The 72,089-nt window shown below is 33.4% G+C and overlaps 1 non-coding gene and 1 pseudogene across 1 annotated transcript, besides 2 other annotated features; one reads left to right on the forward strand and one right to left on the reverse strand.

The window, feature by feature from the left end:
- Positions 35,024–35,525: an enhancer, noted in NCBI's record as "H3K4me1 hESC enhancer chr21:24433689-24434190 (GRCh37/hg19 assembly coordinates)". NCBI's record gives its function as "activates a minimal SCP1, AML or CMV promoter by ChIP-STARR-seq in naive H9 embryonic stem cells {active_cell/tissue: H9 hESC(naive)}" and the evidence as "EXISTENCE:reporter gene assay evidence [ECO:0000049][PMID:30033119]".
- Positions 35,526–36,025: an enhancer, noted in NCBI's record as "H3K4me1 hESC enhancer chr21:24434191-24434690 (GRCh37/hg19 assembly coordinates)". NCBI's record gives its function as "activates a minimal SCP1, AML or CMV promoter by ChIP-STARR-seq in naive H9 embryonic stem cells {active_cell/tissue: H9 hESC(naive)}" and the evidence as "EXISTENCE:reporter gene assay evidence [ECO:0000049][PMID:30033119]".
- MIR6130 (microRNA 6130) lies at positions 52,941–53,049 on the forward strand. The gene has a single exon (NR_106746.1). It is a non-coding gene; the product is annotated as a microRNA 6130 (primary transcript).
- ZNF299P (zinc finger protein 299, pseudogene) lies at positions 64,128–65,401 on the reverse strand (annotated as a pseudogene).

A 72,089-nucleotide genomic window follows, 5' to 3' on the forward strand; every position in this document is an offset into this window, starting at 1 on the left:
GACAGCTTTTAAACTGTTTGGAAACCTACTCCGCATGCCTAGAGATTTAGCAAAAGGAGAAGGATAAGTAAAAAACAGAGCCTTGGTTTTTAGTTTTTATTTTTACTCTATCAACATCAATGATTTTGCATCTAGTTTAGCAAGGAAATGATCGGCTCTGTGTCTCGGTGCTCTGGGAATTTTATCTCATCATTCAAAACTCCTACCTTACTTAACTGTTTGAAAGTAATGTCAATTTCTTCTTATAAGTAAAGGTGTTAGTTTGCCATTGTTACATATGGCATCACATAGTATGTATTAATACATACATAAGTACATTTGATTTAAAGAAAATTTAAAACTTCTTCAAATTAATCATTTCTAAATCACCAGTACAAAATATTGAATGACTGGTGGACAGTAAATATTGTGGAGTCCTGGACAAAGTCTTTTTTATCACACTATGTCAACAACATTAAGTGCAATTTTTGAAACATATTTGGCACTCAGAAGAGTTGTAAATAAGTGAATGAATGAGTAAATGAAAGGCAACTATAATTGGAGTTAGTGGTAGGAAATAAAAGTCAATACATAGAAACAAGATTTTCTCAAACATTGAGGTTGCTTTTCTTTTTTTATCCAGTGATAATTTTGAGCTCCTAAATCATGTTATTCTAGTTCCCCACAATTAAACTGTCAATGTTTTATTCTATAAGTACTATCTTCATGTAAATCAGACAAGCAGATTATAGAGCAGCATACAATACATGTCAGCAGGATAAACGTGCGTCACATCAAATCAAATTGGTTTGAATTGGGTTGAATCTGTATTTATGATAACTATTTGGATGTTTCATGAGTAAGGTAGGAAACTACTTATTGGAAGGTTATATTTGGTTTTTCTTCCTGAGCATTTACAAGTTCTCTTGTATGTGGTTTTATCAACTTTAACCCATTTATGCCTGAGGTTGCAATTTTTTGAATTTTTGCAATCAGACCTTGGCGATGACCTTGAGCAGTAGGGTATAAATAACTTCCACATGCTTAGCAGTCCAATAATGGAACAGTAGGCACAAATTCGTTAAATAGAACCAGAATACTTAATACACTAGACATTTGTTTAAAAAGTCATTTATCTAAAACAGCTTAAGTACTTTGATCAAAAGTGTTTAATAAAGCCAAAAAAAAAGTCACCAAAAAATGTTTGTATTGTTTTTGGTTGGTTTGTCATTATAAGTATCGTAATATGTCAGTCAGTAGGGTATGTTTAAATTTACTGCCAAATTTCCACAGCCTGCTCATTTTGTGGGTAATAAATATTACACTGTCAATAAAATCCTTAAAAATAGGAGAATTTCAGTCAACATTTTTTGATTCCCCAGATTTTTAATTTTGTTATTGAGTCAGAGAAAATAATTATGATATATGGGAACCAAAGTTTCAGCATTCGAGAGATGCCATATCTTATGAAAGAATTAGTATCTTTGTCTATGTAAAAATAAAAATCTACTCATACTCTGAAGTCTTTATTTTGGGAGAATACATAATTTTAGCCAATTCGGATAGCAGGTTTTATGCCATTACTAGATTGCTTGCATGTCTTGCAGTATCTCGACCTAGGCCTCTTTTCTTGCCTATTGGAAGTCATATTCATGTCAGTGTTTGTTTGGACGACATAGTCTACAGCTTTAAGAGCTTGAATCCCCACCTGAGGAATTGATCAAGTCACTTAACCACTCTGTGCTTCTGTACACACACACACACACACACACACACACACACACACACACACACACAAATCAGAATAGTGATACTATCCATTTTACTGCGTTATTATGAGGAATAGATAAAGTGATAGTTGCAAAGCCCTTAGAACAGTGCCTGGAATATACCAAGTAACACACAAGTGTTGCTATTGTTATTATCTTTATAGTCTGTAATTCGATGTTTTCTCAGTCAGGAATTCAACGTGGCTTATTGAAGGTATTGTCATAATTGTCCAGTGAATCTCTATGCTTCTGGAGCTCACAATTTGATATTTTAAAACTTCGAATTCACACAAATGCAAATAAATCTTTTAAAAGTTTAAGATTTATTCACAAGTAATTTTTTTGACAATCTATAACAAAGGCTAAAAATAATTTTTAAAAATAGATAGCTTTGTGTTATGATGCCAATGCATTAATTCCTACTGTTATTATTAAATAATTATGAGACAATGGGCAAATCATTTTTACTTCCTAAAGAAATTTGTATCATCTTTAAGAGGCTAAAAGCTTGCTTTTCAGATTTGTAATTATTAATACAATAATTTTTTATTTTTATTTAATAAAATAAAACAAAGCAAGTTGATTTTTATATATCACTTAAGAATTTCAGTAACTAAATTTTGCAATTGTAATTTTATTGTATCAGGCATTTATCATCAAATAATATAATTTTCTAGGTTTCATTTGTTTGTGAATTTGTATTGGCAAAGGGGCTGTTTTATTATGTTGCACAAAACTAACTTCCCTGTGATATTTCATAAGTAACAGCACATTCATATAACTATTTATATAGCATGTATAGATTTTATATATATATGTATTTTATATACATGCTTCTGAAAAAAAAATTGTACATCAAGTATCATAACTTTAATGTAGCAGAATGAACTAGGAGAGAAAAATTAAAGGTCAGTGATTGAACCTTAAAAATGTTCTATGGAGAATTACTTTTAAGGTACATTCTATTCCAATTGTTTTCAGTTATGCCACTTCATATATTTAGATCGATATACTTTCACTTTGACTCAATCTAAACTTTTAATAATTTTTTATATTTTAAAAATATAAAAACATGACAAGAATAGCATTTATCATAATATATATTATTCAAATATATATTACATATTATATATAATTTATAGTCTATGCATTCTGTATATATACATTATATATGTTATATAGTGCATATGTGTACACAGTACATATGTATACTAAATATACCTATATATACTATATAAATGTACAACAAATTTGTAACATCATTCTAACTACATTAAGGATAAATCCGGCCGGGCGCGGTGGCTCACACCTGTAATCCCAGCAGTTTGGGAGGCCGAGGCGGGTGGATCATGAGGTCAGGAGATCGAGACCATCCTGGCTAACACAGTGAAACTCCGTCTCTACTAAAAATACAAAAAATTAGCCGGGCGTGGTGGCAGGCGCCTGTAGTCCCAGCTACTTGGGAGGCTGAGGCAGGAGAATGGCGTGAACCCAGGAGGCGGAGCTTGCAGTGAGCCAAGATAGCGCCACTGCACTCTGGCCTGGGTGAAAGAGCGAGACTCCGTCTCAAAAAAAAAAAAAAAAAAAAAAGGATAAATCAATTTGCTTTTCATACAAATATGATATATTTTGTATGTATATTGTATATTTATATAGTGTGTGTATAGTACATAGTGTATATATATACTATATATACTACATATGTGCATATATATTATGTGGTGCATGTGTAGTTTTTGTATACAGTATATGTGTATATATAATATACAGTGTACATAATGTATACTACACATGCACTTTATTAGTCCGTTTTCACACTGCTATGAAGAAATGCTGAGACTGGGTAATTTATATAGGAAAGAGGTTTAATTGACTCACAGTTCCGCCGGACTACAGAGGCCTGAGAAAACTTACAATCATGGCGGAAGGCAAAGGAGAGGCAGGCACCTTCTTCACAGGGCGGCAGAACAGAATGAGTGCAAGCAGGGAAAACGCCAGATGCTTAGAAAACCATCAGATCTCTTGAGACTCAGTATCACAGGAACAGTATAGAGGAAACCGCCGCCATGATGGAATTACCTCCACCTGGCCCCGCCCTTGACACTTGGGGATTATGGGAATTATGGTTTGAGGTGAGATTTGGGTGGAGACACAGAGCCAAACCATACCAATAATGTATACATATACCACACATGCACTGTATATTTTATATACACATATGCTACATATACATTGTATGTTATATGTACACATGTATTATATATTATATATACACATATGTTTATATAATATATGTATGCATTTATGTGTATATAATATACATGTATTATGGTCATATGCTTGTTTTATTTTTATTTTTATTTATTTATTTATTTATTTATTTTTGAGACAGAGTCTCACTCTGTCGCCCAGGCTGGAGTGCAGTGGCGCGATCTCGGCTCACTGCAACCTCCGCCTCCCAGTTTCACGCCATTCTGCCTCAGCCGCCGAAGTAGCTGGGACTACAGGTGCCCACCACCACGCCCAGCTAATTTTTTGTATTTTTGTAGAGACAGGGTTTCACCATGTTGGCCAGGATGGTCTGGATCTCCTGACCTCATGATCTGCCAGCCTTGGCCTCCCAAAGTGCTGGGATTATAGGCGTGAGCCACAGCACCTGGCCTATTTTTAAATTTTTTATAAATCTATACACTATTTTTCATAACAGCTGTACCAATCTACATTTTGAACAACTGTGTTTTATAATCATTTCTTATCTTTAGACTTTTTGATGACAGTCATCCAAATGGATGTTAGGTGATATCTCACAGTGGTTTTAATTTGCCTTTCTATGATGATTGATGATGTTAGGCAACTTCTCATATGCCTGTTTGCCATTTTTATGTCTTCTTTGGGTAAATGTCTACTCAGGTCTTTTTCTAGCTTTTACTTTGGTAATTTGTTTTTCTGCTATTGAGTGGTATAAGTACTTTATACATTTTGGATATTAACTTTATCAGATATTTTTATTTTAATTTTTGTGGGTACATAGTAGGTGTGTGTATATATATGGGGCACATGAGATGTTTTGATACAGGCATGCAATGTGTCATAATCACATCATAAAGAATGAGATATCTATCCCCTCAAGCATTTATCCTTTGTGTCACAAACAATCAAATTATACTCTTAGTTATTTTTAAATGTATGATTAAGTTATATAGTCACCTGTTGTGCTACCAAATAGTAGGTCCTTTTGATTCATTCTATTTTTTGTACCTATTAAGCATCTGTACCTCCTCTACACCACCCCCACCCCCCGACTACTCTTCCCATCCTATGGTAACCATCCTTCTACTCTCTATGTCCATTAAGTGTAATTATTATGATCTTTAGATCCACAAATATGTGAGAACATGCAATTCTGTATTTCTGTGCCTGGCTTATTTCACTTAACCTAAAGATCGCTAGTTTCACCCATGTTGTTGCAAATGACAGGTCTCATTCTTTCTTATGATTAATTAGCACTCCATTGTGTATGTGTAGCACGTTTTCTTTATCCATTTATCTGTAGGTGAACACGTAGGTTGCCTCCAAAACCTGACTACGTGAGTAGTGCTGTAATAAATATGAGAATGCAAATATGTCCTCAATATACTGATTTCTTTTGTTTGGGGAATATAGCTAGCAGTAGTATTGCTGGGTCACATTTGTATTCTATTTTTTCATTGTTGAGGAATTTTCATGCTGTTCTCTATAGTGTTTGTGCTAGTTTATATTCACACCAACAGTGTTTAAGGGTTCCCTTTTCTCCATATTCCCACTAGCATTTGTTATTGTCTGTCTTTGTATAAAAGCCATTTTTTACTGGGGTGAGATGATAACTCATAGTAGTTTTGATTTGCATTTCATGCAAATCACATCATGGTCGGTGTTGAGCACCTTTTCATATGACTGTTCGACATTTGTATGTCTTCTTATGTGAAATGTCTATTCAGATCTTTTGCCTATTTTTAAGCAGATTATTAGATTTTCTCCTATGAAGTTCTCATCATTTAGCTGCCACTTAAAAGTGAGAACATGTGGTATTTGGTTTTCTATTTCTGCATTAGTTTGCTAAGGATAAAAGCCACCAGCTCCAACTATGTTCCTGCAAAAGTCATTAATTTTTAAGGCTACATAGTATTCCATGGTGTAATCTCTACCATATTTTCTTTATCCTATCTGTCATGGATGGACATTTAGGTTTATTCTATGTCTTTGCTATTGTGAATAGTGCCTCAATGAATATTTGTGTGCATGTGACTTTATAGTACAATAATTTATATTCCTCTAAATTTATACCCAGTAATGGTATTGTTCTGTTTTTAACTCTTTGAGAAATCACCATACTGCTTTCCATAATGGCTGAACTAATTTACACTCCCATCAACAGTGTATAAGTGTTCCTTTTTCTCTGCAATCTTGTCACCATCTTTTTTTTTTTTACTTTTTAATAATAGCCATTCTGCCTGATGCAATATAGTATCATCGTGGTTTTGATTTGCATTTCTCTAATGATTAGACTTTTTAATATGCTTGTTGGCCACATTTGTTTTTCTGTTTTTTGTTTGTTTGTTTGTTTTTTTTTTTTTTTTGGAAAAGGGTCTGTTCAAGTCATTTGCACACTTTTTAATGGGGTTGTTTCTTTTTCCCCTGTAAATGTGTTTAAGTTTATTATAGATGCTGGATATAGACCTTTATAGATGCATAGTTTGCAAATATTTTCACCCATTCTCTAGGTTATCTGTTTACTCCATTGATGGTGTTTTTTTTTTTTTTTTCCTGTGCAGAAGCTCTTTAATTAGATCCCATTTGTCCATTTTTGCTTTTGCTTGATTGCTTTTGATGTGTTTCTCATGAAGTCTTTGCCCATTCCTGTGTTCAGGGTGTATTGCCTACGTTATCTTCCAGGGTTTTTTAAATAAGATTTTGGTTTTACATTTAAATATTTAATCCATCTTGAGTTGATTTTTGTATATGGTGTAAGGAAAGTGTCCAACTTCAATCTTCTGCACCATTTATTAAAGAGTAAGTATTTTCTCCATTTCTTGTTTTTGTCAGTTTTGTTGAAGGTCAGGTGGTTGTAGGTGTGCGGCCTTATTTCTGGGCTCTCTATTCCATTTTGTTCATCTATGTGCCTGTTTTTGTACCAGTACCATGCTATTTTGGTTACTATAGCCTTGTTTGAAGCCAGGTAAAATGATGCCTCCAGCTTCGGTATTTTTGCTGAGAATTGCCTTGGCTATTTGGGCTGGTTTTGTTTCCATATCAATTTTTAAATAGATTTTTTGGGTTCTGCAAAGAATGTAATTGGTAGTTTGAGAGAAATAGCATTGCATCTGTAAATTGCTTTGGGCAGTATGGTCATTTTAATGACATTGATTCTTCCTCTTCATGAGAATGGGAAGTTATTCCATTTATTTGTGTCTTGTCTGATTTCTTTAAGCAGTGTTTTGTAATTCTCATGGTGGAGATCTTTCACCTCCAGGTTAGCTGGATTCCCAGATATTTTATTCATGTTGTGGTAATTGTGAATGAGATTGCCTTCCTTTTCTGGCTCTCAGCTTGACTGTTTTTGATGTATAACCCATTATTTTTAGCTGATAATAACTTTGTTTGCATAAACAAATAAAATACTAATAAAAACTCTACTTTGTCCACCAGCTTTTTTTTTTTCTATTTATATGTTATGGTACTGTGTCTTAAAAATTGTTGTAGTTATTTTTGATTGGTTCATCATTTAGTTTTTCTAGTATGAATAAAGATAGTTTCCACCCACAGTTGTGATAATATTCTGTGTTTTTCTTTGAAATCATTATTAGCAGTGAGTTTTGTAACTTCAGTTGATTATTTATTGCTTATTACCATCCTTTTCTTTCTGATTGAGCATTTCTTATAGGACAGATCTGATGTTGATGAAATCCCTCCATGGGAAAATTGTTTGTCTGGGAAAGTTGTTATTTCTTCTTCATTATGAAAGGATATTTTTATTAGGTATACTATTCTAGAGTATTTTTTATTTCAGCATGTTAAATCTTTAAATATGTTATGCCGCTCTTTCCTGGCCTGTAGGACTTTCACTGAAAAGTCTATTGTGAGATGTCTTAGAGCTCCATTGTGTGCTATTTGCTTCTTTTATCTTGCTGCTTCTAAGATCTTTTGTTTATCCTAGATCTTTCAGAGTTTGATTGTTAAATGCCTTGAGGCAGTCTTCCTTGGGTTAAGTTTGCCAGGTTTCTATAACCTTCTTGTACTTGGAAATTGTTTTCTTTCCCTAGGTTTGGTAAGTTCCTTATTATTATTCTTTTGAGTAAACTTTCTACCCCTATCTTTTTCTCTACTTCTTCTTTAAGGGCAATAACTCAGATTTGCATTTTGAGGTTATTTTCTAGATCCTGTAGGCATGCATTATCATTTTTTATTCTTGTTTCTTTTGTCTCCTCTGACTGTATGTTTTCAAAGAGCTTATCTTCAAGCTCACTAATTCTTTATTCTGCTTGGTAAATTCTGGTATTAAAAGACTATAATGCCATTCTTCAGTATGCCCATTGCATTTTTCTACTTAATTCGTTTTAGTTATTTCAACCTCTTGTGTAATATACATGATGGAATTCTAAATTACTTCTCTGCATTATCTTGTATTTCTTTGAGTTTCCTTGAAACAGCTATTTTGAATTCTCTCTCTGAATGGTCACATGTCTCTTTTTTCCAGGATTGGTACCTGGTACCTTACTTAGTTCATTTGGTAAGGTCATGTTTTCCTGGAGTGTCTTGATACTGGTAGATGTTCATCTGTGTCTGGCCATTGAAGAATTATGTATTTATTATAGTCTTCACTGTCTGAGCTTGTTTGTACCTGTCTTCCTTGAGAAGGCTTTCCAGATATTTAAAAGGACTTGTGTGTTGTAATCTAGGCTGTATCTTCTTTTTCATGGGAATAAAAGTGGTTTCTGAGAAAATAAAAAAAGATAGACTGAATGATGTGGAAGAGTCTTTCTTAGATGGTATCCTAGTCCTTATTGACACAAAAAATGTTGCCCTTTTCAGAATGTTTCATATCCCTCATAACTTTTTAGGCTAATGAAAAATATGTGATATTCGTCATATATGTGGGTACTGTTGTGCTCTAATTTATGTTTTAAAGTTAGATTAAGCCTGTATCTACACTCCTGTGTGTAGTCAGATAGCATTTTTACTATTATGCAGTCACATCAGAATGTCAATTTCCTCCTATACTCCTTCTTTTAAATGCTGCTATTGATTTATTTATTTAATGTCATTTGCTTCACAAGGTTGTTACGGATATTGAGGCTCAAGTATTGTATCTTGAACTTATTTTCTACATAGAGCATTATGGTTATGTTGGGGCAATTACAAGGGTTAATTTAGGCAGTTTTTAAATCATCTATAAGGAGCAATTATGGTATCATCTATAAGTTATACCACCAAAAATGCATTCAAATTGTATTGTTTTGAATGCAGCTGCTTCATTGGTTGTCATTAAGTCAGGGAAGTGGATGTGATACTTTCAAGAGTTGCAGTTTTTGAATAAAAATTAATCCCACCCCTATTTCTCAAGTTATAAAACCATTAGCTTGACACCACCTCACTTATAAGGTATGATGTAGCCTTAAAAGTAAATGTGCTTTGGGTCAAATGGATATAGAGACAGTGAGATGTAATGCAAAAGCCTGAAAGTATCATAGAAAATATATCAGGCCCTATGTATTAATGGCTCTGTAACTTGAGCAGGTCACTTGATCTGTCTGTGTTTACTTTATTGGGTTTTAAAGAATCACCTTAAATAAATGTGAAAGTCACTTATATACCAATACGTCTTGCACATTGGCAAATCATCAGCATACCTCTATTCTATTGCCTGTCCCATAGAGTAATTGAAACCAGTTAACTTCTCTGAGGATCAAGGTTTTTAGTACTCATCTCTGGACACAAGATACTTGAGAAGAGAATTGATGCTGAGCAAATGTTTCTATTCAAGGGCTGTATATAGAATTGAAACTCAATGGGCTTTCCTTAAAAATATTTTTACTAGAATTTTGATAAACAAATTGCGATACTCAGGTCACTAGACTTTTCTGTGACATAGTGAGTCAGTGGAAGAGTGAGTTAAAGAATTGAACTTTCTACAAAGCAACTTCAAACCAAAGTAATTTTTATCAAACTAGCCTAATTACTGCAGCTGGGAAAAGTTTCTGAAAGTAACATGAGCTTATTTTCCTGTGTTTAACTGACTTAATAATAACCTTATCTTATAATAATATACTTTGCTCTGTCCTATGGAAAATTGTTTTCACAACAGTCAAATTAACACCAACTGAATCAAACTCTGTGTATAATGAAACTTAATATCAAATTATAAACAAATATGGAATTTCAGCTATGTAAAAAGGATAATGTTACCTTTTTTTCCCTTCAGTGATTTTTCCATTATTTCAAGGCTAAATTCTAACTTTTTTTTTTTTTTTTGAGATGGAGTTACATTTCTGTTGCCCAGGCTAGAGTGCAGTGGCATGATCTTGGCTCACTGCGACCTCCACCTCCAGGGTTCAAGTGATTCTCCTGCCTCAGCCTCCCAAGTAGTTGGGCTTACAGGTGCCTGCCACGATAACCTGCTAATTTTTGTATTTTTTACTAGAGACAGGGTTTCACCATGTTGGCCAGGCTGGTCTTGAACTCCTGACCTCAGGTGATCCACCAGCCTTGGCCTCCCAAAGTGCTGGGATTACAGGCATGAGCCACCGTGCCCAGCAGATCCTTAGGATTTTTGAACTTGATGTTCCCTCACCTGCCTCAGGACATTAACCTTGCTGCTTTCTTAACCTATAACAGCCAATTTCTACTATTTCACCCTTTGTACTCATTTTTCAGTTGCCACTATCAATATTTGGTTTTATGTTTTATCTTCAAGGGAAACTTGCCCAAGTCTGTGGTTTCTCTATTACACATGTAAACAGAATCTTAATTTTTTTCAGAATATTTCCCCAATTATACTGCATGTAAAATAAATCATTATTAGGAAAAGAAATAACAATTTTCTAGGGAGGAAACAATCTAGAACACAGTTCAATAAGCATTTGCATTATGCTTCTTGTGAATATTGGCTTAATATTTTTTACACACACTACGCTCTGAATTCCAGGAGTCTAGGAATTGTATTTACTTTGTTCTCCAGTGTATCTATCTCTAGTCCCAGGGCAATGTTCTAGACATTGTCAAAATTTAACAACTATACACTAAATAAATTAATTCAATTGACACCTTAGAATAATGTTGCTTATCTTCAATCTGCTAACCAAGAATGCCAACTGAAATGCAAGACAACTGCTTTCTACTTAGTTTATGCCCCTGCATGTTGAGGATGTAAATCAACTTATTGCCTAGCAGAGTTATTAAAATAAAAATTATGTTTACTCTCAGTATTCGATATAAATTTATAATAAAAAACAATCAGTGACATATACATTTTATTAACACCTTGGTTGAGCAAAAAAAACAGATTAACCTTAATGCAAAATTCAACCCAAAGTTTAGTGATTGCTTTGGAAACGTAGGTATACACTTTTTTATCTCTAGTACTTAAGATAGTTCATTTTGCTATTTATACAAATATTTAAATTTAAAATGACTAATAAAAACTGTATCTTTTGGAAAATCTTTCTTATACAATGAAAGGAGTGAGAAAATAAGGAAAAATTAGGTAATGGATACTAGGCTTAATACCTGCAGAATGAAATAATCTGTATAACAAACCCCCATGACACAAATTTACCTATGTAACAAACCTGCACATGTACCCCTGAACTTAAAAATTATGAAATATATATACAGTTAAATTTAAATGAAGATAAATATATATGTAGGAGTAACACAATAAATTTTTACATCTTTCCATATAGTTAACTTTCATGGACAGAAACAATCGACCTATGAAACAATTAGAACAATGTATGTTAATCAATTTAGATTGCAATTAAATACCATATTTTAAGCATCTTAAAATATACTCACCTGTTATTTTATTGTCTAATACCTGATTTAAAGTCACTTCCGTTCAGAAGCTACAATTTATCAGTGATGGTGAGTCAAATGGTTATCAGACAGCCTTCGGCATTGGCCAAAAGGAGAATTCACTTTTCCCTCTTTGTGCCTCATTATAAACACATGGGAAAAAGTGAATATACTGCTCATTTCAGTTTTAAAATCTAAGCATCCACAGAAACAGAAAGAAATACCTGCAGAACTAGACACAGACATTTATTCTATTTGTGGTGGTAATTATGTATTATTTTAGTATCAGCTGCACAAAATCACATCTGTGCCTGTGTCTACAATTTCCTCTAAGCTTGTTTCTAAATGTCACAATTAACTATATCTATTTTTGATAATTTGAAGAAAGTAGTGTTATTTTTGAAATGATAATGCGCTTTCTTTTTGTTTTTGACAGTGATTTTTCTGTTTTGCTTTATTCATAGGCACATTTTTTCTTTAGTTATATATTTGTGATGTTGAAATTGTATTCATTTAAATACACCCACAGATACAGATAATAAAGTAGCCTCTATCAAAATATCACTGTCAGGTATTTTAAATATGAACAGGAAAATTGGCATATGTATCTTATTCTAGTAAGAACCTATTTTCCCATACACCATATAAGTTTTAAGCTCCCACTTACGTAAACACCTGTTTTGGCTGTTGTTTCCAGTTTAATGAGTTTGGGGAGGTTTATATCTCTGAACTGAGAGTAGTTCTATCATTTTGACATTTAATTTTGTTTCTCTTTTATAAATGTCTTGTAAAAAGAGAATCATTTAGCATCTGTTTTGTTATCTTCCAACATCTGTCCTACCTACCCACTGTATCAAAAAGTGCACACTTCTTAAATCATAGATTGATTCAATCTTTTCAGGTGGATTTCATGATGCCATCAATTTTTTAGTGAAGCTTTAATGTAATATGTTATTGCAAGAAATGTTTTGTCATTTATTAAGGTATTATTAGTATATACATGTATAAAATTCTGAATCTACATCGAAAAATGATTTGGAGACTTGAACCAATTACTCACAAAATATAGGAGAGAGTCTTCTTTTTGAGAAAAAGGGGAGCTGCGTGCAATTTGTTCATATGTTTGGCATCTCAGCTGTCCAACTTGAATAAATCATGACATGCTTTCTCAAAACTTCAAATGATCGTGACTGACTTAATTTATGTACACTTGAAACCACTCTTATATTATTGTTTTGGAAGTATAATTAATATAATAATAATTTTGTCCTGTTTTGGGATATCTCTGCAATGAGATCATCTTTAAAGATTATAATTATTCTGTAAAATTCAGTAAAATACATTAAAAATATAAAATCATCCGACTAACTTCTTTCCCAAATAATTTAAAGAAAGCTTTTGGGAAGTAAGTAGGGCTCAATGAGGTCCTGGCGTTGAGGCCCTCATGATAGAATTAATGCCCTTATAGGAAGAGACACCAAAGAGATGGTTCTGTCTAACCCCCCTTTTCCACTTCAGTCTCCCATCCCTGTACCTTGTGAAGACACAATAAGAAGCCGGCTCTCCGCTAGATAAGAAGTGAACCATCATCAAAAATCAACAGTGCCAGCACCCTGATCTGGGACTTCCTCATTCCGGAAATGTGACGAAATAAATTTATATTATTTAAGCTACCCAGTCTGTGGCATATTGTTATGGCAGCTTAAGTGCGCAGAGACAATATACAAAAAAATCACAATCTGTAAAATGCATTCAAATTTTATTGAGCCAAACCCGTACCATTCAAACGTATTAATGAGAGACTTTGATTTGGAAGTGAGCGAATTGAGGAAGGAAACTCTAAGGAGATGGGAATTAATTTTTGGCTAATTCAGCAGGCATCTTAATTTCAGGAGCAGCTGTGGATTGAGTTTTGGGCACAGAAAAGGCATCAATGAAGCTGGCAGTATCATTAGAAGCAGCAGTTGCCTCCAGGGCTCAGTGAGGCAATGGCAATCATGATGTTTCCCTGACGGGCAATTTTTTTCTCCATCATGTTGTCGAGTTCTGAGGCTAGTTCCCCAACTCTACAAACAATTCTGCGAACTGATTTTATTTTTCTTTTTTTTTAATGACCATTTTCGCTTCATTAGCAGAATCACTTTCATTGACTGCTATTAAGATCCCTGACTGATACTGTGGAAATAAACAATGAATAAATAAATATGTAATGTATCATTATGATTTTATATACACAATAAAAATAAACCATGATAAAGAGACGAAGTGATTGGAGCTATGATTTCAAATAGGAATATGAAGGAAAGTTGGACCTAAAAAGACTCATGTTTCTGCATGTTTCAATTTGGGAGAAGGAGACAATATTTCAAAAGACTTGATTATAGTTTAGTAATGAGCTCTAAAAGATCTGGATAAGTATAGTTCATGCCTAACTAACAGGCAGTAGAAAGGCCCAGAGGTAAAAATATGCTTTGTATACATGAGAAGGAATATATCATCCAGAATATTTTTCAAATAATAAAATATTACTTATCAAAATTTTTTATAAGTACATCAGGCACATTTAGTATAATAATCTTTTAAATTGAAAAGACATAATAATCTAAGAAATGGATATACTCTCTTTGTTTAATAACAACAAAACAAAACAAGAAAACCATAAGAATTAGCACTATATTTAATGCTTTGCCTAAAAATATATGTCATTGTTTATGGTGCAACATATGCATCATTGACTCATTTTTGATAATATGATTAATGTTTATTGAACACTTTTTGTGCATGAAATGCATTCCATTCTGTTCCTGATTCTTTTATAGATTTATGTAACATAGCATTCATATTGAATATTAGAATGCAGAATTGTGTATTCCTCTTAATTTGTCTACAGCATATATTACTGATGTTTTGAAAAGTGACTTGTGATATTTTATTTTATAAATAGAAAGAAGTTCTGGAACGTTGCTTATAATTGGGGAAATAAGCACAAATGAAAGACCATGGTATGGTGAGATATAGAAATATAAATAAATGGAGAGATAAAGATATATAGTTAAATATGTATTGATTATTTCATATTTATCACTATTATATTTTGATAAAGCTTTGGTTTTACCTAATTTTTAAAATACTAAATGTTAAAATCCCATAGAAAATTAGAAATATAACTGAGAGCCACATGCATAGTTTGAAGTGTCTTCCTTTCGCTATCTATGTGGACAGAGACTGGGAAGTTTCTCCACTGCTCTAAGAGTAACCATTACCTTTACAGCTATAGTTACTGCTGCCATCATGACTTAACAGTAACTAAAATAACAAAAATGGATTATACACTTTTCCAAATTTGGAAAAACAATACTGAAATCTAACTTTGAGAAACTCATGTTCACTTTACTGCAATGATTAATCGTTTGCATTTATAGTTCCACAGTCAGAAGTACTGAGCCCCTGTATGTTCCCAAACTTTCATGAAGAGACAGGTTTCATTATCAGATAGAGAAATTGATGAAGGAAGAAATAGATGGGAAGATAGATGATAGATTGGATAGATAGATAGATAGACAGATAGATAGATAGAAATATTTATGATTATTTTTCTAGACTCATTCTCTAGGAAATCGAATATTGATCTCCCCATGAACTTCATACAAGTAAGTTTTCCATGAGATGTATTTATGACATTTTCCTTTTGTCATTTTTATGATCAAATATAAACAATATTTAAGTATATATATTTTCACTTAATTATGTACAAAAACATATTAGAAAACACCAAAAAAGAGGAAACTACTCCCAACTCTCTTAACTTTTCACAATGAAAACTTTTATCAACGATGCTATTTTTCTAAAAACTTTTAAATGTTGAAATTTGGCATGGTCTTCAACGTGAGAAACGACAATATCCTTGGCATCCAATACGCTTTTACTATTTATGCTGATGGCAAAAGAAAAAAAAAAGTGCTTGGAACATTAACAAAAGTGTTAGGTTGTTTTACAACATGAAAACTGAATTAGGCTATGTTCCACCAGTCTATTTCAAGAATTGTATTTTTGAATTTATAGTTTGAATTATAGTAGAAATAAGATTATTTTCTACCATTTATACTTTGTTATTCTATTGATAAGAGCAAGAGAAAAATTACAAATTCATAATTTAAGTGTAATGCTGTCTTCACAAAGCATTTAATTTGCCAATTTAGTAGATTTTTGTAGCATCTCATGGTTTCTGCTTCAAAAGACAATTTTCTGATAAGTCTAAAGAAGCATTTCCCTCAAAATTGAAAAAATGATACAATTGTTCAGGTTATATCTTTAGAGCCAACATGTCATAAAAGCATTTTCAGCAACATACAATGTATTAACTGTAAATGCTGAAATAGAAATTTTACCTAATTATATTCTTAAAAATAGCTGCTCAACCTCACTGCATTAGCAATTCTTCTAGGTTTTTTTTTTTGAATGGGATTCTTTTTTTTTTTTTTTAAATCAAATTTTCTTTCTGGGTATGTCCCCCAGAAACTCTTGTTACTTCTGTGTAAAGAAATTGAGAACAACTTGTTATTCTGTTCTATATTTTAATAACTCTTTAAGCTTCTAAGTATGTGCAAATTATTCTAAGCCTTGTCATTATGAAATGTGATGGATGATATTTATAACAGACACAGCTTTTTTCCTTGTATTGTGTGAAGAGTGCTTGCTGGTAAAAAATAAAATTATAGAACACAGATCACAAAATATTGAGGAAGACATTCTTTACTGAAGTAGGAAAGGCATTTGCGTCGCCAAAAATTATACGTGCTGTGTTTCAGAATATATAGACTTCCTCTCAGTTTAAACTTTGTTTGGAAAGAAAATTTTCCTCCAAAATGTTGCAGAAAGACTTGTAAGTTTCCAAACCTATTTCACTAAGATCTCTCATATCATGCTTGAGTTTTTTACTTTACAATGCAGAAAGCAACCTGGTCTGCTACTTGAAGACAAAGTTATTGCTTTAGCACAGCATCACATTTTGATAGTGTTAGCATTTATATAAGAACTGCCTTTTTCCAATAATGAACCTCCAAATGAACATAGGCAAATGTTATTTTTTCATAGTTTTTCAATATATCAACATTTAAGTCAGTTTTCTTCCTTTCTTCTTTTAAACAGCACCTCTCCATCCCCAATTAACATTATCTGACATTTTCATATACTTTCAACTTTGATTTTATTCTCATATTTAGTTAAAAACTTTTTTGGGGTCTTCCCTATTCTGCAGTACAAACGGAAAACAAAGATTGAAAATAAACTTTACTTTTGACTAACAGAGAAGCATTGTTCCTTTGGTGTCTCTTCTTATTTGATAATCAAACTAAAGCCAGAGTATGTATAATAATACTTTAATTTATTCCCCTTGACATTTTCAAAAATATTTTCAATGTTATAGAAACAAAAAGAGCCATCCATACTTTTAAATATAGTAATTATTCTTTTAGTCTCTATTAATGAAAAACTACAATCATGTCAAGACAATGATTGAATATTAAGAGACTGCAAAGGTAACTTCCCAAATCAGACATTCATCCACTGCTGCAGGTCTGTTGACATCATCCGTCTCTTTTCCTGGCTATTACAGCACATCGGCTTTAGTTTGCTTCATGGGAGCAAAACCTCGTAGTTTCTCTGTGCCCCTGCCTTGTATGTCCCCAGTAGTTTTTCCTTCTCTCACAATGTTTACCATTCATTACCAAAATGGAATCCTGCTCAGTGCCTCCAGATCCAACTTTGGAATATGGGGGAGTTAGTTAAAACCTTTGGCCAATGAATGCTAAAATATAAAGTCTTCATTCTCTTTTCATCCATGGGCAATTGAGACATGCAGTTTAGCTGGTTTCTTGGATCATTTAAGTCAGGAGTCCTCAACCCCAGGCGATGGAACGGTACTGGCCTGTGGCCTGTAAGGAAATGGGCCACACAGCAGGAGGTGAGTGGCAGGTTGAGCCAGCATTGCCATCTGAGCTCCATTTCCAGGCAGATCAGCAGCAGCATTAGATTCTCATGAGAGTGGGAACCCTATTGTGAACTGTGCATGAGAGGGATCTAGGTTGTGCACTTTTTATGAGAATCTAATGCCTGATGATCTGAGGTAGAACAGTTTCATCCTGAAACCATCCTCCCACCCGGCTGTGGAAAAAATGCCTTCCAATAAACCAGTCTCTGGTGCCAAAAGTTTTGGGACTGCTGGTTTAGAGGGATCATGTAATCAGTAGTAACGGTCAGGATTCTAGAAAAACAATGACCCCTCCCAACTTTCTCACTTCGTTCCCCTCATCTCAGACTACTGACTCAGGGATTCTTTCCCTAGTAAAAGAATAACATAAATTGCTGCCTAAAACACTTCTTTCTGGATAACTCGGGCTATGACACCACTTGTGCAGCCACAAATCACTTTGTTGAAAACATTATTTACTTTTTTTATTCAGAGTATTTGCAGAAATGAAATCAAAGAAAATGTGTTTCACTTTAAAATTGTTCTCAGTGTCCAGACCTTCTGAAGATCACTTACAAATATTTGTTAAGTATATTATTTCTGTAATAAAACCACAATAGATATACAGTAGAACACAATAGATGCATCTTTTGGCAAGTATGTATCTAGTCACACAAGGATCCCTTTTAATTTATTTACTTCATGTCTATAAACCAAACAAATGTGAGTAAAATGTATGTATATATTAAAACATCAAAATATAGATATAACCTTAACACAGATAAAATTAATATATCCTTATAAAAATTCTATATGTTGCTATCACCAAGATATTTTTTCCTAACCGTATTACAGATTGAATTCAATTTCAACATTGATATTTGTTTCAGTCACCCAGAATAGGAAGAGAACTAGTATCAGATCAGACCAAAAGTTGGGAACTATATATAAATAATTGGATCATGTCTAAAGAGATGAATTAGACTGTGATGTTGGGAAGAATAAAGGTGGAAAACTAACTTAAATTATTGACATATTAAGACATGTTAGAAAATAAATGGCTTCATTCCATTAAAGAGACATTTCTTTGAATTTAAAAAATGTGTATTTATAGTGAAGGAAAAAAAATGTAGAGTTGATAAATGTCTTCAAGCCTGACCTTGCATATTCTTTATTTTTATAATATTCAAGTTTTGATCATATTCTAAGCATTAGTGCTCATTCACATACATTTTTAGTTGGTAAATTTGTTTTCTTCACCAGCATATATGGGCACTGCAATAAAAAATTAAGCAATTATGTTTGATTTGGTGTAAAACTATATTTCGAGGAATATTTGTTAAAATAATTGCAATTATTTTTCCTGAGGAGTACCTTTTTTTTTGTCAAATATATTATTGAAAGTAAGCAGTAGTTACACAAGTTTCAAGCCTGTAATAAAAGAAGATAAAGATGTTTGCCATTATTTGTATTTTATGGAAATTGACAATGAAGAGAAATACATTTACCTCCAGACAATTATATATATATATATATAATAGCTAGATAGATAGACGTAGCTGTAGATACATGATTTCTATATCTATATCTACATATTGATATATATACATGATTCCATTTCTCACATTTTTTGTTATTCTCTATGTGCATGGCCAACAATGTAAGTTATTTAGCTACAAGAAACAAAATCTAGTCAAATTTTGCTTTGTATATAGCCAACATCATGAAAATACCATCCCCATTCGATTTTAAATGGGCTACATGGTCTTCATTATTAAAAGAAAAATGGAATGAAATGTCAAATCAGGAGCCGTGTCTATTATCATTCATGTTACATTTGATAAAGAAATATCATCAGTTTTAAATACTACTTCAATATGCATTACCTGATATTTCTCCCAGAGAAGAAAATTATAATGTTTGTTCTGTTTTTGGCATATCTCGTTTCCTAAAACTGAACTAAAGAAAAGAATTGTAGTGGTAGTGCATTTATTTGACAAGCTAATTGAAGTTGCACAATATGTCAGTCTGATTTCCAAGGACAGAAAGGTTAATGGATTGTGCTCCTGCATGCTTGCACAATAGCTGAGTTTTCTTTATTGAAATAACTGTGATTTCCTACATTAGTAGTTACTTAATTCAAGCAGCAAAGATGTATTTGAAAGGAAAACTTAATCCTTATAAAATAAACCCATTTTAGAATATGCAGTTCACAAACTTACATTGAACACATAATGTCATGTCCTTGTCAAATAATACAAAATGCGCAGTTCTCATTTTCTCTGTTAAAAGTGTTGTGATTTCAATGTGAATCTATTTAGTGGGACAACACAACCAGGGAGCATTTTAGACAAGTGGTATTTAGTCTGTTACATTCCTGCCATAGACGAGAAACATGAGATTTTCTTTGTTACAATTCAGCTCCAGTTAAAAATAAATACAAGGTGCATGTCAATAGTAATTTTTTCATATGAGGGTAATGTTTGAAAACCAGGTGGCTAGAGTGGAGTTCATTTAAAAAATAAAACTGGGTTAAGAAAGGCCATTGCATGAGTACAGACGTCAATGTAACATTTTAAATGTAATTATTAATGTTGAAATATAAAAAATGTCAAGGCCTATAAAAACTGAAAGAAGAGCAAAACATGGTCATTTTTATGATCAGCATAGTAATTTTTGACATAAGTTTAAGGGTATAATGTTTGACAGAAGTTTAAGGGTATAATAAATTTGACATATGTTTGGGATGTAATGTCCATAAATTTTTCATTACTCTGGGATTTATATAAACATTTTAAAATAATATTTATTTTTTAAATTACAAAACAATATAGGCTTAATCATGTATCTACCAGTTTAGTAAACATTTGTTATAATTTTACTGCATTGCAGACACTATTTTAAGTCTTTAGAGATTCATCAATGACCCAAATAAAGAAAAATTGTTGCCTGCATAGAACTTTTGATGACACTATAAGCAAGAAAAGCAAGCAAACTAAACATCAGTAAGATAATGACAAGTGCTAAAGAGAGCAAAAGAGAAAAGTGAAGTCAAATATAGGTATGTAGAAAGTTCCATAGTAAAGGGTCTAGAATAAATAGAAATGGCAAGGGAGAAATCTTTCAAAATATCTTACTATGTTTCATTCGTAGCCAACCAGTGTGTGCACTCTGTTAATTGTTCAATGTGCCTATATTGTTTCTCGTTATACTCTATACTCTAAATACATAATATAGTTATATATGTTACAGTCTATAATGCACACATTTTATGGTTAGAAATTTAAAAAATAGTTTTTTGTAGATTTCATTTTTAGCCTTATTGAATTAGAAATTATATGTAAAAATAGCACATATTTAATATATACATTTTAATGAGTTTAGACTTTGTATACACCCATGATACCATCACCACAATTGAGATGCTTAACGTAGCTATTTTTTTCTTTTCTTTTCTTTTTGAGACAGTCTTGCTTTGTTGTCCAGGCTGTAGAGCTTTGGAATGATCTCGGCTCACTGCAACCTCCACCTCAAATGTTCTAGTGATTCTCCTGCCTCAACCACCTGAGTAGCTGGGACTACAGGCATGCGTCACCAGGCCCAGCTAATTTTTTTTTGTATTTTTAGTAGAGATAGGGCTTTGCCATGTTAGCTAGGCTGGTCTCAAACTCCTGGCCTCAAGTGATCCTCCTGCTTTGGCCTCCCAAAGTGCTGGTATTACAAGTGTGAGCCGCCATGCCCATACCTTTCCTTGTTTTTGTGTGTCTGTGTCTGTAATTTTTTCATTTGCGATGTGTATGTATATGTGTGTGTGTGCACGTGTGTGTGGTAAGAACAGTTTTATGAGATATATCCTCTAAAGGGCTCAGTATGGTGTTGTGAATTGTAGGTGCTATGTCATGCAATGGATCTTTAGAACTTATTATATAACAGAAATATTATAGCCATTGAGCAACAATTTCTCATTTTCCTCTCCCCAGTCTCTTGCAACCTCAAATTTTTTTCTGCCTCTGTGAGTTTGACTATTTTATATACCTGTGACAAACTGAATCATGCAATATTTGACCTTTTCTGACTGGCTTATTTCACTTAGCTCAGTGTCCTCAAAGTTCATCCTTGCTGTCACATATTGCAGGATTTCCTTTTGTTAATGCTGGATTATCTTCCATTGTATGTATATATCATTTTTAAGAATACATTAATCTATCAATGGACATGTTGCTTGTTTTGGCTATTGTGAATAATTCTGCAGTGAATATGGGAGTGCTAAAAATTCTTTAAGACCCTGACTTTGGGCAAATACCCAGAAGTGGGATTTGCATATAATAGTTATATTTTTAATTTTTTGAGGAACTTCCATACTGTTTTTCATATTGGCTGCATCATTCTACATTCTCGCTGATAGTGTATAAGGATTCTAATTTCTTCACGTTTGCCAATTTAAAAAATTAACAAATGATGTGATTGTGTCAAGAATTGTGATCATTTCAATATTTGGTATTTCTTGCCAAGTACACCCACAGAAAATGATTTTCAATTTTATAATTGAAAATAATAAAGAAACCGTTACTGCATGGATGTGTAGTCACTTTCTCATTCCTGATGATAAGAGATAAATGGTACATGATATCACTCACTATAATGAACAATTTACTGGATTAAACGTTATCTTTTTGGTTATTTGAAACTTTTTACGGTTAAATATCATTTTTACACTGTAAATTAAGAACATATAATTTGATGAATTATTATACTGCAAAAAGTCGGGGCAGGAGATATAGCCTCCCTGGAAACATTCTACATGCCTCTTCCCAATCAGAAACCCTCTCTTGCTAAGAACAATGACTAGCCTGATTTTGCAGTAAATACTTCCTTTCTTTTCTTTATAGTTTTACCACCAGTTGTGTGCCACTTAACACTACAGTTGAGCTCTTCTATTCCTTATTCCCCTAAAGTATCCTTTAATTGTCTAAAGAAACTATGTCTAGATATCTTTGTAATTAACTTGTTGAAAAGCCATTGTATTTTTTTTTTCTGTAGAGTTTCCTTCATATATATCTACATGGCATAGGTTAGTGTGACTCTCTATAAATTAATAACTAAGTTGAGAGACTTAATCAGAATTAAAGTTCAGTTTTTTTGCTTGTCTAATTTATAGGCGGTAAGTTCTTCAACAGGAGGCATATACCGTAATTCTTTCTTTTTATAGTTTTAGCAGTTCTTAATGCTCCAAGTCTAAATCCATTTTTCCAATAGGTATTGAAAAATGATGATATTATAATTTTATTATTTCTTCTTCAGCTGTTTGCCTGAAAAAAGAAATATCTATCATTTGGTTACCCAGTGGTTTCATCCTTATTAAAGAAGCACTCCATCTCTTCTTTTCTTTTAATTACTAATGGCCTTAATCTGCTTGTGTTGCTATAAAGAATTACCCGAGGCTGTGTAATTTATTTTAAAAAATGGTTTATTTGTGTCATAGGTCTGCAAGCTGTATAAGAAGCATTGCAACAGCATTTTCTTCTGACAAGGGATTCAGGCTGTTTCCATTCATGTCAGAGGGAGAAAGGGAGCTGGCATACAGAGATCATGTGGCAAGAGAGGAAGGAAGATAGATAGGAGGAGGTGTCAGGCTCTTTTCAACAATCAGATATTGTAGGAACTAAGAAGGAGACCTCACTCACTCCAGTGAGAATGGCACCAAGCCTTTCATGAGGGATCTCCTTGCATGATCCAAGCACCGTTACTAGGCTCCACCTCCAACACCGGGGATCAAAATTTCAACATGAGATTTGTGGGGCCAAACAAACCATATTAAAATCATAGCAGTAATTTTTTAAAGAATGAATTGGGTCTCTAACATTGACCAAAAGTTATGACTTTATTATTATTATAATTTGCAATTTTTTATATGTAAACATATATGATGGGGTTCAATCTGCAACCATGCTTTTCCTTAATTATCCCTAAATTATTTCTTCTTTGGATAGGGGACACCTCTTCAAATTTGCTTCTGAGTCCTTTGGACATGGCCCTGTCATTGGGTATGAGAAGATGTTCTAGGCACATACTGGTCACTTTCTGACCTGGGTGTGGGTCAACTATACTTCAAGAAGCCATGTTTTGTTTTACTGAGAAATGACATTTCAATCTAATAACTAGGAATAGTTCTTAATACTGGTTTGGTTATTGTTTCAAGCCATTTTCAGTTGGCAGAGCAATACACGGAAAAGCATTAATTGACCTCTGACACTGTGACTTGCAATTCAGGACTAAAGATTGCTTACTTAATCTCTTCTACCCTATGGATGTATCATTTTTTCATCATTTTAATTATATTTAAATTGTTTATTTTGTGTGTTTTCCCCATTTACGGTTGTAAGTATACCACGAGATATACAGCCATCAAAATGTATTTTATACCTCTTACATCTCTTATAACAAGTATTCTTAGTTCTACATATATATATATTCAGTGTTGTGCACTAGTTTTTATATATTCTGATGTCTTTCCAGTCATTAGAATTGTTTGAAGCACATTCAGTGACCTCTCAAAGTCTCATTCTATGAATACTTAAAATACTCCACGACAGTTTTTCAGGCGCTTTTATATTTGAAATGTGTTTAATTGGAAAATAAATCTGTAGCTCATATGTTCTTTTATTAACTGTTAAAAAAAGATAATTTTCTCTTTTTGTCTGGCCTCAGTGTTACTCTTGGAAAGTCTGCTGATAATCTGGTTGTATTTTATAATTCCTTTGTTTTGTTGATTTTGTTTGTCTGGATGCCCAAAGCATTATCTTTTCTTTCTTTATAATCCATGGTAGGCACTATAAAGTTTCCCAAAGATGTCCATCTCTTAATCTCCAGAACCTGTGAAAATGTTGTCTTTCATGGAAAATGGGACTTTGCAGTTGTGATTATGTTAATGATTTTGAGACAGGGAGGTTAACCTCGATTATCTGGGTGGCTACAATGTAATCATAAGGGTGCTTATTAAAATAGAGGGTGAAAGAAAGGATCAGAGTGAGAGAAAGAGACGTAATGTTGAGGACAGATGGGGAAGTAATATGAGACTGCAAGCCTAGGAATGTGGAAAACCTCCAGAAGCTAAAAAAGTCAGTGAAGATACAGGTTTTCGCCTAGAGCCTCCAGAAGGAACATATTGACTTTTGACCTCCAAAAGTGAAAGATAACAAATTGTGTTAGGTTTGAAGTCTGTAGCATTTGCTGTAGCAGCAATAAAGAAATGCAAGGTCAACTATACTGGAATATGTATCAGTGTTAGTTGTTCTTGATTAATTTCCTCCAATAAATTGATGTTCTCTTTCAAAATGTAATTTCAGGGACGATTTTGAATAGTAGCATTTTTCATTTTCTTTTTTCTTGCTTTGGTTGTTCTTTGTCAGAAAAATCTATTACATGTGTGTATGTGTTGCCTATGTTTTAATTTGTCCTTATTTATTTATTTATTGAGTAGGAGTCTTGCTCTATCACTGATCTCAACTCACTGGAACCTCCGCCTCCCAGGTTCAAGCGATTCTCCTGCCTCAGCCTCCCGAGGAGCTGGGATTACAGGCAACCACCACCACTCCTGCCCGGCTAATTTTTGTATTTTTAGTAGAGACTAGAGATGAGGTTTCACTATGTTGGCTAGACTGGTCTCAAACTCTTGACCTCAGGTGATCCTCCACCTCAGCCTCCCAAAGTACTGGGATTACAGTTGTAAGCCACCATGCCTAGCCCTTCTTTCTTAAATAATTTTTGTCTTTTTATTTCTTTTAATTTTAAAAGCTTTCGCCTTTTAATCTTTTTCACATACAATATGATTTGTTTTTGTTTGCTCATGTGTTACTCAGAGGAAAATCTTCATTCCTGAAATGATTTTCTTTTATTTAACTCTTTCCAGAGTTCACTAACATATTTATGCTGTTTTTTAACAACTTTTTTTCATTTTTATCTTCTCTTTTTTTAAAATTATACTGTTGGATTACAGTGTTGTATGTTCAATTGACATATCTTTAGAATATATTTTATTATTTATAAATATATAATTCCAATATATACTATTATTAATTTTTAAAATGATAATTTTGTGTGTTATGCCCTTAATCAGGTTTCTTATTACATTTTTACTGTGAATTAGTTTTATTAAATTCTAGAAGAGAAGAATGGTTAAAGTTAGCCTGTCTAATTTTGTAGTTCTAGAATTTCCTCCACCGCTAGTTTTGTGAAAAGTTCAAAAATATTAGCTTAATTTTCTTAACTCTCCTGAAATTGCTTAAGTTCCAAAATTTTATCTAAGCCTTCCTTATATTTTGGGCTCCATTAACCCTTTCCTGCTCAGTTTTGATTTTTTGTTGTTGTTGTTGTTGTTTGTTTGTTTTGAGACAGAGTCTCGGTCTCTTGCCCAGGTTGGAATGCAGTGGCACGATCCCGGCTCACTGCAACCTCCACCTCCCGGATTTAAGTGATTCTCCTGCCTCAGCCTTCCAAGTAGCTGGGATTACAGGCGCCTGCCACCACGCCTGGCTAATTTTTGTATTTTTAGTAGAGAAGGGGCTTCACCATGCTGGCCACTCTTGTCTTGAACTCCTGACTTCAGGATCCGCCCAGTTCAGCCTCCCAAAGTGCTGGGATTACAGGTGTGAGCCACCGCAACTGACCTAGTTTTGATTTTTTTACCTTAGATTCTCCTCTGTAAGAGACTTTTCCCAAGAGTCTAGATTTCTTCAAGCCCTTCAGACTTTACTATAAATTATTTGCAACCAGCTGTAGGTGTTCACACTTACTTATTCAGACAACCATTTATCTGATTTTCTCACTGTAGATTAGTTTTGTCTACTCTAAAACAATATCAATGGAATGATATTGTACATACTCCTTTTTTTGGCTTATTTTATTTAGCAAAACAATTTGTGATTCATCTAGTGTATAAATACTCTGGATTTTGTGTATCTTTTCACCCATTGATAGATATTTGGAGTCATTTCTAGCTTTAAACATTTATAAAATACATGGGGTAAATATTTTTGCACAAATAAATTAGAGACTTAAGTTTTTATTTCTCTAGGATAAATAGAAAACTAGATTTGCTAGGAAATACGGCAAGGGAAAATAAATTTTATAAAAATATATCAAGCTATTTTCCAAAGTAATTTTAATGTTTTCAGATCCCACCAGCAATATATTAGTGTTAAAGTTGTTCTACGTCCTTGCCAACTCTAGTGTTGTTTTTATTTTTTAAATGTTTGTTGACACTTTTTTTAATTGAAATACTGTTCTATTTATTCTAGATACAACTCTTTGTCAACTAAAGGTGTTTAAATTATTTTCCATTCATTTGTGCCTTTATTCATTCAGTACAGGGTTTTAAAAATCTTAATTACTATGGCTACAAAACGGTTATATATATTTATGGGGTAGATGTGATGTTTTGATACAAGCATGCCATGAGTAATGATCAAACCAGGGTAGTTAACCACCTCACGCCTTTGTAATTTATTTATGTTAGGAACATTCCAATTCCATTCTGTCAGTTATTTTAAAATATACAATAAATTATTGTTCACTATAGTCACCTTATTGTGCTACTGAATACTAGATATTATTCATCCTATCTAACTGCATTAATTTGTACCCATTAACCATCACCGCATTCCCCTCCCATCCCTGCCACCTTTTCCAACCTCTGGCAACCGTCATTTCACTCTCTAGCTCCATGGGTTCAATTATATTTAAAGGGAAAAATAAGTTAGGCCAGGGAATATAATGCAGAGCTCTATTATCTCTGGAATATCTTCATTTTTCCTTTCTTTGTTATAGAATCATATGCAAATTGATGTTCTATAGGACATACCACATTGTCTTATTTCTTATAATTCTATAACTAGATTTATTTAAAAACATAATTTGAGTCATAGAACACATGATAGTAAGTCAAGAAAAACATTTTAAGAATGTTAACAATTTTTAAAATGGGTGATTTTGGGGTAATCACACCTAATTATGACATTAACCTGGAAGGCCTTCAAAAGAATGTATACATCAGAAATTGATGCATTATGGGAAATACATAGAATTTCAAAATATGTTGAACACATAGAATTTTAAAATATGTTGAAATAAATCATTTGAAGCACAATTCTCATAGATTCAATATTAGTCTATTCGTTTCCCAGGACTGCTATAACAAAATACCATAAATAGGGTGGCTTAAAATAATAGAAACCTATTTTCTTATAGTTCTCAAGACTAGAATTGTAAAATCAAGGTGTCAGCAGAGTGGTGACATTTGAGGCTAGGGAAGAATCCTTCCTGGGCTCTTACTAGTTTCTGATGGTTATGGTCCCCATTGGCATTCCGTGGCTTGTAGATATCACTTCAATTAGCTTCACCTGTTACATGGAATTCTCCCTGTATGTCTCTGTGCCATTACATGGCTTTCTTATAAGGACATCCATTGTCGAATTCAGGTCGACAAAATCAGTATGATTTCATCTTAACTAATTATATCTGCAAAACCCTATTTCCAAATAAAGTCACATGAGTTTCTGGGTGGACATAAATTTTATTTTTGGGTTAGGGACACTTCATTACATTGCACTTAGTAATATATCTTTTTGAGGCAAGAGAGCCACATGAGAATATAGCTTGTAACTTATTTTTAAATATTTTTCTATCCAAAGGAATCTTCATTTTATTCAAGTTAATCTTATATGAAGCATCATGAAATAGAATGAAAATGGTCAAAGCTCATCTGATTGCAACAGAATTCAGGGTAAGAAGCACTAAATCACAGTACCCTCGTGGCTTTCCTTTCGTCTGATAGTGCCTAGAAGACACAAGAGCTTAGCTTGAGAAGTCTATTGTTTTTTGTTTTTTTTTTTGGGAAAAGTAAAATTTTATTTCTTCAGTGTCTCAAGAATAGCCACTGTTAACATCTTAGTGGTCTTTTAGATTTTATTTTATGGATATATTCATATATATATGTATATGCACACAAATATCCATTTATATAATGTAAACATTTTATATTGTTATATGACTTTTCCCATTTAACATTACATTATGAGCCTTTCCTGTGTCATTAAATATTACTGAGGTACATGAGGATTAATAGATACATAATGATTTAATTATTTTCTGATTATTACATGTTAGGTTTCTTCTAGTTTGCCCCTCTTATATACAATTCTCTGATAGAAATTCATACACGTAAATCTGAGCATTTCTGACAGTTTTCTTTGGTCAGATTCCTAGGAGGAGATTATCGAGGTAAAGTGTTCTTTTTTTTTTTTAAATGCATTAAGGGCAGAAAAGAAAAAAAAAAAGAGAGAAGTCTATTGTTAATTGGATTGATGTTTAGCAGAATCTAAGGGCAGAAGAGAAAATACTTCTCAAATATCATATGAACTGAATATTTCTTTTAAAGTGGTAACAGAATTGCTGACAACAGTTCCGGCAAACATAAAATTAATAATTTTAGCCACTCTGTCTTTTTTGGCACAAAGTGATTCTATATTATATTGCAGACATTCTGCCTTACCTTGGGTATTTTCAGAAAGTAATGAGAAATGTCATTCAAGGATGTTTGAAGAACTGGAGATCAGAGAGCAAAAAGTCCTTTGATCTTGCTTTGAGTAAAGGAGATACCGAATTGGCAAATGTTACTATAAAATACAATAGAAATCCCATTAACTGAAAAAAAATTGTATACTGGCATGATGCTCAATAGTAAAAATAGAGTTTATTATCACATAACCTTAGTAACAATTCAAGCTCCACAGGAAAGCTAAAAATCAACTGGATTATACAGCCTTTCAAGTCACTATAGAATATAACTTCAGTCCATTGCTTTAAAGTTTTGCTAAAAAAATTGATGGAACAACTTTAAAATTAAAACCATCAATATTGTTTCGTGCATTTCAGCAATGGTCACTTGATATTAATTGATAATAGGAATGTTGGAGCTACTATGATAATCTAAAACAGTCTTATATCCCTTAATAGCTCCCAGTGTGACAACAACCGAGGAGAGAAGCAGTATTTCCAAATATATTCAGTGATGATCTAAGTCTGTAACTTATACCACTTTCTTTATATTTCAATATAACAACTTATTCATTGGTGCAAAGGAAACATCCAGTATGCACTATTCAACCTGCTGATTAATTTACTAGCCTGTTAACTCAAGAAGCCCCATATATTCACTCATTCATTCAGCAGTTTTCTTTGAGTTATCACGGTTTCAGTCAGTATTCTAAGTTCCAGAGGCACTTGACTAAAGAAGATGATAGACAAAAACTTTGCCTTGTGGAAATTACAGGTTAGTATGGGAGGCAGACAATAAAAACAACAAAAAAATAAGTTACACAATATTATAGAGGCTTGTAAGTACACGCAATAAATTTGAAGCAGAAATTGAGAATTAGCTGCACGTATTGAGTTGATGTAAATTGTAATCAGGGAAAGTCTCACTGAGAAGATGGCATTTGACAAAAAATTTGAAAGAAGTGAAGTGGGAAACTATGAGGATATGTGTGAAAGAGGATTATAGGTGGAAGGAATAGCCAGAGTAGAAGTCCTGAGTCAGGAATGTATCTCTTGAGTTTAGAATTAGCAAAGGGGACAGAGTGTGTCTCTGGTGGAGGGAGATGAGAATAGACGAGGTAGGAGAGATGACCAGAGGCCACATCATGGAGATGAAGCTATATGCTCATGGTCACCCAGCCAGTGACAAATACTGATCATTCTTGTGTGCCATGAATCATGTTACTCAGACTTTCTTTCTTTCTTTTTTTTTTTTTTTTTGAGACGGAGTCTTGCTCTGTCACCCAGGCTGGAGTGCAGTGGCGCGATCTCGGCTCACTGCAAGCTCTGCCTCCCGGGTTCACACCATTCTCCTGCCTCAGTCTCCTTAGTAGCTGGGACTACAGGCACCCGCCACCACGCCCGGCTAATTTTTTTTGTATTTTTAGTAGAGACGGGGTTTCACTGTGTTAACCAGGATGGTCTCGATCTCCTGACCTTGTGATCCGCCCGCCTCGGCCTCCCAAAGTGCTGGGATTACAGGTGTGAGCCACCGCGCTGGGCCACATGTTACTCAGACTTTCAATCAGGTTTTTCCATCTAACATTACGAATATATTTTAGATAATTCCATATGCAAATATACTAATACAGATAACTGAATATGCTATTAAAATATTTCTTTTATTTGTGACCCTAAAAGTTTAAAAATTTACTTGGTATAGGTATAAAATGATTTCTTCTATCTTAGATATGTAACAAAAGATATTTGATAGAGATGGTTTCTGCATAATAATATTATTTTAAAATATCAATATTTTTGATATACAAAGAAGACTAATTTTGGAATAATAGTATCCAAGAATACAGTTTATAATGCTCATCTTTCAAGAGAGCCCTCATGTATCTTACTCCAGATATTTTGCACCCACATGGTACCACAGTTGGTCTGGATGTCAAATAATATATGGCAGAAGTAAAATATGTCACTACTAAGATTAGGTTATAAAATACTGATATTTGATATTTTCATATTGCATGTGCTCTCTCTCTTTCTGTCTCTTTCTCTCTCTCTCTCCCTTCCTCTCACTGTTGCTCTCATCACCCATTCTGTGACAGCCAAGAGCCACCAAAGAACTGATGTCTGCCAAAACCCATATGAAGGATCTTGCATACAGGTTCACAAGCCTCATTTGAGCTTTGAGGTGTCAGACTCACCAGCTAACAGTTTGGGCGCAATCTCTTAGTTTCCAGAGCCAGAAGTTCTCACGTAAGCTACTCCAAGAATTTCAATCTTGACCCACAGAAACTGTAAGTGAAAAGAAATATGTGTTGTCTTAAGCTCCTATACTTTAGGATAATTTATTATTCAGCAAAAGAAAGCTGATTTTTTTCGGAACCAAAATTTCTGTTTGGAACCAAAAGTGAGATGCAAGAAAACAAACTTGAAATGTGAGAGTGAGTTTGAAACTAGAAAGTAGACCTGGAGGAGAGTTACAGTGAAAGCCCAGAGTGCTTTGAGGGAACTGTTAATGGAAGACTTACGCTCTTGGATAAGGCTGTGCATAACAGGGTTGCAGAAAAGTGGGACAGGCATTATTAGAAATTAGAGAAAGGAGATTGTTTTAATATAATGGCAGAGAGCATAGCAATACCATACTTAACTAAAGTTAATTAGCAAGTCATAAATGGTTGACCAGGCTAATGTAGTCATATACTGTGACACATTTGAAATCTTATTCTGCTTTGCAAGCTAACAGTGGAGACTGCCACAATTCCATTGATGCTAGCAGAAGCTATCCAACTCCTAGGTCAGAGAAAAAGAGCTTTTTTTCCTCAAAATACTGAATGCACCACAAGTTTCACATTTGCTTCAATGTTCCTTGTTCCTCAAGTCCCAGGGGTGATGCAGTGGCTCAGGGTGATGTTGCATAGGAAGAGAGTTTTGTCACAGGGAAAGAACTATTTTAAAAACAAATAAACAGACAAAAACAAAACCAAAAAACTCCCTATCTTATGAGAGAACTGTTAGCAAACTGTGGTAGACAAAATAACGTTTCCTCTCAAAAATGACTTTGTGTTAATGTCTAGAACGTTACTTGTGAAAAGAGATACTGCAGGTGTAATTATGTTCAGGATATTGAGATGGGGAGGTTAGCCTGAAATATTCAGGTGGATACAAGGTAAGAAGAAGGGTCCTCCTGAAGAGTGAAAGAGAGAAAGGAGAAGAGTCAGTGTCAGAGTGATGTATCATGAGAAAGACTTGAGTGGCCATTGCTGGTTTTGAAAATGGAAGGAGCTGAAAAAAGCAAAACCCAAAAACCAAACCAAAACAAAAAAACCAAACGGCTTTTCCCTAAAGCCTCCAGAAAAGAAGGCAACCCCGCTTGTACTTGGATTTCAGCCCAGTGAGAGCCATTGTGGACTTCTGCCCTCCAGAACTGTAAGATCATACGTTTATGTTGTTTTAGATCACCAAGTTTATGGTACCTTGTTATAGCAGTCTTAGGAAACTGTTACAGTCTACAGTACCTAGAAGTTGTGTGCTGCTCTAACAAATTAAAACAAAAAAAAAACTATGAAAGTGGCTTTGGAATTGAAAAATGGCCTGAGGCTGGAAAATTTTGATGATCGTGCTAGAAAAAGCTTAGATGGGCTTGTATTGACTGGTAGTTGAAATACAATCATTTAAGACTTTGCTGGTGAAACTTCAGAAGAAACTGATGATCATGGCACAGAAATCATATGTCACCTTAGAGAATTGCTAAATTATTTTCTGCAGACTATGGTTAAAAATATGGACCTTAAAGGTATTGCTATTGAGGGCTCAGTGAGAAATGAGAAATATGTTATTGGAAACAGGAGGAAGGGAGGTACTTGCTATATAGCGGCAGAAAGCTCAGTGGGATAGTGTCCTACAATTATGCCGAGAGCAAACTTTGTAAAAGAAGAACTTGAATAGTTAGCTGAAGAGATTTCCAAAGAAAATGTTAAAGCTGTGATCTGGTTGCTTCTTGGTGCTTATAGTAAAATGTGGGAGAAAAGACATACACTGAGGGAAGAATTATGAAGTAGAAAGAACCAAAACTTGATTATTTGAGAAATTCTGAGCCTATTCAGATTGCAAAAGATGCTAAATTTAGAGGTTCACTGTCAAGAAAGCATACTTTAAAACTAGCATTTGACTGGAAAGCTTTTTGTAAGTGCCTAAGAAGAAACTAATAGTTACAGTGTTATTCACATAGAAGTCTCTTGAAAGATATTAGTGAATCAGAGACTAGCACAGCTATCTGGAAGAAGACAGGAAGAGAAACAAATCATTCAGAAAATATCTGTGTGATAGTATCTTGACTAACAGAGCGAATTCCCATGACATATACAGGAGACTTACAAGGGTTTTAACAAATTTTTACCAGCAGAAACTCTACCAGCTGAGATAGAAAGAGACTGAGAAAGGAAGAAATAATAAGAGAATGTTGGTCCCAAAATTCTACAAGCACAAAATGGATATTACTTAGCTGAGAACATGTCCTGCATTTCTTAAAAAGAAGAGGTGGCTCCAATGGCAGAGCTATCATCCTCTGAGCAAGTAGAGCCAGGAATCAAAGAACATTATTACTAGGTCTTGAGACCTTGTGTCATTTGCCCAACTGGATTTAAAAATTTTGGACTGTTGAATATTTGTTTTTCTTTCATTTTCTCACATTTTAAAAGGAAATATATATAACTGCTATTTTATCCTCAACTACTATTGCATGTTGGGAACAGATAACTTGTTTTCTAGTATCACAAGCCCACTGATGGGATTAATTACATCCAGAGCTTTATTCATACCTGATTTAGATGATTTAGAGAGTAAGATTTGAGACTTTGAGCTGAACACACATAGATGAGATTTTGGATTTAAATTTATTCATTAATTGGTTGAAAATTTGGAGATGTTGCTGTGGGGTGATTGCATTTTGCAAGTGGGATGGAACTGAATCTTTGGAGTCCAAAGAGTGGAGTACCATAAGCAGAATAATGGCCTCTCATTGATACCCATGTTCTAAACTCTGGAACCTGTGAATACGTTATCTGTCTTACATGGCAAAAGTAACTTTTCAGAAGTGGCTAAATTAAAGATCTTGAGATAGGGATTATCCTAAATTATTCTGGATTACCCTGTAATTACAAGGGTCCTTATAAGTGAAATAGGAAGGCAGACCATTCAATCTTAGGGTGAGTTAGTAAGAGAAAGACTGGATCAGCCATTTATGGCTTTGAAGATTCAATGGGGCCATAAGCCAAAGAATATAAGCAGCTTTTAGAAGGTGGAAATGTCAAGACAATTGATTCCCCTTAGAGGATCTAGAAAGAAATGCAGCTGTTCTGACATTTGGATTGACATTTTGATTTTGGCCCATTGAATTAAATTTCTGATTTTTGACCTTCAGAAATGTGAGATAATGATGTCAGAGATGCAGATATACCAGAGACTATTTATAGAGAATCATCTTCCAATGAGATTTCCAATCAGTGTTGAACATGCTTCCTTGTTTCCTGTTGTTGCTTATAGTAATGTCAGAGGAGGGAGATAAAACAAAGGAAGGACTGGTAAACAAAATATTAACACTTGATGGTTTTGAACATTTCTAGTGTTTTCATTTCACAAAGGATGATAACTTTCTGAGGAAAGATAAAGTTACACATACTCCTAGGAAAACACAGACCAAAGATAAAGCTGAAGATGTGACTAAAACATCTTTGGTGGAGACCTCAGAAAAATCAAGGTTGTATATCAGACAAAAGGCCTTCTAAAGAGATAAAATGTGTGCCTCATATTTCCTTACAGTCAAACAGTAGAGCTTTTAAGAACCATAAGGTCACTGTCCCTCAGCCTTCCCAGATGAAATGCAAAGTAAAGAAGGTCTCATCCCCAAGAGATCATGAACATGGATTTTATCTAATGGTACAGATCTTAATAAGATTTACACACTTTTTAAAGGAATTCCAGATTGAGATATGATACCGTATTGAACTGAAAAGGACAAAGATAACACAACATGAAAAGAGGGCTTTTGTCCCACAAAATTCTATCAGCAGCAAGTGAGTGAAAAGCAGCCCATGATACCTTTCATTAAAAAGGAAGGAGGACTCTGGCCAGACGCGGTGGCTCACGCCTGTAATCCGAGCACTTTGGGAGGCCGAGGCGGGCGGATCACGAGGTCACGAGGTCGAGACGGTCCTGGCTAACACGGTGAAACCCCGTCTTTACTAAAAATACAAAAAATTAGCCGGGCGCGGTGGCGGGCGCCTGTAGTCCCAGCTACTCGGGAGGCTGAGGCAGGAGAACGGCGTGAACCCCGGAGGCGGAGCTTGCAGTGAGCCGAGATCATACCACTGCACTCCAGCCTGGGCGACAGAGCGAGACTCCGTCTCAAAAAAAAAAAAAAAAATAGGAAGGAGGACTCATAGGGTGGAACCAAGAGCCCAGAAAAATTATTTGTTGGCCTTGAGATATAATTACAGAATTTACAGCATGTGACTTGCTGAATTTTAGATATAGCTTTGCACACATGACTACTTTTTCCTTCCTTTTTAAAACATGTTATCTATGCCAATCACATCATTATACATTGGGTGCATTAAGAGCAGACAACTGGTCACGTTAGTTTCAGAGATGAAGAAAAACTGTATTCATGGGGTTGTACTTAAGAAACCATACCCAAGGAGCCTCATTCACTTCTGTACTGAGTGTAGATATAGATCCGGACTTGAGCTGATGCTGTAATGGGATAAGACATTAGGAGGCCCTTTATGAGGAGGTAATTGTATTTCATTTATGGGAGAAACATATAATTGAAAGCAGGAAGGACCGGAATAAGAAGCCTCCAATATAGCCTCCAAAGTTTCCTTTCAAGGCATTCACATCTTTAAAGAGTCCCCTCTCATATTTTACCAGGGTTTGTCAATGTGCTAAATAGCACGTGGCAGAATATTGCTCGTCTTCTCTCTCTCTCTTCCTCTCTCTGTAGTTTTCTATCTCTCATTACTCTTTCTAGTAGAAATGAGCTGTCATTTTTGGAGCAGCTGTATGAATAGGATCATATGCTGGTGAGTAACTAACATTTTCAGGCACAGCTTGTGAAACTGTGGCCTGCCAGCCCTCAGGTGGGTGATCATGGAAGCAGATTCTGAAGCTGCAGTTAGATCTTGAGATCCTTGCTGCTCCAGAGGAGAGCTGAGATCTTTTTACAAGCGCTGAGCTAAAACCAGACAGCTCAGCTGCTGCTAGATTCCTTCAGAAATTGGGTGAGATAATAGTTTCATGGCAATTTCCTAAGCAGTAATATAATACTTACCCAGTTTTGTTTTTGTTTTTTTTCAAATTAGCTTACTTTGAAACAACGACTATCACTTTAAGATATAGGTAATCTCAGTCTTATAGAAAAGGTAAAATTCAAAATATCTTTTTAAATGATAATATTAAATATGATAAATATGTTAAATGAATAAAATTTAGGGCAAAACTCAATCCAATGTGCAGCATATTTTTAAAAAGATAATGTGTAAAATTCACTCTAAATAGCTGTGAATGCCTTCTGCTTATACTTTTTATTTGCAAGCATTTATTTTGTACTGCTGATTTTGTTCTTCAACTGTGAATTAAAAAGTAAATAAACAGTAAACTGCTGACTACATGAAACATTACAAATATGACGTCTTTCTGCCCTTGCCTCAAAAAGCGGTAAAATATACCTAGTTTTCTGAACATATTTTCTATTCCTAGTTTGAATTTTAAAGAAAAAGATAAATTTACATGAAATAACAAATCATAATAAAAATTAATAGTTTTAATTAATTGGAAAATGCAGTCTGGAACATAAAAATAGAATGACTATTTTATTATAATTTATCATACAGTTATACTACAAAGAAAAAGCAACAGCGTTAATTTTAAAAAGGCACTTTTTCTCTGTGATAATTTATTTGAGTATCCTTATTCTTGAGTATAACTTTTTAAATGTGCAATTTACAAAGCTCTGCAAAATGCCTCATTTATACAGGCTCATGCAAAGCTCTGGATAATTGTTAAGCAAGATTCTTCTATTTTCATTACCAGATATCAATTCCTTTGTCTATTTGATGCCATAGTTTCATTAAAGCTGTTTTTACTGCATCTTAAATTCACTACAATGCAATTCAGTTGTCTCATTTAAGATAGAAAAAGTATGATCTGGAAATACTTAAGTGACTTACTGGAGCACAAATGCTATTTACTGTCAGAAGAAAAATTTGAATTGTCATTACTTAAGTTTAAAACTTTTGCTTTTAAAAGTTATTCAGTAACTTAGCCACTTCTTTACACATATCCATACTTTTTTAGATATCCTATTTCAATAATTCTTGATTGCTCTAAAATATTGTCATTGCTTTGTAGTTTCTTGTATCTTAAACAATAATACTAATACATTTTATAATTGACACATGTAAAAAATACGAATCAGAAAGCAATTAAAAAGAATGGAATCATTAAGTCTTCATCATTTAAAATTCTGTTTTCTGTGTTTTTCATTTTTAAGTTTCTTTATTAATGTGGAAAAGCTTTGATTTCTTCCTTTGTTTATATTTTAAAAGATTTTTTTTGCAAAGTAAAATATCGATATGTGTTCTGATTTTACATGTGCTATAGTTTCTATATTTAATAATTAAATAATGAGGAATATGTTACAATTCTAATGTTTTCACCATATTCTTACTAAATATCTTCCACCTGTATATATATGTAAAAGTATATATATATATTTTTTTTGAGACGGAGTCTCGCTCTGTCGCCCAGGCTGGAGTGCAGTGGCGCAATCTCGGCTCACTGCAAGCTCCGCCTCCCGGGTTCACGCCATTCTCCTGTTTCAGCCTCCCAAGTAGCTGGGACTATAGGTGCCCGCCACCACACCTGGCTAATCTTTTGTATTTTTAGTAGAGACGGGGTTTCTCCATGTTAGCCAGGATTGTCTCGATCTCCTGACCTCTTGATCCGCCCGTCTTGGCCTCCCAAAATGCTGGGATTATAGGCGTGAGCTGCGGCACCCGGCCCACCTGTATATTTTTAATTACATGTAATTTAATTGCCTGAAATAACGGTTGTATCTTATTGTACATCCTTATATACAATCAGGTTCTTATTTTTCTTAGTCTCTTACTTTCTTGCCGATGCCTGCTCCAAATATAAGTTTTAAAAATACATGTGATGTCTTAAAAATAATTTTATTTTGGCAATACCAAGACCTACTCCAAGTCTTTGTTGTTGTCCTAGGTGTTTTTTTTTTTTTTTTTGTATAAGTTTCTCTATTTACTTTTTCCATTTTATTTTTGAATTACCTTCAGGATTAAAATGAAACGATTTGAATAACTTTATCACAGGCCATGAGAACTTAATGTGAGGCTCCTGTGGATCTGAATGGGCACTCCTCCCACCCACCTAGTTTGCGGGTCCAGTATAGATAGAGACTGTAAGACAGATGTGTCCCTCCCTGCATCTCTCTGCTTGAGGGTGTGTTTTAGCCACTAGAATGTAGTCAGATGTTCCTGCCTGCCGCATGTGCAGAGTTTTTAATGCCTAGGAGTGTCCTTAAAGGGATGCGGTTTTTGAGCTGGTAGATTAATAGCCCAGCTTCTTTTCTGTAAAGAGTATAATAGTGGTATCGAGTTCCAGTTTTTCGTGAAGACAACTTGCCAGTTATGAAACTCTATGGGTTTTCCTCCCTTCCTGCATCATTTTCAGACTCCCTGCATATTTCTTGGAATAACTTCTCAAATAAAAATCTTAAACACCAATTGTTGTGTCAGGTTCTACATTCGGAAGATCTTAAACTAGGACAACTAATATGCTTCAAACTTCCAATGATAATGTATAGACAAGAAGACAGCTCTGTCCTCTAGGCTGTGCTTTTAGTGCCAACTTTCTTAATAACATCACCTATTCTGCTGACACTCACTCTGGAGGAATAAAACTTTAGAGCCCCTGGCTAAACAGGATCTGAGAGGAAGGTAAAAGATCAAGGAGACAGAATCATTATGTCGGCATGGCAATGCGGTAGCTTGGAAACCTTTAAATGTTTTAGCCTGGGAAAATGTATTTTGAATCATCAACTAATTTTGGAGTATTTACTCAAATGTAGAGAATAAAATGTTTTCTATTTATATGAGGACATAGAAGGGAATTCACCAGAATTTCAGGATTTGTTTGAAAGTGAAGGGGATGTTTTTGTTAATTAGAACTCAGAGTTCAAAACAGCTCCTTTCCTGAGTGGTCTCTGAGAATCAAGTAGAACACAATTATCTGTTTTGGAAATTTTCTCTTGGGTAACTTGAAGAGTTCATCTAGAACACATCTTCCTTCAAATCTATAAAACATTGTAATTTTTAATGTGTGTATATTATCAACTATAGTAAATTTAAGAAATATATTACCTTAATATCTGCAAATTAAATAGTGACTGACTCATGGTTCCAACTTTCTATCCAAAGCAACTTTCATGTGCATTTCATGAGTTCATCATTTTGCAGTAATATCATACTGTGTAAATTGAGATTAAAGTGTCTAAACTAAGCCAAGTACTTATATTTATGCAGCTTTAATGCTATCTGTGCTTTAAGATTGTCGTGAAAAGGCAACATGATTATCATTATGCCTGTCATACCTATTATTGTCATCATTATTAGTTTTAGCTCAGTAGTTCCACATTTATTTAGTTTCTTGCAATATTTTGTTTCTTAAAGGCATACCATCTATGCTGTCAATCCTACATACAAATAGCGATTTTACGCCAATTTTAGCATTTAGCTGTATAAATCAATGTGTTCCTAGTGTCTTTTTTTAAAAAAAAAATCTACCTTTCCTCAGCCCCCTGCCAAGAAGCCTCACTTGCATTGGAATGGAAGTAATAGCCCACATTTAATATTAAAAATGAAGCAACTTATATAGTTTTAAAAACTTATATTTGAGGAATAGAATAAATTAAAATCAAATGTATTTTAATTCAAATTCAAAGAATGATTTCTAGCATTCAGCTTTAAAAAACCACTTATGAAAATATCTTTAATCTTGTAAAGAAATATTAATTATAGAATCACTGAACCCTTTGAAAGCTGATTTATTTTGCTTTCCTCTTTATAAGTTAGCTTTCAGAGAACTAATGATTTGAAAATATTAGAATAGTGTAGCATATAAGCTTTTTACCTTTAAAGACATTTAAAGTACTAATTCTATATTGACCAAATGTTTTCTAAATGTATAGGTCAAGAAAAACATTCAGATAATTTTATTATAAATGATGTGTTAAAGTGGCATTTTGAAAAGTTTACTATTATGAAATGAGTATTGATAGATACTGTCATCTTTTAAGAATAGTCATGGATGAGATCATAAATGAATATGTCAAAGTAGTTATAGAATTCCAATAAAAACTTCTTTTTCATTAGTTTACTAAATAATGGGAAGAGATTCAATACATGGAAAGGTTCCTATTTTTATGATTTAAATCAAGAATTTCTATAAATATGCAAATACACAAATACTATGATTATTTCTTGAAAATCATTTTTCTTTGTTTTGTAGAATAGTTAAAATTCAAGCAAACACCAAATTCAAAATCAAACGTTTAAATTTTAATAATCTCTTATGGCATTCCATATTTAACTCTCAGAAATTACATCTTTCTACCATGATGAGTTGAAGAATATACTGAAGAAATTTATCTAGGCAGAATAAAATAATACTGTGTTGCTGGTACTTATTGGGTATCACTTACAAGTAATATATTAGAAATTCATTTTCCACAGACACAAAAGCAAATATACACAAACATGCAGAGATGCTTAAACTCAACAAGATTAAAACTAGAGTAAAACAAAACTTAAACCAAATGGAGCAATTCTTTACATGGTTAATGTGGGAAAAATAAAAATACACTCCATATTTTACCTGAAATTTTTCCTACAATATCAATAATAATTATTACTTTTTTCTTTCTCAATATTTTAGTATTTTACACAAAACTAAAAAACATACTAGCTAAATTAATGAATAAAAATTAAACTCATTCAAAATTCAGCATAAGCAAAGTTCTTCAATATTTAATAGTTTGATTTCCACTTCTAGGGTGAAGCAAACACTATTACTTGACCATCCAGTTAACTCATTTTTCTTTTTATTTTCTTTCTTTCTTCCTTTCATTTATTTATTTATTTATGTATTTATTTATTTAATTATGAGACAGTCTCACTCCATTGCACAGGTTGGAATCCAGTGGCAGTATCGTGGCTCACTGCAACCTCAACCTGCCACTCTCATGCCATCCAACCACCTCAGCCTCCCTAGTAGCTGGGACTACAGGTATACGCCACAATGCCCAGGTAAATTAAAAAAAAAAAATTGTGGGGACAGGGTTTTGCCATTACATGCATGACCAGTTCTAACCATTGTTGACTTTATGGAGAGTGTAAAAATTTTGATTTAAAAAAAATGAGAGCAGTATTTGTCTAATTCAATTTATTTTCCACCCTTCGCTTTCCCCCTTTGGATAATGGGCTAGGCTGAAATTATGCTTGGAGTTGTTTCAGGAATCTTGAGGCAATGAGAGAAAAGTTAAAGAAACATAGAGATGTCAATGTGGATCTGAAGTATCACTGGGAAGCCAATCCAACCTAGTGTCTGCCAACCTAGTACTTTCTTGGAGTCACTTGTATGCCTAAATTTTACAAACACTTTTACTGCTTAAAGCATTGTCATTAATACATAATGCTTACCTGAATGATACTTTAAAGACAATCATGAGTTATATTTAAAAGCAAGAGTTATAAATTATAACAAAGAAAACATAACAATTACAGTTACGGATTAAATAGGTATATTTTCATTTTTGACAAGAAGCAAAAGGATAAAATAAAGAAAAAGACTGCAATCAATGAAAGTAAAAACAGAAAGATAATCATGGTTGTTTAAAGATTAACAAAATGGACAAATCTCTAGCCAGACTGATTAGGAGTAGAGAGAGACTGAACAAACTGCCAATGTCAGTAATGAAAATGGGGTATCGCTACAGATCCTAGTGACATTAAAGAGATGATAATAAATACAATAAAAATTAATGTTAATAACTTTGACAGCTTTGACAAAATGGGTACATACTTTGAATGATAAAAACTGTCAGGCCAGGCATGGCGGTGGCTCACGCCTGTAATCCCAGCACTTTGGGAGTCTGAAGCAGGTGGATTACGAAGTCAAGAGATCGAGACCATACTGACCAACATGGTGAAACCCCATCTGTACTACAAATACAAAAACTAGCTGGGCATGGTGGCGTGTGCCTGTAGTCCCAGCTGCTCGGGAGGCTGAGGCAGGAGAATTGCTTGAACCTGGGAGGCGGAGGTTGCAGTGAGCCGAGATCGTGCCATTGGACTCCAGCCTGGTGACAGGGCGAGAGTCCGTCTCAAAAATAAAAAAAATAAAAAATAAAAAAAAAGTCAAAGTTCAGTCAAGAAGAAAAGATAATCTGTAAAGTTCTATATATATGGGAAAAATTGGATTTTTAAGTTAAATATCTTACCACAAAAGTGAAACCTGAAACCCAAAAAGCATTAATGACAAACTGTACCAAATACTTAAGGAAATAAAGAGTACCAATTCTATATGGACATTTCCAGAAAACAGAAAAAGAGGCAAGAATTATAATCTGTTGTAAAACCAGGATTACTGTGACAGCTGAAACAGAAATTCCAAGAGGGTAAATGCAAGAGCAACATACTACAAGGATATAAATCCTTTTTTTTGATACAGAGTCTTGCTCTGTCGCCCAGGCTAGAGTGCAGTGGCGCGATCTCAGCTCACTGCAACCTCCGCCTCCCTGGTTCAAGCAAATCTCCTGCCTCGGCCCCCCAAGTAGCTGGAATTACAGGCACCCGCCACTGCGCCTAGCTAATTTTTGTATTTTTAGTAGCAACGGGGTTTCACTATCTTGGCCAGGCTGGTCTCGAACTCCTGACCTCTTGATCCACCTGCCTCGGATTCCCAATGTGCTGGGATTACAGGTGTGAGCCACTGTGCCCGGCCATAAATGCATTTTTTCAAATTAAAAAAAACTAAATCCAGCAATATGTAAATATGGCAATGCATTTTCACCAAGTTACATATATAAGAAGCAGCTACTATGCGTAAGGCTGAGATAAAACACCATGAAAGACCACCTCTTTACTCCTAGAGGTGAAATCTGGACTTTTTTGGATAGGGCACTGCCATGGATCACTGGAAGGCATGGAGATCTCTTTGGCAACGCACTTCAGGAACTTGCTAGAAATCCACCCTCTCTGATGCTAGTGAAATTTGGTCATGGGATCAGGTCTCCTCAGAGGTTCTCAGCTGCAAAACCCCACAGCAGAGATATCACCTATCAGCAGGTGATAGGAGATGGGTCCTTCTGGTCACCAAGCACTGCAAAACTCTAATGCAAGGGGAGCTGCATATGCTGCAAAAGCATGGTTCTGGAAATACCATCTGTGTTATAGAACCTGGGCATTAGAGAAACTGCACATGCTAGGGTCTTGGTGCTAGAAACTCACTATTTTTGCCGCAGGACTCTAGCGTGAGAGAATCTGTACATTCTATATAGCTTGGTACTGGAAATGTCATCCATACTAAGGTACCCTGGCACAAGAGAAGATGTACATGCTCTAGAACGTTGGTTTTGGAAATGGAAACCTTGCTACTACTGGAATTTAGTGCAGTAGAAACTGCATATGTTATAGAAACTTTTCCACAATAAAAGATGTAATTCAGGATCTTGGTGCAAGAGTTACTGTGTATGTTGCAGAAACCTGGTGCTGGAGAAATTGCCTATGTGCAGTTGCTGAGATCTGATGATCCATTATATATCGCAAGTGCTCAGTGGAAGAAATTAACTATACAATAGGAGATGGGTGCTGGCACACACTGGAACCTTCATGTCCTCATTCAATGTCCACCAGTGCTTTTTACTAACAAAGATTAACATCTTAACCATCTTAACAGCTGGCAAATAGAAAATATTTAAATTGCTGTGATACACTCTCACAGAGAAGAAATGAAAGATGAATATGAGATGGAAGGCAAAATATTGAAAACGGCAATACTAGTAGAGAACAACTGCGACAGAACAAAATTAAAATTGCATTTATAAAAAATAAGAAATTTGTGGGAAAAATTTGCTTACAGTCTGAGCAAGTCTTTTAGCTATAAGTTTAAAGTATTTTTAGATCAACTGCAAAAGGCATAAATAAATTAAAAATACAGTGTTTTCATGGATTGGGATAGAAATATGTTTAAGCTGTAATTCTTTCCAAATTTACCTATGAACACAATACAATCACCCAAAATCATAATATGATTTTGTACAAGTTGTCAAGCTGGTTATTTACAAAAAAAAAAAGTAAGTGGCTCAGCATAGCAAAATAATTTTGAAGTAAACATAACAAAATTGCAGGATTTACGTCATCTGAATGTATAATTTCTTATAAAGTTACAATTAAGGTAGTGCAGTGCTGGTAAAGAATGGACAAATTGGTCTTTGGAGCAGAAAAGACAGTGCAGAATTAATAATAAACAAACATACAGATAAATAAAATTCTGATATTAGATTTCACTGAAATTATTATTTTAAATACTGCTAAGAAAAGTAATGACAAGCCACAGACTAGAAGAAAATAATTGCAATACATGTATCTTATGGAGAACTTTTATTTAGAATATAAAAAGAGTTCTTAAAACTCAATAATAAGAAGGCACAAGACACTAGTAAAAGGCAAAAAAAATGAATCTTTAAAAATCAATTGGCAGTTTAATGGGAACAACATTGAATCTGTAAATTACTTTGGGCAGTGTGGCCATTTTCACGATACTGATTCTTCCTATTCATGAGCATGGAAAGTTTTTCCGTTTAGTTTGTGTCCTCTCTGATTTCCTTGAGCAGTGGTTTTTAGTTCTTGAAGAGGTCCTTTACTTCCCTTGTTAACTGTATTCCCAGGTATTTTATTCTCTTTGTAGCAATTGTGAACGGAAGTTCATTAATGATTTGGCTCTCTGCTTGTCTGTTGTTGGTGTGTAGGAATGCTTGTGATTTTTGCACATTGATTTTGTATCCTGAGACTTTGCTAAAGATGCTTGTCAGCTTAAGAAGCTTTTGAGCTGAGATGATGGGGTTTCCTAGATATAGGATCATGTCATCTGCAGACAAAGACAATTTGACTTTCTCTCTTTCTATTTAAATATCCTTTATTTCCTTCTCTTGTCTGATTGCCCTGGCTGGAACTTCCAATACTATGTTGAATAGGATTGGTGAGAGTGGGCATTCTTGTCTTGTGCCAGTTTTCAAGGGGACTGTGTCCAATTTTTGCCCATTCAGTCTGATATTGGCTGTGGGTTTGTTATTATTTTAAGGTATGTTCCTTTTCAATACCTAGTTTATTGAGAGTTTTTAATATGAAACAATGTTGAATCTTATTGAAGGTCTTTTCTCCATCTATTGAGATGATCATTTGGTTTTTGTCTAGTTCTGTTTATGTGACGAATTACGTTTATTGATTTGTGTACGTTGAATCAGCCTTGCATCTTGGGAATGAAGCTGACTTGATCATGGTGGATAAGTTTTTGATGTGCTGCTGGATTCAACTTGCCAGTATTTTATTGAGGATTTTTACATCTATGTTCATCAGGTATATTGACCTGAAGTTTTCTTTTTTCTTTCTTTCTTTCTTTCTTTCTTTCTTTCTTTCTTTCTTTCTTTCCTTCCTTCCTTCCTTCCTTCCTTCCTTCCTTCCTTCCTTCCTTCCTTCCTTCCTTCCTTCCTTCCTTCTTTCTTTCTTTCTTTCTTTCTTTCTTTCTTTCTTTCTTTTTTTTTTTTTTTGTATCTCTGCCAGATTTTGGTATCAGGAAGATATAGAACCAAAAAAGAGCCTATGTAACCAAGACAATCGTAAGCAAAAAGAACAAAGCTGGAGGCATTAGGCTACCCAACTTCAAACTATACTACAAGGCTACAGTAACCAAAACAGTATGGCACTGGTACAAAAACAGACACATAGACCAATGGAGCAGAATAGAGAACTCAGAAATAAGACCACACATCTACAACCATCTGCTCTTCAACAAACCTGACAAAAACAAGCAGTGGGGAAAGTGTTCCCTGTTTAATAAATGGTGCTGGGAGAACTGGCTAGCCATAGGCAGAAAATTAAAACTGGACCCCTTCCTTACATCTTATACAAAAATTAACTCAAGATACATTAAAGACTTAAATGTAAAACTCAAAACTATAAAAACCCTAGAGGAAAATTTAGGCAATACCATTCAAGACATAGGCATGAGCCAAGACTTCATGAAAAAGACATCAAAAGCAATTGCAACAAAAGCAAAAATTGACAAATGGGGTCTAATTAAACTAAAGAGCTTCTGTACAGCAAAATAAATTGTCATCAGAACAAACAGACAACCTACAGTATGAGAGAAAGTTTTGGCAATCTATCCATCTGACGAAAGTTTAATATCCAGAGACTACAAGGAACATAAATAAATTTGCAAGAATAAAACAAATAACCCCATTAAAAGTGGGTGAAGGACATGAACAGACATTTTTCCTAAGAAGACATTTATGTGGCCAACAAACATGATAAAAAGCTCGACATCACTGATCGCTAGAGAAATACAAATCAAAACCACAATGAGATATCATCTCATGCCAGTCAGAATGGTTATTATTAAAAAGTCAAGAAACAACAGATGGTAGTGAGGTTGTGGAGAAACAGGAACACTTTTACACTGTTGGTGGGAATGTAAAGTAGTTCAACCATTGTGGAAGACAGTGTGTGATTCCTCAAAGACCTAGAACCAGAAATACCATTTGATCCAGCAATCCAATTACTTAGTATATGCCCAAAAGACTATAAATCATACAACTATAAAGATACATGCACATATATGTTCATTGCATCACTATTCACAATAGGAAAGTCATGGAATCAACCCAAAAGCCTATTAATGATTGACTGGATAAAGAAAATATGGTACATATACACCATATAATACTATGCAGCCATAAAAACGAAAAAGATCATGTTCTTTGCAGAGACATGGGTAAAGCTGGAAGCCATTGTCCTCAGCAAACTAACACAGGAACAGAAAACCAGACACCACATATTCTTACTTATAAGTGGGAGCTGTACAATAAGAACATACAGACACAGGGAGTGGAACAACATACATTGGGGCCTGTCACTTGGTTTAGGGGAAGAGAGAGCATCAGAAAAAATAGCTAATACATGCTGGGCTTAATACCTAGATGGGCCGGGCACGGTGGCTCACGCCTGTTATCCCAACACTTTGGGAGGCTGAGGCGGGAGGAGCACGAGGTCAGGAGATCAAGACCATCCTGGCTAACTCGGTGAAACCCCGTCCAAAAAATTAGCCAGGCATGGTGGTGGGTGCCTGTAGTCCCAGCTACTCAGGAGGCTGAGGCAGGAGAATGGCGTGAACCCAGAAGGCGGAGTTTGCAGTGAGCCGAGATCGCGCCACTCCACTCCAGCCTGAGCGACAGAGCGAGACTCTGTCTCAAAAAAAAAAAACAAAAAAAAACCTAGATGATCAGTTGATAGGTGCAGCCAATCACCATGGCACACATTCACCTATGTAAAAAACCTACACATCCTGTACATGTATCCTGGAACTTAAAATAAAATAAAATAAAAATTAAATTAATAAATTAAATTATTATTAATTAATTAAATTATTAAATCAATTGGGACTTGGAGGCAAAGACGGGAGGATTGTTTTCAGGAGTTTGAAACCAGCCTGGGGAACATGGCAGGACCTCGTTTCTACAAAACACAAAATGGTAGCTGTGTGTGGTAATGCATGCCTGTCGTCCCAACTACTTTGAAGGCTGAGGTGGGAGGATTGCTTGAGCTTAGAGGATTAAGACTGCAGTAAGCAATGATTGCACCACTGTACTCCAGCCTGACAACAAAGCAAGACTCTGTCTCAAAAATAAAGAAATACATAAAATAAAATAAAGTTGTAATATAGTAATACAATTAAATCCTACTCTACGATAAAAAGAAGAAATAACTGTTGCACTTAACAGTATGGATTAATTTTAGTAGCATATGTTGAATGAAATAAGCCAAACATTATTTATATGAAATTTGAAAAGACCAAAACTAGACCAAAGAACCCCTTACATTGGAGACCAAAGAACAAAAAGCAAAGGAGTTATTGCTTGGGCCTAGGATGGAGGGACTGACTTTATTTGGCAGGTGGAAACCTTTCGAGATAACATTACTTGGGTGCTAATATTGAATCATACACTTAAATGATGTGTAGCTATAAAGATTATTAACAACAAAAAAAAACACTTCCTCTGTCTTATGATGAAGATTCCTTTACTTCTCAAAATGCCCTTCATGCATTGCTCAGTCAATCATCAACGTAGAGTGCCCTTTGTTTATCCTCTGTCAGGGAAGGAGCTTTGTACTGTTAGATATATTTTAATTCCTTTAAAATTAGAGCTGTGTTTTTCTCAGTTAGGGTTTACTATAAGGTCTTAACTAGCAAATATGAACATTAGTTATTCCAGGAGAAAACAACAAAGATAAAAAAGAAACAATCTAAAGAATTTAGATATAAAATTTTAATTTTTCATTAATAGTAGCAAAATAAAAGAAACCCTAAGTAGAATTCAGTACACTACATGATAAAAAGGTAGACCTTATTTAATGAAAATTAAAGTGTCAATGTTTAAAATTACTTTTGTTCAATTTCATTTTTCTTAATAATAAAATGTAGACCTTGGATAGAACCATTATGGTGTGCTCTTCACATATGAGAAAATCAATATGCCTTCAAACAAGAGCACATCTAAACTATTTTCTATTAATAATTTTTTACATTTTCATTAGAGAGTTCCAGTAAAAACCCGAGTTTATAATTATCATTTTGCTTGTCATCATCTATCTTTGAATAATACTATTTAGTTTGAAAGGTTAATTGGCTATGAGCCATCTATGATATAATGAATAATTTCAATCACCTGACTTGTATGCTACACTTAGTTTTCTGAAATATATTATCTTTCACTTCTGTCAGTTTGCATAGTTCTAATTCTTTAATAATCCACTGACCAGAAACAGATATGTTAACTTTAAAACACATGGCCCTAACACTGTTTTAAAAATATGTTCATACATTGATAAGTCAAGCTTTCTATAATATGTTGAAATATTTAAATACATATCTTAGTCAGACACTTTTGTGTTTGTTATAATTCTTAAAAGAATAAAATGTTTTTATACTTTATTGAGGAGGTAAATGCTAAGTATCTGAGACATTCAATTATTTATAAGAACTCATTCTCAGAGACACAAAAATGCTATCAAGCTTAAATTTCTGGAACTAGTAAATGTTTCTATGCTTTATGAAAATTTTATGGATTAATGACTGGAGAGAATGCTAAGATCCTCATGAAATTGTAGAACTGGGAAGGAGGACTAGTGCTATTATAGAAATTCTCTAAGTAAAATAATTTGTTCCTTGAGTTGACAGGAAGTTTAGTGGGAAAAAGTGGAAAGAGTTAAAGTAGGCCCAATCAAATACGAAAATTTAATGCATGAAAAGGTAGTGCTATTTATTGATATCTTAATAAACAGCATTGACACAAAAGGATAGCCATTAGCAGTACAATAAAATTAGATCCATAACACATTCCAAACACAAGAGTGAATGTCAAAATGATCAGCCATATAAACATAAAAAAATGAAATAATAAAATACTGGAAAATACTTAAGTGAATTCCTTCATACTCTGGGTATAATAATATTAAACTATGCTTCAAAAACTGGGTGCAGAAAAGATAAATTTGATTAATTCAGTAATATTGCCAAAAACTTTTACATGCAAAATAACAAAATCCTAAGTAACTTCAAGAGTAAAATGAGAAACTGAAAAAAAGTATATCATAAAGGATTTATGCCATTAAATAACATTGTTATTTAATCACCTCCCACCCAGTAGCAGAATTAGTAGATTTTATGATAGTTTTATTTTTAATTTTTTGAGGATTGCATTTCTAAGTAGCTTTTAAAAATTACTGGAAAAACGGAATGAAAATCCAGGAGAAAAAATATGCAAAAGGTATGAACAGATAATATTAAAGTAATATAAACATTGCCTTACACATGTGCAAGACGTCCAGTTTCATGCAATAAGAGATTTACAAGTTAAACCTAGATTGAAACATTTTTCTCACCTATTAAAATTACAAAAATTCAAAATTTTGATAGAATACTGTGCTGGTAAAACCATGCCAAATAGCCACTCATATATGGCCAAAGGGAAGGAGGAATGGTAGAATTTCTATGGCTGGAAATATGGCACTAAGCAGAGAAACTGATGCAGTAAGCCCACTACTAAGAAATTCCTTGAAATTACACACCTAAAACAATATGAAAATAATCACAGTTATTAATTGTAGCATCAACTATAAGGTCACACTATTGGAAGTAATCTTAATGCTCACACATAAAAATAGCTAAATAAACTAAGGTATAGCCACACAATTTTTTACAATGCAGAGATTTAAAAAAAGGAAAAATGTCTCTATCAACTGCTAAGGAATGATAGCAAGGATATATATTGTTAAGTAACAAAGAGGAAAGTGTAAAGTAGTGTAAATAGTGTGTTGCCATTTATAGTAAATACCTTGGCAAAAATAAGCAAAGAAATGATAAAGCAAATGTTATAAATCTGGTTACCTAAAGAGAATGATTGATAAATGTAAGAAATAATGGGAAAGGGTTTTTAATTTTGAAATTATGTTACCAATTTATATATTTCAGTAGATATAAATGTTAAGAAATGAAAAAGAAAATTCGAAACAATGCAAAAACAAAATATATTAAATTGATAACATAAATACATTGAAGAAAAAAATAATACAAGTAACTTTGACATGTATTTGAATCCAAAGACAAAAAGAAACTTAGATATTTTGAAAAGGAAATTTGTTTGCTCTCATATGTTTGTTGCACCACTGTTTACAGTAGGTAAGATTTGGAAGCACTCTAGGTGTCCATAAACAGGTGAATGGATAAAGAAAATGTAAACATCCACAATGGAGTACCACTCAGCCATAAAAAAAGAATGAGATCCAGTCATTTGCAACAACATGGATGGAACTGGAGATCATAATGTAAGTGAAATAGGCACAGAAAGACAAACAATGCATGTTCTCATTTATTTGTGGGATCTAAAAATCAGAACAATTGAACTAATGGACACAGAGAGAGGATGGTTACCAGAGGCTGGGAAGGGTAGTGGAAGATTGGGAGGGGAGATGAAGATGGTTAATGGGTGCAAAAAATAAGAAATAAAAAAGAATGAATAAGATCTACCATTTGATAGCACAATAAGGTGACTATCATCAATAATAACTTAATTGTATATTTTTAAATAACTTAAATAATGTAATTGGATTATTTGTAATTCAAAGTATAAATGCTTGAGGGAATGGATACCCCATTCTCTCATTCTCTATGATGTGCTTATTTCACATAGCATGCCTATATCAAAACATCTCATATACCCCATAAATATATATACCTAATATGTATCCACACAAAATTAAAGAAATAAATTTTGATATTTTCTTTAAATATATTTAATTAACCAATAAAGATCATATATATTCTGATTACTCAGTGTGATAATTTAATATATACAATATTGAGTAATAATTATCAAAACAAATAGGGGCCTGCCTCTTAAAAAGAAAGATATTTTGAACCCAACTTCATAGGTTTGTTGTTCATAGTGCAGTTGGTATAACACTTTTGAAAATATATTAAACAAAGGGTAAGTATATTAATATATTTGAGAATTCTCACTGTGGGAAATGGAGAATACATGTATGTAATGGCATAAGTTTAGATGGATATTAGAAGTAGCAGAATAAACCCATAATTTTTATTTTAGAGCTTTATTGAGATATAATGCATATACTCTTCACCCACTTAGGATGTGCAATACAATGAAGTGTTCTCAGAGTTGTGCCTCCATCATCACAATCAAGTTTAGAACATTTTCATTAGCCCCAAAAGAAACTCCATAACCAATAATGGTTATTCCTTATTTCTCTAACTCCTCCACCGCCAGTTCTCCTCTCCCCAACCTTCCTGGCCTTATACAATCACTTGTCTACATTTTTTCTCTATATGTTTGCATATCTAAACATTTAAACAATTATTATATCTAACTTTAATTGTATATCCTTTGACCAGGATCACCCAATCCCTCTCCTCCTACTTAGCTCAGCCTCTGGTAACCACTACTCAACTCTCTGCTTCTACGAGTTCCACTTTTTAGATTCCACATATGTGAGATCATGTGGTATTTCTGTCCTGGCTTATTTCTCTTAGCATGAAATCATCCAGGTTCATTGATGTTGTCACAAATGGTGGGATTTTGTTCCTGTTTGTGACCGAATACTCTTCCATTATGTAAATATACCACATTTTCTTTAGTGATTCTTCTGCTAATAGACACTTAGGTTGATTTCATGTCTTGGTTATTGTGAATAATGCTGCAATGAATGTGGAAATGCAGGCATCCCTTCTATATACTGATGTAATTTTCCTTGGATTTATATGCAGTACTGAGGGAGTGGATTGTATGGTAGTTCTATTTTTACATTTTCTGAGGAAACTCCATGCTGTTTTCCCTAATAGCACTAATTTATATTCCCACTAACAGTGACAATTTTGGCACATTATTTACAATATTTATCTTCTGCCTTTTTGATAATAGTAATCCTAGTAGAAATTAGGTAATATTTCATTTTGGTTTTGATTTTCCATATCCTAATGATTATGATGTTGAGCATATTTTAATATACAGGTTGGCCATTTGTATGTTTTCATTTGAAACGTATCTATTCAAGTCTTTTAGCCATTTTTAAAAGGGTTATTTGTTTTCTTGCTATTAAGTTCCTTATATATTTTGAATATTAACTCCTTATCAGATGTATATTTTGCAAATTTTTTTCCATTTTGTAGATTGCCTCTTCACTGCTGTACAGAAGCTTTTTTCACTTTAAATAGTATAATTTGTCTAATTTTTACTTTTGAGGTTTTAAATAGAAAATCCTTGACCAGCCCACACGAATGTCGTGGAGCTTTTCCCTAGTAGCTTTCACAGTTTGGGATCTTACATTTAAATATGTAATCCATTTTCAGTTGATTTTTGAATATGGTGAGACATAGAGAGTCTTGTTTATTCTTCTGCATGTGAATATCCAGTTTTCACAGCACCATTTTTTGAGGAGGCTATCTTTTTCTCATTGGGTGTTCTTGCCAGATTTATTGAAAATCAGTTGGCTATAAATGCACATATTTATTTTTGGGCTCTCTGTTCTGTTCCATTGGTCTATGTGTCTGCTTTTATGCTACTACCATAATGTTTTGGTTACTATATCTTTATAGATAATTTTAAAGTCAGGTACTGTTATGATTTCAGCTTTGGCTATTTGGGGTTCTTTTGTGATTTGATACTAATTTTAGGATTTTTTTTTCAATTTATGTGAAGAATGCCATTGGTGTTTTCATGAGCATTGCATTAAATCTGTAGATCACTTTGGGTACACTTTAACAATGTTCATTCTTCTATTTAATGAAAATGAAAAATCTATATATTTATGTTTTCTTCAATTTATTTAATCAATGATTTATAGTTTTCAGTGTAAGATCCTTCACCTCCTTGGTTAAAGTTTTTTCTAGGGTTTTTTTTCTAAATAGCTGTTGTAAATGAAATTGTCTTCTTGAATTCTTTTTTTCAGATAGTTTACTATTAGTATATAGAAATGTAACTGATTTTTTGTGTGTTGATTTTGTATCTTGCAACTTTACTGGATTTATATATTAATTCTAACTGTTTTCTGGTGTAATCCATAGAGTTTTTTATATGTAACATCATGTCATCTGCAAACAGATAATTTACCTTTTTAATTTCTCTTTCAATCCCTTTTATTTCTTTCTTCTGTCTAATTGCTCTGGCTAGGACTTCTAGTACTATGTTGAATAGAAGTGATGAAAGTGGACATCCTTGTCTTGTGCTAGATTTTAGAGGAAAAGCTTTCAACTTTTCTCTGTTCCGTATGGTGTTATTTCTAAGTTTGTCATATATGGGTTTTATTGTGTTGAGGTACATTTCTTCTGTAACTAATTGTTGAGAGTTTCTTTTATTTTCATGAAGGGATGTTAAATTTTGTAAAATGTTTTTCTGTATGTATAAAATGTTTTTCTGTATGTATAAATCATATTTCTAGCCTATTTTATTTATTTCATTCTGATCTTTATTATTTCCTTTCTTCTAGTAATTCGGGATATAATTTGTTCTTGTTTTTTTTTTTGGTTCTCTGAGATGTGAATTTTGTCCTTCATTCTATTAATGTGGTGTATTATGCTTATTGATTTGCATATGTTGAACTATCCTTGCATCCCTGGGATGAATCTTACTTGATCATGGTGAATGAATGTTTTAATTTGCTGTTGAATTGGGTTTGCTAGTATTTGGTTGAATATGCTTGTATTATTCATGTTCAGCAGGAATATTAGCTTGCAGTCTTTACTGTTGTGGCTGTGTTCCTTGTCTGGTTTTGGTATTAGGGTAATTCTGGAATCATAGAATGAGTTTGAAAGTATTTAATCCTCTTAAATTTTTTGGAATAGTTTGAGAAAAAATAGTATTAATTGTTTTTAAAAATATTTGGTATAATTCAGCAATGAAGATAACACTATTAGTTTTTTTGCGTTTTTTTTGTTTGTTTGCTTGTTTGTTTTTTGTATGGGAGTTTTTTAACTACTTATTAAATTTCCCTACTTGTTACTGGTCTGTTCAGATTTTCTGTTTCTTCCTAATTGAATTTTGGTAGGTTACATGTTTCAAGGAATTTATCCATTTTTTTAGGTAATTCATTTGTTGGTGTATAATTTGTTCATGATAGTCTCATAATCATTTCTATTCCTTTGGTATCAATTGTAATGTATTATTTTCTTCTGTTATTTTATTTATTAGAGTTTTCTCTGTTTTTCTTTAGCTAAAAGTTTATTAATTTTGTTTATCTTTTTAAATACTAACTCTTCATTTTGTTGATATTTTGTATCATATTTCTAGCCCATTTTCTTTCTTTCTTTCTGACTCTTACCATTTCCTTTCTTCTATTAATTTGAGGTATAGTTTGTTCTTGTTTTTTCAGTTCTCTGAGATGCAATGCTTGTTTATTCAAGATCTTTTTTTTCTTTTTGGTTGCTGGAATGTATTGCTATGAATTTCCCTCTTAGGACTGTTTTTGCCATATTCCGTAGGTTTTGATATGTTGTATTTACATTTTGTTTCCAAACATTTTTTGAATTTTCCTTTTAATTTCTTCAGTAATATAGTGGTTATTCAGGATTACATCATTTCATTTCTATATATTTGTGAAGTTTCTGAAATTCCCCTCATTATTGATTTCTAGTTTTTTAAACTCCTTTAAATTTAAGACAGAGTGAGACTCCATCTCAAAAAGGAAAAAAAAAAGACAAAAGAAAAAAGCAAAGAGAAGAAAAACTTCAGCCAAATTAAATTTAAAGGAGTTTAATTGAGCAATGAACCATTCGCAAATCAGGCAGAACAAGTTTGTAGACTAAAAAAGGAAGTGACATACAGAAATCAGAAGTGAGGCACAGAAACAGCTAGATGGTTATATGTTGGCATTTGCCTTGTTTGAACACAGTTTGAACACTCAACAGTCTATGATCAGTTGAAGTATGGCTGCTGGCATTGGCTAAGACTCTGCTATTATTACAGGCACATACTCCTAAGTTAGGTTTTCAATCTTGCCTACCTATTAAGTATCCACAAGGACTCAGAGATAAAAGTATGGAGTCTTTCTCAGGCCATACTTCGTTCACTTTAACAGAAAGCATATGTTAACATGTGTGGAATCATTCCTTTAAGTGTTCTTTGGTTAAAACAGGAAAACCATATAACTGCTCATTCTCCTTTTGGTGCCGTTTTTATGCAGGCATTTTGACAACTGCTATCTTTCACATTTTACCTACACCAAAAATCAGTTTCTTTGTTTCCTTAAGAAATTTACTTACTCTCTGTAAATTTGAAAATTTGATCTTTCTTCTTTCTTTTCTTTCTCTCTTTCTTTTCTCTTTCTTTCTTTTTTTCTCTCTCTCTCCTTCCTTCTTTCCTTCCTCCGCTCTTCGTTCCTTTCTTTTCCTTTCTTTATTTCTCTCTATTTCTCTCTTCCCACCCCTCTTTTTCCCCCTCTCTCTGTCTCTCTCTGTAAATTGAGCTTATTTAAAGTTTTTTTTTTTTTAATGTAATCTGTCTTCATAAACCTGAGTAGGTCTGAAAGTTCAGGGAATTGTTTTTAAAATATCAAGTGACTTTTTCATTTGATGTGCATTTAAATGTTTTCTGGGGTGTAAAATTACAATCTTCGTGGTCATTTGTATTCACCATTGACATACTAGTAACTTACTTTGGCTGAGGCTTAGGCTTCATTTGCCGATGGACTATAGACTTTTAATTGAGAGCATGATGAGAATTGTTTTTCCTTCTTTTCTTTGTTTTAAGACAATGTTTTATGTTTTCCCACTGAATATTAAAATTTGTATATCTAGACATCTCACACCGTGATTTCTCCCAGTGAAAAATTCTTAGGAGAAAAGCATTCATCTCAGTTAAATGCTTATATGACAAAAATTTCAAAGTTTTGAAATTCTGATTAGCCTTACTGCAGGCAAAGTCTCTTAGAAGAAAGACTCTATCCTCATATTCTCAGGTCAGGAGCAATGTATTCATAATATCAAGGACTATAGAGCCATAAATATGGCTTCCAATCAGTTCTGGTTCTAATCTGTCAAACCTATTTACACAGAAAAATAATGTTTGATAACGGCATATTAAATATGCTTTTGTTTGCAGACTTTTTGTGGCGTTGTTTTTATTTTACTCTGTATTTAAATTTGTTTCTTTCTACAAATTCTCCTTTTGTCTTTGAACTATACCAAAAGATCTAACCTTTCCTGATTTATATTTTATAATATTGATTATTTAAAGGAATTATCCAAAATGTATTCAAGGATAGAGCTTAATATGATGCTTAATCAATTTTCTAATAGTTTTTTTTAGTGTATACATGGAATTAAATCTAAGCAACCAGTCAAGAATCTAATACATTTTTTTCTCTTATTTTGGTATCTAATTAGCTGTTTTCTTTTCTTATTGCAAGAGCACGCTCAGTAAAATGTAGAATCAAAATAAAATGAAATTATAGATATAATGTTGAATTAAATTAATTACAGATATAATGATATATTGCAGGTCTTCCTCTTTGAAGATTATAATACAAGTGTAACAAATGCTAATAATTAAATTAGAAAAAACCATAAATACTTACAACAGAGTAAAAATGTTGTATCCCATTTAAAATATATGTGTGATTCTATATTTACTTAATGTAGTTACATTCAGTCATATTTGGTATATAGTATAAATCTACCTCCTGCTCAAGAAGTTTCTTGCCACAATACCTCTCAATCATAGTTTTGTAAGAGATGTTCAATTATCACACTGCAACTTTGGAGCTTCCATAAAAAAAGATTGGCAAATATAGGAGAAGAATGAAACTTAAAATCTGGAAAATGAAAAGAAGCATTTAATTTAAAAAAATCAAATTTAGTCATACAATAAAGTTCCCAGAGGAGGGAGAGGAAGAGAAAATATAAAGCTATATTAACTTGGAGTTAGAGGAGTTTGTGGATTTAGAAGGAGCCAAGTGTTGAAGAAATGAGATGTTGATGAGCGAAAGGATAAGAGGATACAATAGTGGGACTTTAACTCAGTATAGCAGTGAGATTTTTCATAATTCTAGAGAAATATGACAAGGCAACTTGAGACTTTTTGGAATTAGTGCAATGAGAATAATCTTTCTGCCATTATTAAACTGATATGTGCTTATTCCTCCGTTTAAATCAGGTTCAGCCCAGTGGCCTTCACCTCAATTATTTCCCCAGGGTAGGAGAGTAGAACATATGATTTATACAGCTCTAGATATAGGTATTACTGGGAAAAGAAGTGATTTGTTAAATTTAACTTGTCAAATATTAAACCCAGGAGACTGACTGAAATTGGAATCCTCTCAAGTTATAAAAGACCAACCACTTTTACCTCTGATATGAATCAACTCATGTCATCACTGAATGTTTTCATTAATGTAATATCATTGAATACTAAAAACAAAACAAAAAAAAACAACATATACCCAACCAATTTATTCCAAGGACATCACTGACAGAAGAAAGCAGTGTGAAAGTGCATTGAAAGGGTAGGGCCATGTTTCTATATCCTTCTGTTATCACCAGAAATATTAATGAATCAACTAGTTTAATTGAAGGCAGGATATTTTTTCAAAACGGAGAGAAATACTTGATGACAAAAGGTGGACTTCTGTGTAAGTGTGAGAGTGTGTGTTGCTGTGTGTTTGTGTTCTCTTATCTAAATAATAAATGAGTTGCTTTGGCTCTCTCCGACAACTTCTCATTTGAGTTCTTGCATCATGGTTTAGTTTGTGGAATCATAAAAATTATTTCTGCAAATATTCCTCTCCTGCTTCTATTTTTTAAATTTTCTCTGGCATGTGCAATTATCACAATTCCACAAGGAACTACATCATAGTTCTAAAACATTAATGACAAAGGGAAAATGTTAAAAGTGTTCAGAAGGATAAACATCTATTACCTGAAAATGAATAATTATGACAAATAACTATAGTAGAGTAGTGCTGAATGAAGAAACAAAATAATGTTCTAAATATATTGCAGAAAATACATTTAGAATTGCATGTGTAATAAAACTATCACAAATATGACAGCAAAAGAATCAAATTTCAAATTAAAATAAGCACTTAGAAAATTTACAAAGTTTTTATTTTTAGTGGACTTTAGAGGATGTTTTTTAAGCAAAATAAGAGAGAAAGCTGGGAAGAAATCAACGTGATGTTGTTGGGAAGTAAAAGAAAGTAGATTTCTTAGTGAGGTGAGTGATCATGTTGATAAAATTTATCAGAGAATTAGGAAGAGAGAGAGAGAAAGAAGAGGAATTTATTCGTAGAATTAGAAATTCTAGAGGATTCTACACCAACAATTGGCAAAAAAACTGAGGTAATAGTATTCAGAAACTGATTTAGAATTTGTTTCAGGGAAATAAGCAAGGAGGTCATTATTTTGTTTCAAGATAATACCTAGCTAGATTTTCTATTTGTTGAGCTGTAGGGGTAAAGGCTAATGTATACGTTTTTATCCACTGGAAAGGCAAATAATTTATGGTAGAAGAGGTGTCTCAAAATGTTATGGTTTGGGTCCTGTACAACATGTCCTGTATATTAAAATTTCATATAATCATAACACCTTTATATGTGATGGTTCATGCTTCACTTTGCCTTCCAAATCTTGTGCAAAATTTCTCTTCTGGTCAACTCTAACCAGGTTGTATAGGAAAGAAGATTTTGTTGGGTATCTTTCTGATTAACATAAATTAATATTATCAAGGGAGTTCATGATGTAATTTCATATCATTCTCAAAAGTATGTATATATATTGTTTTTAATACTACTGTATCCTGCTTATTTAATTTGGGAATTGCACTTATTGGAAGGTCTACAATATTCAATATTTATATAGAGAACTGTGCTCCTGTTGTTAATTTTAAGACATTTTAAAGAAGTATCCTGTGTACTTTTAAGTGATTTATATTAATATTTTAGACATAATTGTCTTTATTCAACTACATACTGTGACTCAGAATAATTATATTGTTCAATCAAACCAGGTAGGTTGTAAATGAATGTTATGTTTTATGCATCAAACACAATAATCAACTAATTATAATATTTCAGAATACAATGTTATTCAACATTATAAGTCATCAGGGAGATGCAAATTAAACCATAAGAAGATACTATTTCATAGCCAGTTTAATCCAAAAGACAAATAATACCACACATGTCTTTGACGAGGATGTGGAGAAACCAGAATCTTCATACATTGCTGATTGTACTGTAAAATGGTGCAACCACTGTGAAAAATAGTTTGGCATTTTCTCCAAATGTTAAAACTAAAACTACCAGGTGATCAGTAACACCATTTCTAAGATTCTATGTATGTATATATGTATGCATGTATCTACCTATCTATTTCTTTTTCTTTTTTTTTTTTTTGGGAGAAGGTGTCTCACTCTGTCGCCCAGGCTGGAGTGCAGTGGCGCGATCTCGGCTCACCGCAAGCTCCGCCTCCCGGGTTCACACCATTCTCCTGCCTCAGCCTCCCGAGTAGCTGGGACTACAGGCGCCTGCCACCACGCCCGGCTAATTTTTTGTATTTTTAGTAGAGACAAGGTTTTACCGTGTTAGCCAGGATGGTCTCAATCTGCTGACCTCGTGATCTGCCTGCCTCGGCCTCCCAAAGTGCTGGGATTACAGGTGTTAGCCACCGCGCCCGGCTGTATCTATCTCAAAGTATCTGTGAGTAAAAACATGTTCAGAAAAAAACTGCATGCAATTTTTTACAGCAGCATTATTCTTAGTAGAGAAAAGCTGCAAACAATTTAACGTCTACCAACTAGTTTATGTTAGCCAATATATAATATGTTCACGAAAAAGAATATTATTCAAAATAAAATGGACTATTGACACATGCTACCTCATGAATAAACTTCAAAACACATGGTAAGTGAAACAAGCTAGACATAAGCCCACATATTCTATGAATCCATTTATATGAAATCTTCACAAAAGGCAAAAGCAAGACGAAAGTAGATTTGTGGTTGCCTAAGTCTAGGCAGGAACCAGAATCAATTATAAATTGGCATGATGGGAGAAAAATGTTCCAAAACCTATTTAGGATGATGGTTTAATCAGAGAAAACTCACTAAAAATGTTTGAATTATCTATATGAAATGGTTAATTGTATGATATCTAGAAGATACCTAAGTAAAAGTTAAAAAAGAATTAGAAAAATGCTCAGAATATTTTCATGTTTTATTTTATTTTCCTTTCTAATATCATCTGGTTCAAGATGGAAATGTGAAAAGTTTAAAGAGAAATGAAATCCTGTTGACTCATCAAACTCACCCTTATACCTAAGTAATTTGCTATACAATTAGTACATTGAAAAGAAGACACCACTGTCTACACACGTAAATGACCAAAAAAAAAAAAAATACACAGCTCTCTGATAATGCTACAATATTATCAACATTGAATATTGGTGAATTTGATTGCATATAAATTATATCTTTATAAAGATGGTAAAAAAAAAAACCACCCACAGTTAAAAGAACATGTGAGGAACTTCCAAAAAATCAACAATAAAATAAAACAGGTAACTCAAAGAAAAACAGGCAAAAGATAAACAGTCAGGTTATAGACAGAAAAAACTGAATAAGTATCAAACATATGAAGACCTACTCAACTTTGCTAAAGAAAGAAATTTATTTTTAAAACAACAATGAGATTAAGATGTTTCTAGATTAGACTGGGAAAATTAAATAAAATGAATTATGAGATTATAGGAAGTTTTAACAAAAATAAAGGGAAAAACTTCATTATCTAAGGACAGAGTTATCTAATATAGTCATTCTATAAAGTTATTGTGAAGAACTTAGATAAAATATGAATATGTATATTATAGGTATATCATTAGTCATGGGTGTGGACATTGATTGAAGTATTGTTTGTGTTTAGGAAGAATGGAAGCTGGTTTGGAGACTATTACTGGTAAAATGGAAAAGTAAGATATGGTGGTTGCACTCCATAAGCTGTGAAGAATTTAGATGTGTTAGCCTATAAACACAGCTGAACAGCTAGTTTCAAACACCAAAAGAAAATAAGGCATAGCACAAAATCATTTATACGAATTAAATTACTTGAACACATTAAACTAAACACTGCTTATTTTATTTAAATAGTTACTAACTCGATGATATATGTTAAACAGCTTAGAATATTGACTATATGGTGTAGAATGGGAAATAGAGGAAATGGGCCTAAAAGGGAGTAACTAAATAATGGCATGCATTTTCTATTGCTACAGGAAAAATGTAATGTAATTTAGCAGCTATGAACAATGCCCATTAATTATCTCATAATTCTGTAAGTCATACATTCAGGAGGTTTGCCTAGTTCCTTAAAGAAGTTTGGTGGCATCTGCTTAGAGTCTCAAAAGGTGAAAATCAAGGTGTTTACGGGGCTTCATTCGTTACTGGAATATCTTGAAGGAATATCTTTTTTCAGGTTCTGTAAGGCTGTTGGCAAAACTCAGTTCTTTGTGGTTTTAGAACTGAAGTCACATACCTTTGTTGCCTGTTGGCCAGGAGCTGTTCTCAGCTTCTAAAAGCTGGCCAAAATACTTGACTTATTTTATTTCTCTATTTTCGAGGGCAGCAATGTGGATGGAGTTGTTATGCTTCCAGTCTCTCTGATCGCTCCTTATACCTCACCTCTCCTCCACTTTCCTTTTCCACCACATCTCTCTGAGTCCAGTGAAGAAATTTCTCTGAAATTTTTCAGCATATAAGAATAACTTCTGATGGCATTAGTTATACCTTTAAATTATCATTTTTAGCATTTCATTGTATGTCTAAACCATATATTCTTAAATTTAATTACCACAGTTTTGCTTTTTTCTTGTTTTTGTGATTTGATACCAACCCTTGATTAGTAAAGAAAATGGAATAAACTTCTTCCTTCCAAGAAACAGCACTTTTTTTAAGTAAAGATGGAATATGTGTAATAGGTGAGGGATAACTAAAACTTGTCACATAAGGCAGGTAAGACCCCAACAATTGATCTAAGACTCAGTATTCAATGACCTATTCATTACTGAATAATTAAAAAGCTACATAAAAATCAATGCTACCTACACCTTAAAAATACATTTTAATTCACCCATAGATTCCCACAACCTTTTAGACATAAAGAGAAAATTTAGTATTAACTGAGAAAAATAACCCACTACCTATTGAATTCAGGTACTGTTGCTTAAAGGACAGCTACAGAATTCTCATCTCAATATTTTCATGTAAAATAAGTGGAAATCAATAGTCCAAATATCCTCATTAAGAAGGAGCCACTAATAAACAATATATTTATAATTTAGATAACATTTCATTCATATGCAGGTTTTGAACCCTGTGGAATATTTAATTTGCACCAGGCTTTCCAAGTACTTAATTTGTAAGAATTTTTTTTCAATGGGAGTTCTAAGATGACTTTTGAAATAATTATTAAAATGAAGACATCTATGTTTTGCAAACTATGAGGATTTAGATACAGAATACATTCTTTCATAAGATCCATCTCCATTGTGGATATGCCATGTGTCTTTGAAAGTACTTGAGAGAAAGGCATTCCCACATTCCGCATATTTGTAGGGTTATTCAGGAATTAGTTCTTTCATGTCCTCAACTAGAAATGGAAACACTTAGGGCATTACCACATTGTTTACATGCAGTTTTTTTCATTCAGTATGAGTGTTTTGTATTTTCAAAGGAAAGTGAAACAATTGCGTGCTTTCCCGTATTCCTTACATTCATTGGTTTCCTTCAAATGAGTTTTTCAGTGTGTTCAGAGGGAACTGAAACAGAAAGTTTTTATCACATTTCTCATACACATAGGATTTTTCTGTTGTATAATTTCATGTTTTCAAAAAAACTCAACTGTTTTCCCACATTTCTTACATTCCTAGGATTTCTATGAAGTATGAGTTCTTTCATGTTTACATACAGAACTAGAATATCTAAATGATTTGCCACATGACTTAGTCATAGGGATTCTCTCCAGTGTGAGTTCTTTCATGTTTACCTAGAGAGCTGCAATAGCTGAAGGCTTTACCACATTTCTTAGTCATAAAATTTCAGTATAAATTCTGTCATGTGTTTCAAGGTAATTGAAACAAATAAAGGCTTTGCAACATTATTTTACATTTATAAGGTTTCTCTCCAGTATGAAATTTTGTATGTGTTCAAATGGAACCTAAATGTCTGAAGGTTTTACTACATTTTTTACATCATAAGGTTTCTCTCTGGTATGAGTTCTCTCATGTATTTGAAGGTAACTGAAACAACTGAAGGTGTTAACCACATTTTTGACATTTATAGGGATTCTCTCCAGAATGAGCTCTCTCATGTCTTCTAAGGGAATGGTATAGACTGAAGGTTTTACCACATTTTTGATATTCATGGGGATTCTCTCCAGTATGAGCTGTTTCATGTCTTCTGAGGGAACTCTATAGACTGAAGGCTTTATCACATTTTTTATATTCATAGGGATTCTCCCCAGTATGAGCTGTTTCATGTCTTCTGAGGGAGCTGTATAGACTGAAGGCTTTCCCACATTTTTTTACAATCATAGGATTTCTCTCCAGTATGTATTCTTTTTGACTTAGCTTGGAGGAGGAATGACTGAAGACTTCACCACATTTCTTACATTTATAGGGTTTCTTTCCAGTATAATTTGTTTCATGTTTCTGTAGGGAACTAGAAAGAGTAAATTCCTTACCATATTAATTAACCACAGAAGATTTTTCACCATTGTGAACCCTCTTACGTGCTTGAAAATAACTAAGACAACTGAATTCTTTCCCGCATTTCCTACATTGCCAGTTTCTCTTAAGTATGAGTACTTTATGATTCTGAAGCTGACTGGAATATCCACAGGCTTTATGCCATTTCCGACATTTATAAGGTTTTTCTCCACTGTGAGTTCTTTCATGCTTTTGAAAAGAACTTCAAAATCTCAAGGCTTTATCACCTTTCTTCTATTCACAGGGTTTTTCTCCAATGTGAGTTACTTTATGCATTTGAAGTACATAGAGAAAATTAAATGTTTTCCCACATTTCTTATATTTATGAGGTCTATTTCTGGCGTGTGTTACCATGTGTCATTGGACGTTTATGAGAGAGATAATGGTTTTTCCCACATTGTTTACATTTATATCACCTCACCCCACATTCTTCACGTTCTTATGGTTTGTGTCCAGAATGATCTAAGATGTGCCTATTAAGAGATGAATGATATATAAAACTTGTCCAGGCCGGATGCAGTGGCTCATGCCTGTAATCTCAATATTTTGGCAAAGGCAGGCAGATCACCTGAGATCAGCAGTTCGAGGCCAGCCTGACCAACATGGAGAAAACCTGTCACTACTAAAAATACAAAATTAGCCAGGCATGGTGGCGCATGCCTGAAATCCCAGCTACTTGGTAGGCCGAGGCAGGAGAATAGCTTGAACCCGGGAGGCAGAGGCTGCAGTGAGCCGAGATTGTGCCATCACACTCCAGCCTGGGCAATAAGAGTGAAACTCCATCTCAAAAAAAAAAATTGTCCACACACATGGCATTCACATGAATTTAAGTCAGCAGAAATTTTCTCCTTGAGATTAAGATTTGGAATCTGGCTGAAGATTTCTCCACAATGACTAACTTCTATATATTCATAGTCTTCATACCATATGACTTCAGAGATGTTTTTCCAGAATTATTGAAATGACCTTCAGTGTCCTGGACTTCCCATTTGTTTCCATTTTCTGTCTCCTGGGATCTTCTGGCATCCTGCTTAGAGATCTCCCAGAACCTGCAGATCACAGGGCGACAGAGGCTCTGACAGAGCAACCTAGGGTCTCCTGGAACAAAGGAGACAGAACAACAAAGCTGAGCTGGAACTGGGCAGCCAGGCCAGAGAGACAAATGCCCTGCCAGATGGTGGAAGCCACCCGGCATTGTTCTTTCTTCATTGTTGTACCTCCTTCATGACAAGCCATTCACATTTATTAGCCAGGCAAAATGTGAATTTAATAAATTTATTAATACATTTATGCAATGTGAATGGCTTGTCATGAAGGAGGTACAACAATGAAAAAAATTCTTAAAAATGAAAAAACTCTCAAAAATGATAAAAACCCTCTAGAATGATTTTTTTATTTTACATTTTCACAAACAGCCCTGGATACCACCCATCTCATTGCTCACCTAGTGTATGTGAAAATTGTATCTCTTCAATTTTTCTGGCAATTCTTCATTTACTAACTGCAATGCTTTCTCTGTTCAAAATCCTTTTTTGAATTATTGCACATATGCCTTTTTATACTTTATGTGCTTTTTCATATTTAACATGGAAAGAGTCCTTAGATATTTAGCCTCCTAATATCTGAGATCTGATAGCAGATATAAAACTTCTGCTAATTTATAAATCAAGTTCATAATGTATGTAATGAGTTTTGGTTTTGCCTGGGGTTTTCAAATTTTTATAATTATACCTATTCCTGACAATATCAATACTTAGTAATTGTCTCAAAATACATGCACACTTTGTTAATGTTATCTTCCACTCTTTGGATGTATAAAAATGTTACTATTTTATTAGATATAAATTACTAATTCAGCGGTATTTAAAAATTGTTTGCTTCATAAACTAATTTAATATAAAATCCAGAAAGCTAAAATGCTTCACTGAAATAGCAATCAGAGATACAGTATTATAATAAGCCATATGCCCTGGAATCTACAAGACTCGCTAGCCTACCACTTACCCTTAGAACCAAATTATTATCTTTAAGTATTAGTTACTTTATCTGAAATGATGTCGTTTTCCAATTGCTTACATGAATTCCATATCAATTAAAATTATGTATTTTGCACACTTGCAATTTTGCACACTTGCAAAAAATAATAGTTTCTTCTTATTATATGTGACTGAATAAAATACAGTATAGATATATAATTGTCCTGAACCTTAAGTCACAGCTTTCTATGTACAACAGTAATCAATAGTCCTTAAATTAAATTTTGTCTCTCCTATCATGTTTAGAAATTTGTTTATAAATAATGTAAAAATACTCTCTAAAGAATATTTCCTACTTATCCTGATTTTTGAATAATATTGTAAAAGGTTGTATAACTTTTTACATTTATAAAACATTGTATATCATAACATTGAGAAATTGATGTACCATTTCTTACATGTACATTACAAAATTATAATTTTGACAATTTGGTCAAAGGCATTTACAAAATGCATTTCTAGGTTATAGCGTCCAATCTTTGATGTCACTTTAAAGAAGATATCAAGCTGTGACAAAAATAAAATTTTTGAAAATGCTTCATTAACCTGACCCTTTGAGGTCATTTATATTTCCAGTTTATAAAATAGGATTATCTTTTATATAGAAAGTCTGATCACACCTCCTGCAAGCTTAACATAATTAGAACCTGAAAGACAGTTGTTTTAAAATGCCAAATGCACCTTTAACCTTGATCCGGGTTACTGGCCCATTATTTTCAGTCTGGCTGTTAGAGTTCCTACACAGTGTATTTAATTCTATGTTGTGAAAAGGCTTTTTACACTGCATTAGTGAAATGGAGAATACATCAATACAAATCTTAAGAAAAGAGCAAAACTATAAATTTGGTAACAAACACCTTACATTGTAAATTATGTCGGGAAATATGACATAATCCCATTACAAATAAATGCCAACTACCTGTGAAATGTGGAGAAGTATATTACCTACCTGAGAAAGTAATTGTAAAATTAATGGACAAATACCTATAAAGTATGTAGTATAGTAAGATTTCTTTAAAATTACTTAATAGTATCAATGTTAATTTTTATGTTTAGGTCAATGAATTATGGGTACAACATAGGATACTTGTTACTACATTCCTTTCATATAATGTCTTAAGATAGGTATTTTTATGAGATGCATTAATTCATGGTAACCATATAGAACAGGTATTCTATTTTACAAATTAATAAAAATTATCAAGGACTGAACTCTGGTAAATAAATAATACCAAGAAATATCATTGCTCACCTGTACTAGAATGTTGATTTTAATACTCTATAGTGTTTCCCAAGTTTTGATAGTGATACATAATAAGATTGAAAAGTTATTTCTCTTAGGATCTTATGAAAAGAAACAAAAATTTTCATTGCTAAAAACTGACTTCTAATGTAGAATGAAAACTCTATGGTTATAACTTTGAGTTTGTCTGGTCAAATTCTTATGTAACCAATTGTAAATCATTCACAATGACTTCCAAATCAAAACATCAGAATATCAATAGGACATAATGGGAATACTTACAATTAATTTAATAGTACTTCTATTTACCAATTATATATTATAGTACTGACCTAATTATATTATCTCATTGAATAACCACTGTATATTACTGAATCAGTAATTGGTTATTTAAAAATTCTCACATGAAAAAGAACCAAAAATTTAGTTATGTTTATAGGAAAACATTTTCTAATTAGTCTTTAAATGTTCATTTTATATCTGATAATTAAATAACAAAATAACTTGTCAGCACAAGCACTAATTTTTTCCAAATTACAAAGTCATATGCAGACTTTGTAGAAGAATCTACAAAGAATCTATTTTTACTCTATTATTTTTATTCTGTCAGCTTTCTCTGCCTCCAACCAAAAATAACTTCTTACCATCATAAAAAACTTGCGTTTTCAAAATGAAAACAATATACATTAGAATGCTTAGTAATAAAGCAATAACTGAGAAGAACTAATTAATTATAACAGAACTAATTTTTGGTCAGTGGAATTTTTTCACCTATTCCATTTCTTTTTACTGAATTATTTTAGCTCTGAAATATTTTTAAAATAATATTTATTTTATTTTATTTTTATTATACTTTAAGTTTTAGGGTACATGTGCACAACGTGCAGGTTTGTTACATATGTATACATGTGCCATGTTGGTGTGCTGCACCCATTAACTCGTCATTTAGCATTAGGTATATCTCCTAATGCTATCCCTCCCGCCTCCCCCCACCCCACAACAGTCTCCAGTGTGTGATGTTCCCTTTCCTGTGCCAATGTATTCTTATTGTTCAATTCCCACCTATGAGTGAGAACATGCGGTGTTTGGTTTTTTTTCCTTGCAATAGTTTGCTGAGAATGATGGTTTCCAGTTTCATCCATGTCCCTACAAAGGACATGAACTCATCATTTTTATGGCTGCATAGTATTCCATGGTGTATATGTGCCACATTTTCTTAATCCAGTCTATCATTGTTGGACATTTAGGTTGGTTCCAAGTCTTTGCTATCGTGAATATTTCTTAACATTTTTACTTGTGTGTACTTCACTTTGTGAGAGTGGAAAATGGAAATGATCTATGGAAATAACTTATAAAATATACTACATAATTTCTTATATTAACAAACATAGTAGACTAAAAGAACATACGTATTAATGTTCAGGTGAAGCACATATTATTTAAACATATGCGCGAGGGATAATATTTTAATAGTAATTGAGCCCTGAGCATTGGAATTTTTTACTTTACCTATACAATATAGTTTTATATGTAATATATAATACTTGCATTACAAGCCATAGTTGTCTTGAACTTACAAAAGCATTGTGTGGCTTCCATTTATTTAGAACTCCGATCAGTAATGTTATGTTACTATGCATTTGAAGTCATTCTTTTTCACTTATAAAGTCCCTGAGTATATTCTTACATTGAGTGCACGTCAGAATAATTATGCTTTCTTCTTAGTATAAATGTAGTTGCATTTTTCTCTGTCTTTACTGTCTTTATTTCTCCTCTGTAGTATTGGGTTATGTTCAGGTATTTGGCTTCCAAGACATGAATAAAGACAAAGGATCTTTGGAATTATTTGACATTGGTATAAGTCTTCTCATATTAATATCAGCAGGATAAATCATGTATCATTCATTAATGATGACAACTTCATGCACATTGTGGTAGATTCTGGGCACGAATTACTTCCTAATTATCAATGAGAGGTGAGGTCTAATTCTCTTACCCATTATTCTATGCTGGTCTTAGTGCATCATACATAGTTGAAGTAAATTCAAAGAATTCCAAGGCTGGGTCACCTGAACACTTGAAGCTACAGTTTGAGCATCTAAAAAAAACAAATAAACTTTTTGGAGCTGTGAGAAATCATGTAAGTTCAACTACCTTGTTGGGAAAATCACATGGATAATTCTTGAAATAACATGACATGGAAAAGAGCCTCACAGACTCCAGTAAAACCCGTCAAAGTACCTCGTAGTTGGGTGACATGGTTTTAGACCCTACAGGCACTCTTTAGCTAAGGAATCTCCCAGGCAATTCCCAACTGAAGTCCTTGCCCATAAGTATGCAAAATACAATAAAATGGTTTTTTGTTTTGTGACAGTTGGTTACACAACAATAGATGACTGTTATACCCATTTTATACTTGCTGGCAGCTATCTCTTAACCAATATTAAAATTCTTATGCTCTCTCAATTATTAGCATATTTTCTTCTTTATTGTCTTCAACATTTAAAATTAAAATACTTGCCTTCCTATTCTAATTTCTTAAAGCCCACATTCCTATTCCATGGCTACAACTATTTTGTCACAGAATTGGGAAAAACCCTCTGGAAAATAAAATAAACTCAAATACTTATGTGTTCTTGGAATTATCCTAAATGTTCTACTTTCTTTTTGCCTCAGGGAAGTTCTTTTTTTTTTATGAGGAACATAACCAATAAGTTAAGGGTGGCCTTTTTTATACTTTTGGGTGAGTTTGTTTCCCTTTAAATATATTCAATTATCTTTTTTTTTCAGATACTTATGAAACAGGCCAGGGTCACTACTCTCTTCTAAGGTGTTATCTGAGCTCATTGTCTCATGACCAAGAGAATTAAGGAGCATGGACAGAAAGGGTGAGATTGGAGAGAAAGTTTAATAAGCAAAAGAAGAAAGCTCTCCACAGCAGAGAGGGGAGCCTGAGTGGGTTTCCATTTTTACAGCTGAATTCAAAAGCTTTTATAAGAAACCCCTCTTTTCTCTGTAGCTGTTTGAGTTACTTATCTGAAAAGCCATCTGCATAACTCCTTCTTATCTATGTAGTTGTGAGTATGTCTCTAGGCAAGCACAAAGTGCTGCTTCTCTTTTTTGTATAACTGTGGGTTTGTTTTAGGTAAGCCTCCCTCCTCCTTGTGCAAGTTCCCATGGAGCCCACCATATACATGTCTGAAAAGGGAGGAAACTTTTTCCTTGGAGCCCACCAATTATGCAAAGAACAAAAGCCTTCTGTACTGGACCCTGCCGGCTTATCTGTGCAGGTGCAGCCTGAGTTTTCCCCAGGCTACTCTATTTTTGCCTGTACCTGTGGTTTTTCAAGCAGGCTGCTTCTCGGAGGACCAGACTTAACTGTTTACTTAACTGATTTTATGTTTTCTTCTCCCTCACTTGTTGGACATGATTGAAAACAAAACCCTGAGAATACTGTACTATTACTTCAGAGCTCCAAAGTTTATTTTCATCTAAGATTAATACATATGTAAGGATTAGTATATATTCATATGTATATGTATTCATACTTAAACACCTAAGTGTAATACACACGTACTCAAGTATACATAAGTTCCAAATTCTATAACTAAAATTTTATGAAGAATATAAGTGATGCCTCCAAGTTTAAAATTAACAAGTGATATTTATGTATTAATTATCCAGGTAAACAGAAATGGAGATCACATATATACAGTCTAGGACTAGCACTAGGAAACATCATATATACAGTTGAGAATAAAATGGGAATGAAATCATAAATATATTCATTTGAGATCACCATAGATAGGAAGAAATATAAA

The sequence above is a fragment of the Homo sapiens genome, chromosome 21, assembly GCF_000001405.40.
Source record: "Homo sapiens chromosome 21, GRCh38.p14 Primary Assembly".
In the NCBI taxonomy this organism is placed as follows: Eukaryota; Metazoa; Chordata; class Mammalia; order Primates; family Hominidae; genus Homo; species Homo sapiens.